Source organism: Arachis stenosperma, chromosome 1 (genome assembly GCF_014773155.1).
Source record: "Arachis stenosperma cultivar V10309 chromosome 1, arast.V10309.gnm1.PFL2, whole genome shotgun sequence".
Taxonomy (NCBI): Eukaryota; Viridiplantae; Streptophyta; class Magnoliopsida; order Fabales; family Fabaceae; genus Arachis; species Arachis stenosperma.
Window position 1 is genome coordinate 118875746 of NC_080377.1, and position 53739 is coordinate 118929484.

The window sequence follows — 53739 nt, forward strand, 5'->3', positions numbered from 1 at the left end:
CCCTAGAAATAATAATAAACAGTGAAGATTTAAGAGGTTAGGGGAAGGAAATGAATTGGTAGGTTGGTGACAGTATTATTATGCTTTTGCTTTACTCAATGGTATATAACAACACGCGCATCACGTGATGCGCATCACCATTTTGATAAATTCGATTGGATAGAATAGAAGAACTAGTTGCACCACGTGATGATAATGCAACAGGGTTAGAAACCTTCCCTTTTGAGTTTTGACTTTTCTTTTACTACAGTACCTCTCAAGATATTTTTTATTCAGGTTAAAAAGATTCGACTAAGTTTTTATGTTAGATTGTTGAAGATCTAATACAATTTTTCTCCTTTATTCAAATTTGAAATTGGCTATCTACTCAAGTGTAACATAAATGGATAAAATGAAAGATGGATAAAAAGTGAAAGATAGAAAAAGACTATCTATAAAATGATTAAACGATATTTATATATAAATAATTTCTTTGCATACATGATACATAATAAAATTTAATAATATTGTTTGATTTATATAACCGATCCTACCTAATAGAACAATATTTTGTTATTATTATTGTATTTCTCAACATAATAAGTAAAACTAATTTGTTATGAATTAAAATTTTATTTAAAAATTTATCGTTAATAATGAGTTGCTCCGTGGAGAAAGAGAGATTTCAACCTCTAATATAAAAAACGAAAAGCAGAAACCTTGGGAGTTTTTTTTTTTTTTTTAAATTAATTGATGTTAGTGATAATTAATATAGAATAAAGCAACTTAAATTAACCGTAGTGAGTTGAGTCATATGCTTAAATAAGCTTAATCGATGATTTTATCTGACATTAACAGCAATGATTGATTCCTTCATTACCTCACTCGCTTCCTTTCCTAGTGTAACATAAATTCTTCACAACCCACGAGTATTATTCATTCACAGCATCTTCGGAAATGGGGTGGTCTCAAGTGATAACCTTGACCACTCTTGTTGTTGGGGCCATGGCCATTACTGTTACATGTTCTTCTCCCTTTGTGCAGCAAAAGCTAGACAAGGTTGGAAAGCTACCGGGTCAATCTTTTGATATCAAGTTCCAACACTATTCTGGCTATGTCACTGTTAACGAGGAAGCTGGAAGGGCCCTCTTTTACTGGTTCATGGAGGCTGATCAGGACCCTCAAACCAAACCCCTTCTCTTATGGCTCAATGGAGGTACTATTACTAATATGATAGAGTTTTTATCATTCATAGAGGATTACATATTTGTATGCAAGGGATTGATATGAAGTGAAACATTTTTGTGTAGGGCCTGGATGTTCATCCATTGCTTATGGTGAGGCAGAAGAAATTGGCCCCTTTCATATAAATCCAGATGGGAAAACACTTTATCTGAATCCTTACTCTTGGAACCAAGGTGAATCAGAATCAGCATTTAGTTACTACCCTCATTCCTTTTCTACATTGTTTTGGTTCCTATTGAAGATTCTCCTTGCTCTCTACTATATAATGATGTCTCTTTCCATTGAAATCATTGCTATATCAATCTTTCTTATGCTTGTCATGTTTGTGCTTGTAGTTGCCAACGTTCTTTTTCTTGATTCTCCGGTTGGAGTTGGGTTTTCATATTCAAACACTTCATCTGACATTCTTAACAATGGCGACAAGAGGACTGGTAATAACTTTGAGCATTTATTACCTCATCCTTCATCCTTCTGCTTTGAATCACATATCATGGAGTGGCACACACTAATAAAACTTTATGCACAGCTGAGGACTCTCTAACATTCTTATTGAAGTGGTTTGAGCGTTTCTCCCAATATAAAGGAAGGGACTTCTTTATCGCCGGTGAGAGCTATGCAGGTAAACAATACAGTGACAAGCTAAAGCATTTGAAGTTTATAATTCTGTTTTCTTTTTGTTTTCATTTTAGATAGATATTATCTTTTATCTTGATATACTTTTGGAGGACATGTCAAAAGTAGATCCTTTGTTTCAGGGCATTATGTTCCTCAACTTAGCCAAGCTATCTTGAAGTACAACTCGGAAACAAAGAAAAATGCTATAAATCTGAAAGGATACTTGGTATAGACTCTATTACCTCTTGTTGCTTGTTGAGTTGTCATCACAAAATGTAACCACTGTACTGTGTATTTGTGATGCAGGTTGGAAATGCTCTTACTGATGATTTCCATGACCATTTGGGGGTTGCTCAGTTTATGTGGGCAAGTGGTTTGATTTCTGATCAAACATACAAACTATTGAACCAATGTGATTCCGAGTCGTTCGTACATCCCTCAAATTCTTGCGGTCAGGTTTTTGAAAATGCTGATGTAGAGCTCGGCAATATTGACCCTTACAGTATCTTTACTTCTCTGTGCCCTGGTAATGTTAGCCAGACAAAGCAACTGCTAAGAAGAAAGCATGTGAGTATGCCTTTATAAAAATATTAAGTGGTTTTCGCTTTTTTGGACCTTCATATGTTGTGGAGTTCAAACATAGATCCTTATTAATTAATATATTGAGTTTATAGAGATTTGGTAGACTCAATGAAGGGTATGATCCTTGCACTGAGAAGCACTCTACTGCATACTTCAATCTACCTGAGGTCCAAAAGGCACTTCATGTTGATCAAGATCACAAGCCTAGTAAATGGGAAACCTGCAGGTAATACAATGAAGCATCTTCTTTATGTCCGCTATATGTTACCAAATTTAATAGCTCAGAAGCCTCAACTCTCCGATGCTCTCCAGTGAAGCTGTAAATAGCAACTGGAAGGACTCTCCAAGTACGGTGCTCGATGTTTATCATGAACTTATTGGTTCAGGACTGAGGATATGGATGTTCAGGTTAGCCTTACTATCCAATATCCTTGATGTTGCTTCTATTTGGTGTTTAACATGTGTCGAAATGTTATGAAGAGACTGTGAATATCACTGTCTAAATGTGTTCCATTTGTGAATTCATATAATTTCTTGAAGGAAGCTGCTAGCTGTGGAAATCCAATATGCTTGAAAGCGACAAACATCCTTTCATTTCTTCTCCTTAACTTATATATTTATTGTTTCCCTTTTCAGTGGTGACACAGATTCAGTAATCCCGGTGACATCTACTCGGTATAGTATAGATGCTCTTAAGCTTCCGACAGTTAGCCCTTGGCGTCCATGGTACGACGAAGGGCAGGTAAGTGCAGTCGAGTTTTTAGTCTTGCAATTCATAGGCAGATATTGGCTTTGTTTAGTGGAGTGTGAATCTGATATAAAAAAAACAGGTGGGAGGGTGGACACAAGAATATGATGGACTAACCTTTGTGGCAGTAAGGGGAGCAGGACATGAAGTTCCTTTGCATAGACCAAAACTTGCTCTTTCACTCTTCAAAGCCTTCATAGCTGGAACTTCCATGCCCACTCTTCAGCTTGTCAGTGACTCCTAAAATGTGCATCTCAAAATTAGTGCCTCTTAGAGTGATCATTTGGCAATTTATTTTCATTTTTCCAACTAGGGATTTCTTATCCAATGAATAACTTCTCATACCACTATAACAGATGTGTACTCATTTATCTCTAGAAATTAAGAGACTGTAATATTTGTGTCTGTGATCTTTGAAGTCAAACAAATCTTATCATGTAACAAGATCAATAAAATATACATGCTCTGAGATTTATAAAAATGATAACAATTAATATTTTGTTAGTCAATGATAAACTATTAATAACTTTTATTCATGTTTAATTTGTTTAAAATTTGACAATTGATCAAAGTGAAGTAGATAAAATATCAAAGAGCCAAATGTAACTGCACCATAATTAGGAATTGGAAATGAAAATTAACAGGGTATTCTCTTCTAAATTAAAGCTCAGGTAACAGCCATGAACCCCCCATTGTCCTTTCTCAAACGTTTCTCAATTTATTTCACAATGAAAATGAATAAGTCTATGTACAGATCACAAATAACAGCATGTTTCTACCCTAATGACCTTTCCTTCGATCTAGTATACATCTATTCATTTCTATTCATACATTATATAATACATGAGAGAGAGAAAGGGTTGGTTAGCTATGGCTCTGCAAGTGCCAGAGTTTGCCACCGTTGGAACCTAGCAACCAGCAAGCCAATTCAAGGAAATTGCCAACGTTAAAATTCCGCGGAGAATTTCCTTTGCTGCCTGTTGATAACGAATCTGAGATGATTAGAGCTCCTAAAGTTGCCTTGTGTTAACTGGATCACCAAGTCTAAGAATCCTAGCAGCAAGAGACTTCCCAAAACAAATCATGCAGAACCTTTTTTTCCTTCCTTCCTGCCTCTCCTTCCCCATAAGCATCTCCTCGGGTCGTTCTTTGAAATCACTACTTCCGCTACAGGATAAGTTAAGCTCCAGCCTCTGAATGATTCCGCATTAGATACGACGGAGAAATGCTTTCAACCGAATCTTTTTGTTGTTGCTTGTGTAGAGAAGCTCAGTTGAAGAAGTACGGAGAATCGAGAACCTTTCGCAAGTCAAAATCACCTCTCTCTGGCAGTGGAGGAAAAACTAATCCTGGATATGATGTCTGGAAGTCTTCTAGCAACTGTCAACAAATCAAAACTGGCTTTAGTATTCCTCCTTAAAGGGTAAGGGAACAAATGTAAGCCTAAACTATCATTTTTCTTCTTCCATTTTTCCTCATTTCACAATTCAATGTTTAGATAGGAATTTCTTTCAGTTTATCACAAAAAATTATAATTACATGGCTACTAGGAACTTTCATGTCTGATATTGCAAGATATTGAGGATAACCTTTGTCCAATCATTATTCCTACATGATAAACCCAAATTTCTCATGGAGCATCAATAACCTACATTTTCAAGAATCGGCATGTCATAAAGCTCCACAAATTTTTCTCTCAGAATCTGACTCATGTTCTCCACATCACATGCATGTGTCCAAAACGAGTCATGAACACCTGCATACATATTTATCTCAGAAAGTTCAAGAGCCAAATACAAGCAAAATAATAATAATAATTCAATAGATTTTCCTGCCACTAAAATATACAATATTCAACAAATGGGTTATATGGAGATAAGTAGGACTCAAAACTGCTCCTTCCATTCGGATCGTGATAGTCAATCACAACCTTAAATTAGTTGCACCTAACTCTTCCATCCTTGAAACATCTAGTTCTAAAAAGAATTAAGCAGAGATGCCACCAAAATCCATGGAGCATATAAAAAATGGTCAATTCTATTGCACTTAAAACTTCACAGTGCTTACCACTACTATCACCACCAATAACAACAACAAAACAATATTGGGTATAATATTGAGTATGGATAGAAGTTTGCACAAGTTTATGAATTGTTGGAGACCTGCAAAGCATAAGCCAGCATCCCTGCAGGCAAGAGCAGTCATCATCATGTGTGAACCATCAAGTGAATGTACAAAATTTGGAGGAAATGCAGTTCTCTGTTTCTTGGCATCGACCTAGAACATGAAAAGTTCAAATAATGAAAATGGCTCAGAAAGAAAGGGAAGATGAAACATTATATATATAAAGAAAAATTGATAAAACATACTGTGTTGCCCTCCCGCTTCAGAGCCAATATCTGAAGAGATGTTCTGACCTGCAGTAAACAGAGAGGTTCGTTATTTTGCTGCTTCAAGGTCAGGGAAGTTAAGTTTTATATTTTCTAATTCAAGTCAGTCATTTGACGATTAGCACCAATTACAGGAATTTACTGCCACTGCCATGAACTTAGCACAGAGCAAAATATTATGCTGGTCTTTGACATTTATGAGGAAATATCAGGCGATTGGATACCCAGATAATTTCTAGTATATTTAAGTACTATAGCAGCCACTTCAAAATTATTGCATACCGTGTAGGTAACTAATTCCTACTGAAGTCTCACACCAGGAATTTAAAGTTATTCACACACTTTGTAATTGTGATTGTAAAAGAACTCTAAATATTTGAAATTTTAGGGTGTGTTGTATCCTTTTAAATATAGTAGCTTAGTACCTTACCTTTTACATTTAGTATGTTGTTTTTATCTCTCACTATTAAGTATATTAACCCTATGTAATAACTGGAAGGAAAAATACATTCGTATATATAATGCTTACCAGATGACGTTCATTTCTACAGTATGGTTGTACAACCGGAAGACCAAGAGGAGTGGTCCAGCGAACGGCTTCATTTTCTGAAGCAATCACCTTGATAAAGTTTGAGAACACACCATTAATGGAGAGAGACAAAGGGAAAAAAATAAAAATCAGCAGCAGGAATACACACATACACATATTTCTTCATATTTAAGCCGCAAAGACACTAGGGATTGTCAGTATTGTTGGCTAAGAAGGAAAAGAAAGAGGATAAACTAATGAATAAATAACGTCATTATCAAGTTGAGTCTGGATTCATAAAATTGGTCTGAATTAGATATGGTGAAACCCAACCTGTCCATTTTACACCCTTACTATTACTAAATAGACCCTGGTATTCTAAGATATAACAATAAGAACAACAACAAAGCTTTATCCCAGTAGATAGGCTCAATTATATGGGTCAGTTATATCATTGCCCCGTCATGAATCATGTCTATACCTAACCTATTTATGCTTAAATCTCTTTTCATAAGCTCATGTAATTAAGAAATTTTATGAGATATTTCAAATATTATAACAAGTATCAGCTGAAGTTGAAATGAGAACTAACTTTTGCACAATCACCAAGCCATCCCATAATATCACGAGCTGCTCCAAAAATTTCTTCAAGGGCCTTCAATGTCACCTGTGGAAATCATAAGAGCAACTAAATGTAACAACAGAAGCATATTGCATCTTTGTTAAAACGTATTTTTAATCATTTAACACAGCTAGAATAGAACAAGCCAAATCTGTTAATGATTGAGCATTTGGATAGTCAACAAAATATGTTATATTGTGAAACACCAGACTCCATCTTGAATTCACCTTATCAAGGAAGGTGTTATGTTGTTTGGACACATGCTTTGCATGTTCATTGACTTAAGGGATTTGTGTGAAAATAACTAGACATGTTTTATAACTGGAAAATCAGGTGACTGGGGGTAGTGATAATGTTGTCATCTGATTCCCTAATTATGTACCTGAATTCCACTCTTCTTTGAACAAGGATTCCCAATGAGTCACAGCATCATCACTTACAAATCACAATCACCCAATTCCCCAATTATGTACATGAAATCACTAGTTATATGCACAAGAATCCCCTATACCGATGGACATCAAACATTTTCCATACTATTACACATGTCAGCGGAGAATCATGTAAAGAAGCTGATACTTACTTTAGCAGCGTAGCAAGCTGCAGCAAATAGAAGTTTATCATCAGTAATAAGGCCTTTCTCCTCTAATCTTCTTTTTATTTGCTCTCGTGCCCCAACAAAAGTAACACCATAAACTGAAGTCATTACTGTCTGTTTGACTAGTTTTCTATCAATCTGAAAGGTTCCAAAAGTTGAGTAAGATAGAAGAACAAAGATATCATAGCCAACTGAAAGAGTATCGATTTTGTTTCATTAAACAGAGCTTTGAAAATTTAAAATAGACATTGACCTGATCAATTAAAACCTTTGCTAGCAGAGCATTTGGATAGGTACTTGGGTCTTTTTTGCAGTCCCTTTTCATAATGTCATGAACCCTGCCCACGTATAGACATCCCAAGTGACAATACAATTCATGTGTTTGGCTTAGTTGAGAATATACTGTGCACCAACTATGATGGGGTAAAATTGTGTCACACAATATAAAAAGCAAGTAGGTCATGATCAAGAGGTACCAGATTTTTCAAAAGTAACTATCCAAATGATAAACCAGATGATGTCCTAATCTATATGCAGGAATATACGGCAAGCCAGTATCATAACCAGGTGAGAAGTTTTAAGCCCCAAATAATGTAGCACCAAAGAAAGGATTTGAATGCAAGACATACCTAACAGCAATCTCTGAGTAAACATCAGCAGGTTTCTCTTTAGCAACCAAGTTAACTGCAGCAGCTTCCATCTAACAAATCACATTATTCCATTCAAATGAGATTAACAGACACCACTGAACTTTACACCAACAATGTGTATTACAAAATATCACATAGCTTTAACTATCCTTGTTGAGGAAGTATTTTCAGTCTTCCTACCAAAGGGAGCACAAATTGTTCATATAAGTACAGATAAGAGGGGTTTGGTCCGCACTTTAGAATATGACTTTATCTTAACAAAACATTTCAATTGCAGTAAAAATATAACTATTATAAAGTTTCTAATCATATGTTGTCATTTCCAAATGCAGCAACCTCAAAGAAAATAGTTATATAAAGATCAAGATATACTCAAATAATCCCTAGACCCATGAAGTATAAAAATCAAATAAATAAAATAAACATTACATAAAGAGCAGTAAGAGATTGCAAATTTGAAGAAATACGGTTTAAGATAACCTACAGTATCTCTTCCCAAAGCTGCATAATGCTGCAAGCCATTACAGGAGCCATCCTGAAAATTCATCACAGAAGGGTTACCAACATTTCTTTGATATTAGATGAAGGGGGAAAAAGCAACTTAGTCAAAAGATGACTAAATATATAGAGAGATTTGCAACATACAGAATTTATCAGTGTCGTTTCTAGTGTTACGATTTATAATACCAACTTTCAAGTTCCTATTGATTTAGGTTTTTCCTTTGATCATATGTTACTGCTTAGATATTACAGTTTCACTCGAGATCTAGAAAAATCTCTCTGTATCATAGGACTATACACTATAACTACAGGCAAGCAAGGAGTAAATTTGGCTACTTGTGAAAGAACTCTACAAAAGTTATAAGAAAATTTTCACTTCCAAGATATAAGGCTTCCAATGAAGCATTTTACAGATTTACCTGATGAATTGGCAGATGAGATATAAAAGAACTTGGAGACGAGCTTCTTAAGGCTTCTGATAGATTAATACAAGTAGCGAGGCACTGGAAAGGATCCTCAGCCATTAACCACCAACGATTTCCGTTAACGGGGTTATCAGCAGAGTCAAATATATCGTGAAGATGATTCTCTACAAAAGTTAGTCGACCATCATAAGACAGTTTTTCCACACCACCTGCATACAAATTTGCCAAGTGTATTTTTAGCCATTGTAGTCCAGACTTCCCCAAAGGCTTCCCTTCAGCAAACTCAAGTAATCCTCGACACAGATCACAACTTAAATGATTCAAATGAGAATGCATCGGATATGCTCTGCCACGGAAGTCAAGATTGTGAGGATAATAAAAGCCTTCCTCATCTTTCATTTTTCGAGCCACCTGTTTCATAAGTACTTTTACAGTAAATTTCGAATCATCTTTAATCTTAGGAAAAATGGGATAGCCATTTGTTATAGAAGAACATTAATAAGATGGAGAGAAGAATAGTACAATATAGGAGGCTCCTTACAAGAGGGTAAAACAAACAAAATAAAAAGCTATCTATCAAGTGTAACTTACCAATCTCAACATGGTTGAGAGGAAAGTCCTCTAAAAAGATAACGAGTTTTACACCAACTAGACATCAAGCATATAATCCTATCCCATAAATAAAAATTGGATAGATTTGAATAAGATTATACTGAACCTATATGAGATTTATGTCACTCCTGAACAAATGGAAGTATGGAACCCGTATAAACATCAAGTGGAAGTTACATGGACCAAAATCTTACTACACAAGATGAAGGAATTTTCAGCAAATAGATAAACAGATAAATACCAAAATCTTCTTGATGAAAATAGATAAATAAATAAAATTGGGATTTTCAGCAATTCAAACAGAAAATAAAATGATATTTGACAATTGATGGAAGATCTTACAGAAAGCTTGAGTTCAGTGTCACATCTCAGAGAGTGCCTCTCTGCATTAATTTTCTTTGCTTTCATTACATTCCATTTCCACTCCTGAATTTGTTTTGGATCATCTACAGGTGGCCTTGCTGGTATAGGAACCTACAAGTCAAAGTAGGAATATAGGCAAGATTAATTACATTGTAATGGCTAATTAGAAAAACTCAGCTTTATGAGAATAGATGGAAACATAGAAGTAAACAAATTTAATTAATATATCTAAAACACCCTTTACAGTCTAATTTAAGCAACAGATGAACAGAGGAAATATCTTAGATGAAATCTTCAATATTTATCTTCCTTATATCTTCAAAAGTTTTTCATCAGTTTATGCTTACATCTTTCCGATCAATCAGGCCTGCAGTGTTGCCTCCTCCAGCCCAGACAGCCTCCACAACAGCAAGTATTCTTCTATTTATTCGCCATTTGGTGCTGCCAAGTACATCCAATGCCTGCAAATATATTATCGAAAAGCAGAGAGTTCAAAATTTCATATCAGGTGCATATAAACAAATTCCGACCAAAAAAGCAAGAAGCAATAGTGCCAAAATAATTCAGTCATTTAACAGGAAAAAATTAAGAGAATGATGCCTTAAATAAAGACTACGTGCCAGACTAAAAATATCCAAATTTGAAATTTATGAGAAAGTTCACACTTTATAGTTCATAATGATATTTGATATAAAGAAACTCAACTGTACTGAACTAGACTTTAATGTTTTGCTTCAAGCTCCTGTGCAATGGTTTGACATAAATAATAACAATACATCAACATGTACTGGGTCCTATTTTCTATGGAACATCGTTGCATCCCTTTCTAGGCAATGATAAAAGGTAAATGAAAAGTTGCACAAAATACCTCAAAAACCTTCTGCATTTGTGTCCTTTTAACATTCTTCAATGTGTCTTGCTGCTTCTTTGATCCATGAGTACGCATGATATAAGATGGCAAGAACAAGTGCCCACCCTTTTCATAACTGAAATGAGAATTGTAGCATATTAGAATGCACAAACATGCAAGAGAGTAGCAGCTAAGACATTAAAGATTATGGGAGAAAATATGAATTCACACCCGTTCGTACTTCAATATTTTTTCCCGCACTCAAGTTAGATACCATACTCAAGAGAAATAGCTGAAAGTTTATTCATTGATTCTGATTATTTGGCCTCCTCTCTCATTCTTTTCTTCTTTATATATATATAAGGGTTCTATAGAACAACCAATAGTATAGCCACATGAATTGTAACCAAATCAGGCTTTCAACATGCAATATTAATAGGACTAATCCATGTGTCTTACCCCTTCCACTTTTTCGGAGGTATTAACATTGGCATGTAAGGCATTAACATGTGATGAGCCTGCACACAAGAGAATGCACTAGTTAGCCATTAAAGTAAGCATGCTTTTCAATTTTATAATGAAAGGATTATCAGTATACTGACAAAAGAGCAATGGGATGCTTAAAAGCAAACAGATCTGAAAATAACAAAATAGCCAGCAATTGTCAACTTACAGATTTATCAAGCCCAGCAAGGACTAACGGATCACATTCTATAATGCCATAATTCTTCAAAATCTTTTCCCTACAAGTACGAAAAAGTTATTTGAATAACAATAAAAATGTGAGATAGTTTTTGCAAGAGTGCAATCAGTGCACCTATATTAATACTTTGTATTAATCTTGAGACATACTTTGTTGTTTACAGTTTAAAATATCTAAACTACAACCATTCATTTTCAGACAGTGTCATTTAGTAGCAAGGGGTCAACAACCTAAAGCAACTACTACATTGATCTAATTCCAGGAAGGAAAAAGAAAAGGGTGAATCTCACCCTGGATTCTTTGAAATGGCTTTAAATCTATGCCTGAATGCCGGTCGAAAATCTGGAGGAGTATCAGCAGACTGGCTAACTGGAATGTGTACATATGCTGTCCCAATTAACATATCGATTAATCGACTTCCCAGCTGCACAGTTTCAAAGAGTTAACTTCCAATTTAAAACAGTATAAGATGAAGCAAATTATTTATCTACATTCAAGCCTACCTTAGCCTGGGTATCACGACCCCAGGAGACAAAATCTTCTTTCTTCAACAGCTTCTGCACTGACCTCAATCTTCTTTTTTTAATCAAACCATTTATATGTTTCATTAGTTTTGGTTTATCATCATTCATATCATCTTCGGTATCAGCCTCCGTTTTCTTGCGCTGGTGACTTCTGGTTTTTTCCATGAACTTTTGGACCCTAACCTGAAATACAATAAGATAATAACAGCATATATTATTACAGAAGAAGTGGAACAGCATATAGTATGAAAATGAAAGCTACATTACAACAGAAACTAATGATTTAATTACCATAATGAACACTTCCTGCAATGGATAATATCAGCATATAACTCCAATAATTAAAAAAAGGAGAGACTTTTGCATAATTTACCTCTTGTTCTATAGCCATACCAATCTGAACAGCAGCATTAACAAGCACAACACACCCTGCCTGATGATGCTCCATGGCAACCAATCCCATCATCTTGTGCATAACAATAACCGCCATTTTTGCCGCCGGCAAGGACTCAATGTGCGGCGCAAACGCCGTCTTGTGCTTTTTAGTCTTCTGTGACTTCTGCTCAGCCTCTATAGCTTCCTTCAGAGGCTCAAACCACCCCAAAAACAAAGCTTTCACGTGAGGCAAATTAGGAGCTAAATTCTTCTCGCGCATGACCCTCTCTAGCTCCCTGTACTCCTCCACCATCCTCTCCCAAGCTTCGGTTTCAGCTTGAATCTGCCTCCTCCTGAGCAAATTGTACTTGTTCTTCTCAATTTCCTTGAACAGAAGCTTGAATTCTAGGTTGGTATTCTTGCAGAGACCTTTGAGGAAGATGGAGGAAATCCAAGGTGGGTCACGGATGAATATCTTGGAGGGTTGGTTAGGGTGGTCCAATTGTCGAACACCATTGAGGTGTGAGTGGGAATTGGTGAGGGATTCCTCAAGGTCTTGAATGACATTGTTGTGGATTGAGTCTGATACAACATGGAATTGCTGTGTTCTTGAGGTAGAGCTAGAAGAGGACTTGATAGTGAGTGGAAAAGAAGAAGACGACGAAGAAGAAGGTAGTGAAGAGAGGAAAGTGGGAGCGGGGATGAACAGAAAGTGAAGATTTTGATGATGAGGTTGTTGATGTTGGGATTTTCTGTGAGATGGGGTTGCCCTGGTGGCAGTTGCGGCACTGTTCTGAAGCTGAGGACTGGGGAAGAATGCTGCCACCGTCATTCTCAGAGAGAGAGAGAGAGAGAGAGAGAGAGAGAGAGAGAGAGTTTATGCCTCTGCGGAGGGAAGAGGATGAAGCATGAAATGAAAACCTTCCTTAAACCTTAGCAATGTGTCCATGTCTTTCAAGATTTTTTTTTTTTTTTTCACTTTGTGTGTTTATTTTTTGTTTTTTTAAGGAGTGAGACTCGAATTTGATACTATAATAAAAAATTTGTGCTATTTAAATTATAATTTATTAGCTGCGTTTTTTTAATAAGGAATGATAATATAATTCTAAGATTATTAGACTATAATGTCACTATACAAAATAAATCTAATGTATTATTATTAATTATGTTGCATTTTATTGATAAAAAAATATTTTTATTTCCCTTTATTATACATAAATGAACAATAATAATTTTTAAATTATTAACCATATAAATAAACACCTTACCACTAAATCATTCCTATTATGCTCCATTTTCATTATAGATAATAAGAAATAAGATAAGATAATAGATCATTTTAAAAGTAATACCCTGATCGTTCTTTTTAGACAGTGAGTTCACCATTTTTGTAGATAAAAAGAATTGGTCTTAATTATGGGCTTTTATTTTCTTAGTTGGGCCACGAATATTTAGGGATAGGGTACAATTATTTTGGAGTGGTTATCCCTAAATTCTAGTTTTTTCCCAATGAAAAGTTGGGTTTTTCTTTTTCATATTGTACAAAAAAAAAAACAATTTAAATTTAAATATTTTTTTTTTTTAAAAATTTGAAGTTTCCATAGTTTCAGGTAACTTTCAAGTTTCAAAAGATGTAAATCTCTATTGTAATGGACATCGTTGACTATTTTTTAAGTTCTTAAATTATATGATACATTAGTCAGAAATTATTTTTAATATGGAAAGAGAGATTGTATTTTAGTTGAATATTGATATTTAAAGTGTTTTACAGTATTGTGGATATTGTCCAACACGCCCTCCATGTGTTGGCTAAGATGTTGCCACGTGTCCAACACGCCCCCACGTGTTGACTTTCCACCTAAAAAATCCGCTCATCTGTAATTACACCAAATACTCCCATTTTCAACAAAAACACCAATATTTTTTTCATATAAAAAAAATTAGCCTACTGTTACGATGGGTAACCGGAGATTAATAAGATGGATGGCTTTGGTTGGCCCAATCGTCCGCGGATGGTGGCTTCCGAGCTGGTTGGCACGTTGGAGCCTTCTTCCGACTTGTGCTCGTGAGTGAATGGGGGGGTGGTACCTGCAAAGACACTCCGATGCCTAAGTTAGCAAGGGTGTGAGCAGGTCTAGAGAGTATTGGGCTTAGAGATACCTGAGGGGTGTTAGTGTATTTGTAGTGGTGAGCCAATAACCACCGTTGGAGTAGTGCCATATTTTTAGGGTGTTAACCGTCCCATTATCTTAGGGAGGTTAAGATATGGCTTGATTAAAGTAGTTAGAGAGATTTTAGGGGCAGTTACTCATTTGAATGAGTGCTTATCTGCCAGCTATTCTCCGTCCCGACTTCTTGGGAGTAAGTCGGGTTTGACACCGACTTCTAAGTGTGAAGGTTGGTGTTTAGTAAGGCTCGATCTTCTGGACTAGGCCTCTTATTTGGACCTGGGCCTTTATTATTGGGCCAGGGTAGGAACAGTGCCCCTACTTGAGCCCAAGATCTTTATAGGACTTGGGTTCAAGTATTTTACTCGGGATCGTAGTCGACTTGTTGGAGGACCGACGTGATTTTCTGAAACCGACGTGACTTTTCGTGTCTCTTCGGTTCTGACGGTTACGTCTAATCAAGCGTCGTGTCCGTTAGGGATGTGCGTAGACTTTGGTAACGGTGCATTCTCATTAATGACTGCCCCGCTTTTACCATTATGCCCCTTAGTATGTTTATAAATACTTTCCCTCTCTTTCATTTTTTCGTTTCTGCAATTTTTCAAATTTCTTCTTGCTTTGTTCGTGCTTCATTCTTGCATTCGGAGACCTCTACTTCTTTCAACCTTCGGTTTCGGATAAAGGTTAGCGTTTTACTTTTATGACATGCTTTGTGATTGCATGGTTTTATTTTCTTTGGAGAGGGAGAAGTGACGTTGTAGGCTTTCGTATCCCCTTAGGGACTCTCATTTTTTATTCTTTTTCCTTTGTAGGTTTTCGTCGTGTTTTTAGAAAATGTCTTCTGTAGAGGCTCTTTCTCAATGGGTTGATGTCACAGTCCTAGGAGAGGAACCTTTGGTTGATGCGGAGTTTATTACTCATCTTCGTACTCACCACAGGATTTGTGTTTCTGAGGATGACGAGCCGAAGTATGAGTTGGTAGTCCCGGGTCCAGAAGACCGGGTTTGCTTTGGGAGGGCCAATGAGGCGTCTTCTCATTTCTTCTTTATGTATGAATGTATGATCACCTGTCTGGGTGTCTTCCTTCCTTTTTCGGATTTTGAAATGTCTGTTTTGCACCACTGTCGAGTTGCCCCTACCCAACTTCACCCCAACTCTTGGGGTTTTCTGAAAATTTATCAATTTATTAGTCAAGCTTTGGACTTCCCGACTTCTTTGAGGATTTTCTTTTTTCTTTTTCACATGACTAAGCCCTTTAGTGGGCTAAACAACAAACAGCAATGGGTGTCCATCCGAGCCATACAAGGTCGGAGGATTTTCACCCTTTTTGACGAATCCTTCCATGACTTCAAAAATTATTTTTTCAAAGTGCAAGCTGTAGAGGGTCACCACCCCTTTTTTCTGGATGATAACTCTTCCCCTCGCTTTGCCTTATATTGGCTGGAGGCCTCCCCTTATGAGAAATATGGTCTGGACGACCTGGATGAAGTAGAGGCTGCCATTGTGGGGTTCCTCCGAGAAGTGTGGGGGAGGGCCCCATATTTGGATACAAAGAAGTTTCTCCAAGGGTCTCCGACCTTTGTCCAGGCGCAGCTAGGTAGCTTTTTCTTGTTTTTAAATTTTCGACTTATCAACTGATCATTCCGACTTGTTTGATTCTTTAGCTTTTGTTTTTCTTTTTCAGAAATGGCTAAGACAAATGCTCAAGAATCTTTCCAAAGAGTCCAGGAGGCCAAGGCCAAGTCTCGCGCTCGGGCCGGTGGTGCCAGGGTTATCTCTCCTCCTCCTCCTCCTCGGAATGTTGGGACTCTTTCCAAGCCTATCGTAATTTCTTCTTCAGCTCCCCCTCAGTCGCTCCCCGTTGTCCGACCCTCCCCTGATCCAAAGAAGCGCAAGACTTTGGAGTCTGGTGCTTCTGGTGAGGTTAAGGCGGATGCTATTGAGTTTGTCCGAAAGAATATATATCCCCATGTTCGTATAGGCATGGATGATATGTCTGTTCGGGCCCACCTTACCACTATGGTCGAGGAGAGTCTCAAGGCGGCGGGGGTTTGTGGCAAGCTCTTGGATATCTTTGAGAAGGCTCCCCTCAGCTCTTTAGGGACGACCTCGAAGGTCGAGGAGCTAGAGGGAAGGCTTCGCTCATATCAGGAGCATGAGGGAGAGTTGAAGAAGGATATTGCCAAGCTGAGGGAGGAGAGAGATACCTTCCGGGAGAAAGGAAAGGCTTTGCAGGCCCAGTACAACATGGAGATGGAGTTGAGAAAAACGGCGCAGGCCAGCTATCAAAGCTTATTCAAGGATCTTGTGTCTGTGCCAGTACAACATGGAGATGGAGTTGAGAAAAACGGCGCAGGCCAGCTATCAAAGCTTATTCAAGGATCTTGTGTCTGTGAAGAATGATCTGCTGAATTCTCGGAAGGCATATGATGAGTTGGAGGACTCAATTGCTGATGGCGCCGAGGAGTCTTGGAGGATTTTCTTGGAGCAAGTCAGGGTGATTGCTCCCGACTTGGATCTTTCTCCTTTACATCCTGACAAAGTTGTTATTGATGGTGCCATCGTGGATCCTCCTGCCCCCGTAATTGTTTCCGAGTCAAAATTGAAGACTCGGGGGCAGAGGATTATTGAGTCTCCTCCTCATTTCAAAGACGCTCCGGGTTCTTCAGCAGTTCCTCCTATCTCTTCCTCTCCCATGGATACCTCTGGTGGCGCTCCTCCTGATTCCGGTGGTGGTGATCTTTCTAAAAAATGACTTGTGGCTATTTGGGGTCCGGCCTGTGGGCCCCTGTTTTTTAAACTCTTTATTTATCTCTAGTTTGAACAATTTTCTTTGGCCCTTTGAGGCCGTAAACAAAATATTTTATGCGTGCCCTTTTTGGTAAGGGTTTTAACTTAACGAAATAAATACCCTTTTTTGGATAAGGGTTTAAGTTACCTTATGCGTGTATAATTTTCTGAATTCCCCTTGACCTTTTCTTGAAAACCTTTCTTTTTGCTTGTTTGTTTTTCTGAGCTTTTTTGTTTAAGGGCTTTTGGGACAGCCTTTAAACTTCTTCCTAGGTTTTCCTATCTCTTTTCGTTATCCCTCATACTCAACTTAGTTTTGGTGAGTTCTTATGACTTAGGTTATTTTTGCGATGCATTTTTCTTCTACTCGGTCCTTCATTCCGATTTACGGATCGAAGTATTTCCGAGCTTTTCTACCCGGGATCTCGTTTCGACTTATGAGTCAGATTTGTTCCCGAGTTTTTACGATCGACTTCTTATAACCTCTTTACACCGACTTGTACCTCGTCGTTTTATCCTGACGACCTTTAAGGTCGGTTCATGGGATTTTCACGTTTTGTCGAGCTTAAGTCGGCGCGTTTCGTAGAAAGACTTAAAAAATAAAAAATGAAAAGGATTTTATAAGAGATATCGTAGATGAAAAAGATCTTTATTAATCGGGGAGGTACCTTTTTTGCTACTAAGGGTCTTGATAATCTATTTCCTTTAGCCTCTACTATGATGCCTCGTTAAAAACCCTTCTCCAGAAAAAATCCTTTTGGGAAAAAATCATGAAGTTGGGAAAATAGTACATCAGGGAGTAGAGTTCGCTTTTAACTATAGTACCTTTTCATGTTACAAGCATGCCACGTCCTCGGGAGCTCAGTGCCGTTCAGGTCGATTATTTTATAATAACCTTTTCCTAAAACTTCATTGACTTTGTATGGTCCCTTCCAATTTGCGGCGAGCTTTCCTTCTCCTGATTTGTTAACTCCAATGTCGTTTCTGATTAAGACCAAATCATCTGGAGCAAATGTTCTTCGAATGACTTTTTTGTTGTACTTTGTAGTCATCCTTTGCTTCAACGCTGCTTCTCTTATCTGGGCATCTTCTCGGACTTCGGGGAGCAGGTCGAGCTCCTCTTTGTGCCCCTGTATGTTTTCGATCTCGTTGTGGAGAATTACCCTTGGGCTTTGCTCATTGATTTCTATTGGTATCATTGCCTCCACACCATAGACTAGTCGGAAGGGCGTTTCTCCAGTGGCGGATTGGGGTGTTGTCCTGTAAGCCCATAGCACTTGAGGGAGCTCTTCAGCCCAAGCCCCTTTTGCTTCTTGTAGTCTCTTCTTTAGTCCTGCCAGTATGATTTTGTTGGCTGCCTCGGCTTGCCCATTGGCTTGTGGGTGCTCCACCGAGGTGAACTGATGTTTGATTTTCATACTGGCTACTAAGCTTCTGAAGGTAGCATCGGTGAATTGGGTTCCATTATCCGTAGTGATGGAATAAGGTATCCTATATCTTGTGATGATATTTTTGTAGAGGAACCTCCGACTTCTTTGAGCGGTGATGGTGGCCAATGTTTCTGCTTCTATCCACTTTGTGAAATAATCTATTCCCACGATCAGGTATTTGACTTGTCCAGGCGCTTGGGGAAAAGGACCTAACAAATCCATTCCCCATTTTGCAAAAGGCCATGGAGAAGTGATACTGATAAGCTCTTCTGGTGGAGCCACGTGGAAATTTGCATGCATTTGACATGGTTGACATTTTTTCACAAATTCTGTGGCATCTTTCTGCAAGGTCGGCCAATAGAATCCGGCTCGGATTACTTTCCTGGCTAGTGACCTTGCTCCGAGATGGTTTCCGCAGATCCCACTATGTACTTCCTCCAGTACCTCGGTGGTTCTTGAGGTCGGTACACACTTTAACAATGGTGTTGATATCCCCCTTCTGTAGAGGATATTTCTCACCAAGGTGTAGTGTTGTGCTTCCCTTCGGATCTTTTTAGCTTCTTTTTTCTCGTTAGGGAGGATGTCGAATTTCATGTATTCAACTAAGGGGTTCATCCATCCGAGGTTTAAATCGACTACCTCAAGTACTTCTTGTTTATCTTTTATTACTGAGGGTTCCTGGAGGGTTTCTTGGATCATACTTCTGTTGTTCCCTCCTGGTTTGGTACTTGCTAACTTGGATAGGGCGTCTGCTCTGCTGTTCAGATCCCGAGTTATGTGTTTGACCTCGATTTCTGCAAAGCGCCCAAGGTATTCCAAAGTTTTTTCCAAGTACCTCTTCATATTTGGGTCCTTTGCCTGATACTCTCCACTTATTTGGGAGGTCACCACTTGCGAGTCGCTGTATATCATCACCTTTGTAGCACCGACTTCTTCTGCTAGTTTTAGCCCCGCAATCAAGGCTTCATATTCTGCCTGATTATTTGAGGCTGGGAATTCAAATTTTAGAGAAACCTCTATCTGGGTTCCTCTTTCATCTACCAATATTATGCATGCGCCGCTTCCCGTTTTGTTGGAGGATCCATCTACATAGAGTTCCCATGTAGTTGGTTTTTCCTCTTGATCTCCTGCGTATTCTGCAACGAAGTCGGCGAGGCATTGAGCTTTGATCACTGTCCGAGTTTCATATCTTAAGTCGAACTCGGAGAGCTCTATTGCCCATTGAACCATTCTCCCTGTAACATCCGTTTTTTGGAGGATTTGCTTCATGGGTTGGTTCGTACGGACTCTTATGGTGTGAGCTTGAAAGTAAGGCCGTAACCTTCGCGAGGCTATTACCAAGGAGTAAGCAAACTTTTCTAGTTTGTGGTACCTTAGTTCGGGGCCTTGTAGAACTTTACTGATAAAGTAGACTGGATGTTGTCCGACCTCGTCTTCTTTTATCAGGGCTGACGAGACAGCCTTGTTTGTTACGGACAAGTATAGGACGAGGTCTTTCCCAGGTACGGGTCGGGTTAGAATAGGAGGTTGGCTTAAAAACTTTTTGAACTCCTAGAATGCCTCCTCGCATTCAGGAGTCCATTCGAACTGGCATCCCTTCCTTAATAAGGAAAATAGTGGAAGGGATTTCAGTGCCGATCCTGACAGGAATCTAGAGAGGGCCGCAAGTCGGCCATTTAGCTGCTGGACTTCTCTCAAACAAGTCGGACTTTTTATTTCTAGGATGGTTCTACACTTGTCGGGATTGGTTTCGATCCCTCTTTGTGTTAGCATAAATCCTAGAAATTTCCCTGCTTCCACTACGAAGGCGCACTTTGCGGGATTTAGTCTCATCCCGTGCAGCCTTATAGTGTCGAAGACTTGCGAGAGGTCTGTCAAAAGGTCGTCTTCTTTCTTTGTTTTTACCAGCATGTCGTCGACGTATACTTCCATTAGACTCCCCAGGTGAGGGGAAAACACTTTATTCATCAACCTTTGATATGTGGCCCCCGCATTCTTTAATCTGAATGGCATGACCACGTAGCAGAAATTAGCTCTGGGTGTGATAAATGATGTTTTCTCTTGGTCTGGCTCATACATTGGGATTTGATTATATCCCGAGTAGGCGTCCATAAATGATAAGTATTGGTACCCCGAGCTAGAGTCTACTAAGGTATCAATACTTGGCAAGGGATAAGGGTCCTTAGGACATGCCTTATTTAAGTCGGTGTAGTCGACACACATTCTCCATTTGCCATTCTGTTTTTTGACTAGCACTACATTGGCTAGCCATGTTGGGTACTTGACTTCTCTGATGAAGCCAGCTTCCAGGAGCGCCTGTACTTGTTTTTCCACTATTAGGGCTCGTTCTGGGCCGAGCTTGCGTCTTCTTTGTTGTACAGGTCGGGATCCTGGATAAACCGAGAGCTTGTGGGACATGAGCTCGGGGTCAATCCCAGGCATGTCAGCGGCCTTCCAGGCGAAGAGGTCGGAATTATCTCTTAGGAGCCTAGTCAACCCGTGTTTTAGAGTTTCCCCTAGGTTGGCTCCTATATGAGTGTTCTTCCCTTCCTCTTTGCCAACCTGTATCTCCTCGGTTTTTCCTCCTGGTTGTGGTCGCAGCTCTTCTCTGGCCCTTGCGCCACCGAGCTCTATTGTGTTAACTTCTCTGCCCTTTCCCCTTAGGTTTAGGCTTTCATTGTAGCACTTCCTTGCCAACTTTTGATCTCCCCTTACCGTTGCTATTCCCGCTGAGGTCGGGAATTTCATGCAGAGGTGAGAAGTAGATACCACTGCTCCGAGTCGATTGAGGGTAGCTCTGCCGATTAGAGCATTATATGCTGACCCCACATCGATGACTATGAAGTCTATACTCAGAGTCTTTGATTTTTCCCCTTTTCCAAAAGTAGTGTGAAGGGGCAAAAATCCTAGTAGTTTTATTGGCGTGTCCCCTAATCCGTATAGGGTGTCGGGGTAAGCTCTTAATTCTTTCTCATCTAACCCTAGCTTGTCGAAGGCGGGCTTAAAAAGGATGACTGCCGAGCTTCCTTGGTCCACCAGGGTTCTGTGGAGATGGGCATTTGCTAGGATCATGGTTATCACTACTGGATCATCATGTCCAGGGATTATTCCTCGCCCATCTTCTTTTGTGAATGAAATGGTAGGGAGGTCGGATGGCTCTTCCCCGACCTGATAGACTCTTTTGAGATGTCTTTTGCGAGAGGATTTGGTGAGTCCTCCTCCCGCGAACCCTCCTGAGATCATGTGGATATGTCTCTCTGGTGTCTGTGGTGGTGGGTCTCTTCTATCCATGTCGTCTCGCTTTCTCTTTCCGTGACCGTCCGACCTTTCTATGAGATATCTATCAAGCCGACCTTCTCTAGCCAGCTTTTCTATCACATTTTTAAGGTCGTAACAGTCGTTTGTGGAGTGACCATATATCTTATGGTACTCACAGTAATCGTTGCGGCTTCCCCCTTTTTTATTTTTAATGGGTCTAGGGGGTGGCAATCTCTCAGTGTTACAAATCTCTCTGTATACGTCCACTATAGAGACTTTCAGAGGAGTATAAGAGTGATATTTTCTTGGCCTTTCGAGACCGAGTTCTTCCTTTTTCTTGGTTTTCCTTTCCCTCTCTTTTGTTGAGGGAGGGGGTCCGGGTCGCCAACTCAGGTCTCTTAATTTGGCATTTTCCTCTATGTTGATGTACTTTTCAGCTCTTTCCTGTACATCATTCAAGGAGGTGGGGTGTCTTTTGGATATGGACTGCGAGAAAGGACCTTCCCTAAGTCCATTGACTAACCCCATTATTACTGCTTCGGTGGGTAGGTCTTGAATCTCCAAACATGCTTTGTTGAACCTTTCCATATAGGTTCGTAAAGATTCTCCGACCTCCTGCTTTATTCCCAGGAGGTTCGGTGCATGTTTCACTTTGTCTTTCTGGATTGAGAACCTCATCAAAAACTTCCTCGAGAGGTCTTCAAAACTAGTAACCGACCTCGGGGGGAGGCTATCGAACCACTTCATCGCTGCTTTCGATAGAGTGGTCGGGAAGGCCTTGCATCGTGTAGCGTCGGAAGCGTCAGCTAGGTACATCCGACTTTTGAAGTTGCTCAGGTGATGCTTCGGATCCGTGGTCCCGTCATAGAGGTCCATGTCAGGGCTTTTGAAGTTTCTCGGAACTTTAGCCCTCATGATGTCCTCGCTGAAGGGGTCCTCCCCACCTAAAGGTGGTTCTTCGTGTTCATCGCGGGAGTTGCGACTTTTGAGGGAGGATTCCAACTGTAAGAGCTTTCTTTCTAACTCTTTTCGTCGTTCCATCTCCTCTTTTAGGATCTTTTCAGTTTCCTTTTGTCGCTCTCGCTCCTGCTCTAATTGCTCCAGGCGGCTGTGGACTAATCCCATGAGTTCAGTTACATGGGGTGGTCCTTCTTTTTCTGATTCGCGCCCTTCTGAGGAGTTCACCTTCGGATTCTTTATTCCAGAAGTGCCTTCCCTGTGTTGATTATCGATTTCTTGGTGGAGGGTGAGGTCCACATCATTGTTGCCTGTGTCCAGATTCTCTTGTTCAGAATCTGTCTCCACATGGCCTTCTTCATGGGATCTATCTGCCATCGTTGGATGATCTCTCAGGTCTCCGGCAACGGCGCCAATGTTACGATGGGTAACCGGAGATTAATAAGATGGATGGCTTTGGTTGGCCCAATCATCCGCGGATGGTGGCTTCCGAGCTGGTTGGCACGTTGGAGCCTCCTTCCGACTTGTGCTCGTGAGTGAATGGGGGGGGTGGTACCTGCAAAGACACTCCAATGCCTAAGTTAGCAAGGGTGTGAGCAGGTCTAGAGAGTATTGGGCTTAGAGATACCTGAGGGGTGTCAGTGTATTTGTAGTGGTGAGCCAATAACCACCGTTGGAGTAGTGCTATATTTTTAGGGTGTTAACCGTCCCATTATCTTAGGGAGGTTAAGATATGGCTTGATTAAAGTAGTTAGAGAGATTTTAGGGGCAGTTACTCATTTGAGTGAGTGCTTATCTGCCAGCTATTCTCCGTCCCGACTTCTTGGGAGTAAGTCGGATTTGACACCGACTTCTAAGTGTGAAGGTTGGTGTTTAGTAAGGCTCGATCCTCTGGACTAGGCCTCTTATTTGGACCTGGGCCTTTATTATTGGGTCAGGGTAGGAACACCTACATTAGTCTCTTTTTTGGAAAAAATTTTGTACAATATAAAACTTGTTTATAAATTCTTTGAATTAGAGTATCTAATTAAACAAATATTTATATAATATAAAATATAAAATTTTAATTAAAAGTTTTGCTAAAAACTATTTTTTGTATAGGCCTAATTTAAAATACTCTATAAGAATTTTTTTGTCACTTAGATATGAGAATTTAATTACAAATTTTTAAATCACAAAAAATTAATTAAAATTTAGATAAAATTATAACACAAAGAAATTAAGTTTATTTCATTAGAATTAAAAATGGTGTGAATTTGGAATGTGGTAGATTTTGCTCAACCTGATTTATAGTGCATTAATACATTGAATGTTTGCCAAACACAAGCATATGCTAATTAAACTATTAATATTTTCTTATCCTACTAAAAAGTCAAGTTCAATATTAACATGTACCTTTTTCTAGTTAGTAGTTTTGTTATCTTTCTATGAATAATTATTATTTACACATGTTATTTAGATTATTTTTTATTAATAATAAGTTTTTTATTGTAATTTTTGTAGTGAGAGTACATAAAATGTAAAATAGAATTATAAAAAAAAAAACACTAACACATTTTAGGTGTTGATAGAGCATTACTGTTTTAATTAAAAATTTCACATTATTTTTGATAATACACAGTTGTTCACGCCATTCACCTAATTAATATGCTACCCAACCCTAATTTGGACAATACTAGTCCTTACAAGCTTTTATATAATAACTTACCTGACCTTTCATGTTTAAGAGTATCTGATTCTCTTGTATATACCTCTACATTAACAAATATAAAAACAAAACTAGACCCATAGCAAAAAATACAGCTTTTCTTTGTTTTTCTCCATATAGAACACCAGAAGTATCCACAAATGTTACTTCATCCAGTAGAGGATGTGGCATTTGAGAACATTAGAACTTCAATAAAAATGACCCTCCAAATGTTGTTAGGCCACCAAAGGCTACCAGCATCAACATCAATAGTATTTATAGGAATACTTCTCTTATCAAGTTCCGACATGACAACAACGAATCTATCAGTTGTGAGCTTTGATCCAACATGTGCTCCTAAATAATCACATCTTAACAAATACTTTATAAATGCATCTTGATTTTTCACAATTTCTAAAATAATGCTTTATTGTTTTTAAATATGTATTGCATCTCTAACATCTGCCCAAATCAGTTAAATGACGCTTAAACCGGAAGATATTTGTCAGGAGCGCATTTTGTAAACCAGCTACATCATCATCTTTATCTTTTCTGCCAAATTAGAGCGCCAAATCCACCCAAAGTTGCTATTTTCGATCGAATTCACTTTCTTTGTCAGGAGCCAACGATAACCTTATCAAGAACCATAGGCTTTTAGCGATGCGGGCCACCAGATCCATCCAGACTCCAATTCTGACATTAGAGGAGAAGAAACTGATTGACCTCATAAAAAATTGGCGTTGCAAGCTTATCCCCTCCCAAGTATCATTGCCCCACAAATTAGCAAGAGAAAAATTTGTTTCAGATATGTAAACATAAGACGTAAGCTCACAAAATTTGTCAAGAGAACTCTACTCATCATACCAAATCGATTATTGCATATTTTTCACATTCCATCGAAATCCTTCTTTTAAGATATTATAAGCCTTTAGAATATTCCTCCAAGTAGTTGAGGTATGGTGACAACGAATGCTGCCCATGTCCTTGGAGTTCTGGAAGTATTGTGAGTTAGAACCTGCACCCACAACTTGTTTCTATTATTCAAACAATCTCAAACTAACTTGCCAAGAAAAGCTATGTTCGCACAGAGAGTATTTCTTATCACCCAAGTCACCTGCCTTTTTAGGAGTTATAGCAATATCCCACTTGACCAAAGGCAACCCTCTCCCATTCGCTTGACCCTTCTATAAGAACTGACACATCAAAGAATCAATCTTGTTGCACGCATACTTTGGAAGAAGGAAAACTTGCATATTGTAAACTGGAATAGAAGCCATCACCGCATTCACAAGACAAAGTCTGTCCGACTTGTTAAGCAAGCACCACTTTCAACTAGCAAGCTTTTTCTAAATCTTGTCAATGACCTCCTGCGCCATCTTCTTAGAAGCCCTATCATGGCCAATATTAACTTTCAAATATCTTTCTAGATCTTGGCAAAATCGGATACTAGAGACCCATGAAAGCACATCTTTTCTTTTCGTTGAAACATTCTTGGAACATTGAGCCTTAGATTTATGGATATTCACCTTCAATCCAACGCTTGAGTAAACATATCTAGAGTCTTCATAACCTCTGTAACCTGAGTTTTTGTGGCTTTACATAAAAGTAATAGATCATCAACAAATATCAAATGAGAGATTTTTGGGCATGTCTTGAAACAGATACCGGATCCACGATCCTTGGGAGATTTTATACGATATAAGACAAGAAAGATTCTCCATACAAAGCACAAAAATATAAGGAGACAAGCCTATTACCATTCCACAAAATAGACAAAGAGGACGAAGTCACACAAGCCATGATAAGATTAATAGTAGCCACAGGAAAACCAAATTTGATCAAGGAATCGTCAGTCTACTCTGTCATAAGCTTTTTCAAGATCCATCTTAAAAGTCATAGAACCCTTCTTCGACTTGTTTTTCTCATGAAATACATTATTTCTTGCACAATTATTATATTTTCCGTTGTTCCTCTTCTTATTAGAATAAAACCACCCTCAAAGTCCAATGATCTCAGAAAGTAAAGGACGAAACCTATTAACAAGCGCTTTTATAATAATTTTGTAAATAACATTACATAAACTAATAGGATGAAAGTCTTCCGGATAAGACGGAGCTTCAACTTTGGGGATCAAAACAATGAATGTGTCAAAAACAGCCGCGCCTGCAAAGGCTCTCTTCACTAAGCCCCATACATCATTGCTAAGAGAGTCCCAAAATTCTTTATAAGAGAGAGCTTGAAATTCGTCTGGACCCAGAGCCTTGAAAGAATTAATTCATGCCGAACACAGCTCTTTTCACCTCTTCGAACGCTACTGGTTCAACAAACTTTTGGCAGGCCTCTTTTCACCTCTCTACTAAGAGAATGACAAGGAAATTCCTCCATGGCATTCAGATTAACTGCCTCCCTTGTAGAGAAAAATTTTTGAAATAAAGAGTTTGTTTCCGATTCCAAAATCATAGACTCAGAAAACAAGTGCCATCATCAAGAAATAATCCATGAATCTTATTCCAAAATCGAATCCTTTTCTTGCTAATATTTCCAAACTAGGATGGTTATACACAATTCTAGTTTGCGAGATCAATAATAGGCTTATTATTGTAATTTTTTTAGTGAGAGTACATAAAAAATACATAGTATGTAAGGTGTAATAACTCAATAAATATTTTTGTAAAAAAATTTTTTATTCTCTTTAACAATAAGAAGAACTTATTTTTTCTTCCTCTTTTAATTCCTTTTGATTTATCAAACCATCAATATCACAGCTTAAACAGTTTAAGGTATGAAATTTTTTTCAACACATCAAATAAATTAATCCTTAATTTATCTTCTAATATCTTGTGGGTTCCTCATTTTTATGATTAGCCATAAACCAATAAACATTCATAAAAATTCTCAGCTATATATTATATATACAATAAGAGAGTCATAAGAGTCATTTGTGTCATCATATAAATTGACATCATCTCTATATAGTGCTCAAATTGAAGCAAATCAAGATGCAACCGACAACTATACCAAAATGTAACATTGTCAGCACACAATAATGGTTCCCTATAAGCGTGCCTACTAACTAAGATTATCTTTTAACAGCACATCATCCACCAGTGCTTCAACTCAATTTATGCAGCAAATGAATTGTTGCATGATTAAAAAAATCAATGTTAGGCCTAATATATGCTGACGTGTACACCACTATTGTCATTTGCTAAACACCCCGTAACTTTGCTCACGTGTCACACGTGTACATAATCAAACATCAACCATCGAAAAAAATGTCTCATTAGTTTAGGTTACGATAAATATTAAGAATTATAAGAATTTATTATTTTTTTTATTATTTTTAAGTATTAGTTTAATTTTTTTAATTTAATAATTTAATAATATATCTATATTTTTAAATATTAATGATTATTTAATAATCAAAATTTTTCTTGATAAGTCTATAACATTCTTCTTAGATTATTTATATCACAAATTTTACAAATATATTGATATACTCTAAAAAAATAATATTTTTAAAAATTAATTTACTATTAAATATTAAAAAATAAAAAATATTTTAAATTATAAATTATATATTTTATATCTTAGATTTTAAATTCAAAATTATTAATTTAAATTCTAAATTTAAATTATTAATATAAAATATAATAAATAAAAAATTAAAATTTATTTAATTAACAAAAAGTATAACACTCTTTATTTACTTAGTAAAGAGCGTACCATTTACAAATGAATCTATAAATTCTTAACGAAATTTGAGTCGAAAAAATATCTATCGAAATAATTTTTTTTATTCACAATATTTAATTCATTATCTTATTTAAAAGAAAATAAATACGCATCAATTTAAGTAATTCTCTCAATTATTTTTCTTAGTATTGATGAAAAAGACTCTTTAGAATTAATTTGTTAGCAAAATAATTAACAATGCTGTTATATTTTTAACAGTATTTCTACCAATTTATGCCAACTCTTATTTATAACCGTGTTTAATAGAAGTGTCTTTGTGGATGTGTCTAATAAAAATATTTTTTTTATGACTGTGTCTAATAAAAATGTCTTTATAGATATATTTTTTGAATATATCTCTTTATACATGTATTTAAAGTATAATAATTAATTATTATTGACAATAAATTGATAGATAATATATTGGTATCCTATACTTTTTCAATAATTAATTGTTCACATAATACACGAGAATATGAGCAAACTGGGAGTATCATGCTTACAAAGTCAAACATAGTATGATCAAACGTTCGTTTGCCACTTCAACGGCAGTTAGGCACAAGGTTCATAATTTTTCTAACATGCTGCTTCCTTCTAACTTCTTAGCCTTCAAAATCTTGCAACTGCTCCTATATTTATTGAGCTACATTGAACTGAACTTGGCATCCTTAAGTTCCTGTGTATCTTTCTATAGTAGTCATTTGTCAACGTTTTTCCTTCACTATATTTTCCATTTTTTGTTTTGTTTTGTTCTCTGATTGTAGACAAAAGATATTGTGATTCATGATGTGTTTTTTAAGAGTTACAACAATGTTCCTATTTTTGTTTTTGGACATTGTTAACTCAAGAGTAGTTCATGGGGAACAAAATGCCCCCCTTGTGTATGATAAAAGTTCACTTGTTTCATTCATGTTATGCATTGTTTCTGACCCTGAAAATGCTCTAGAGAGTTGGAAGTCACCAAATGTTCATGTTTGTGATTGGTCAGGTGTGAAGTGCAGCAATGCAAGTGATAGGATCATAGAGCTTGACCTTAGTGAAAAGTCATTGGGGGGAACCATTTCTCCTTCACTTGGAAACCTCTCTTCCTTGAAAATTCTTGATCTTTCAGGGAACTTTTTTGTGGGTCATATTCCAAAAGAGTTAGGCTATTTAATTCACCTAAGACAACTAAGTTTGTCTGGGAATTTTCTTGAAGGTGTCATTCCCTCAGAGTTTGGTTTCCTTCACAGCTTGGACTACCTTGACATGGAAAGCAATAATCTTGATGGAGAAATTCCAACATCACTTTTCTGCAATGGAAGTTCACTAAGTTATATAGACCTCTCCAATAATTCCTTAGGGGGATTTATCCCTTTGAGCAATGAGTGTGTCCTTAAAGAACTTAGGTTCTTCTTACTTTGGTCTAATCATTTTGTTGGTCATGTTCCCTTATCTCTTTCAAACTCCACTCAACTTAAATGGCTTGATTTGGAGTCAAATATGTTAAGTGGAGAGCTTCCATCTGAGATAGTACACAATTGGCCACAATTACAGTTCCTCTACTTGTCATATAATGACTTTGTCAGCCATGATGGTAACACCAACCTTGAACCTTTCTTTGCTTCCTTGATGAACTTGTCTAGATTTCAAGAACTCGAATTAGCGGGAAACCGCCTTGGTGGGAAGCTACCTCATATTATTGGTGATCTTCCTACTAGTATGCAGCATCTTCACCTAGAAGGAAATCTCATATATGGTTCTATACCTCCACATATTTCCAACCTTGTCAACTTAACTTTCTTGAATTTGTCTAGTAATCAAATAAATGGATCAATCCCCTCTAGTTTCTGCCACATGATTAGGCTAGAGAGAGTTTATTTGTCAAATAACTCATTACATGGTGAGATTCCATCAGAACTTAGTGATATCAAACACCTGGGCCTTCTAGATTTGTCAAGAAACAAGCTTTCCGGTTCAATACCAGATAGTTTTGCCAACCTTCCCCAGTTAAGAAGGCTTTTACTTTATGACAACCAGCTTTCCGGGAAAATCCCACCAAGTCTTGGAAAATGTGTCAATTTGGAGATTCTGGACTTGTCTCACAACAAGATTTCAGGCCAGATTCCTGCAGAAGTTGCAGCTTTGGCTAGCTTGAAACTATACTTGAATTTATCAAGCAATAACTTATATGGTCCAATTCCATTAGAACTCAGCAAAATGGATATGGTGCTAGCTGTTGATCTTTCCATGAACAATCTATCAGGAAGAATCCCACCACAACTTGAAAGTTCCATAGCACTAGAGTACCTCAACCTTTCTGGTAACTCCTTAGAAGGCCCTATCCCTTATTCATTAGGCCAATTGCCTTATCTTGAAGCACTTGATGTGTCTTCAAACCAGTTGAGTGGAGTAATACCAGTTTCTCTGCAGCTATCTTCCACCCTCAAAATACTCAATTTCTCTTTCAACAAATTCTCAGGAAATGTCTCAAACAAGGGAGCATTTTCATCTCTGACCATAGATTCTTTCCTGGGAAATGATGGTCTTTGTGGCACAGTAATAGGCATGGAAAGCTGCCATAAGAAACACAGCTATCATTTGGTGTTCTTATTGATTCCTGTGTTACTATTTGCCACTCCTCTTCTGTGCATGTGTAGGTACTCCATGGTAATCAAGTCAAGAGTGAGAAAGCGATTCGCAGTTGTTAACAAGGGCAAGTTGAGGGATGAGGAAGAGGAAACAGAAGAGCTCCATTATCCAAAAATTTCATATGGAAATCTTAGAGAAGCCACAGGAGGTTTCAGTTCCTCGAGCTTAATCGGTTCAGGCCGGTTTGGACAGGTCTACAAAGGAGTCCTCTTAGATAACACAAGAGTAGCGGTGAAGGTATTAGATACAGAAACAGCTGGCGATATCTCATGGAGCTTTAAGAGGGAATGCCAAATCATTAGAAAGATTAGGCACAGAAACTTAATAAAGATCATCACAATTTGTAGTAAACCAGGATTTAAGGCTCTTGTGCTTCCTCTTATGCCAAATGGTAGTCTTGAGAGGCACTTATATCCAAGTCATGGGTTAAACCAAAGGTTGGATGTGGTTCAGTTAGTGAGGATATGCAGCGATGTAGCCGAGGGAATGTCCTATCTCCACCATTACTCACCAGTGAAAATCGCGCACTGCGATCTTAAGCCAAGTAATATACTTCTTGATGAAGATATGACAGCTTTGGTTACGGATTTTGGAATTGCAAAGCTTGTAAAAGGTGATGACAGTGCCTCCACAAGTTACTCAGCAGCATCTTTCAGCTCAACACAGGGCTTATTATGTGGCTCTGTTGGCTATATAGCTCCTGGTATGTACTTTGTGAATTCTTATCCAAGGTTTTCCTATACTATGTTCAATATTATCACGTATTAGTGATCATACTTTTTAGTACTTTCTTTTTATGTTTTTTTCTCATTATTCTCTCACTCAATTTTTTCTTGGACAAGATAGAATATGGCATGGGAAAACATGCTTCAACTCAAGGTGATGTTTACAGTTTTGGAGTGATTCTGTTAGAAATCGTCACGGGGAGACGCCCCACGGATGTACTCATGCATGAAGGATCAAGCTTGCATGAGTGGGTTAAGAGACAATACACAAACCAAGACAAGCTTGGAAAATTGGTTGAAGAAGCGTTGCAAAGATACTCTTCTTGTTTGCCAAGTCATCATAACAGAACAAGGCAAGATGTTATACTTGAACTTGTGGAGTTGGGACTTATCTGCACACAGCAGAATCCTTCAACAAGACCAACCATGATGGATGTAGCACAAGAGTTGGGAAGATTAAAGGACTACCTCACTAATCCAAATTCTTCATGCAGATCAGAAAATTCAGTCAAATAGTAATTAATTAAGAATATAAATTTTGATACTATGTCAATGAAAATTTTGTATTATAGTCCAAATGTTTTAGTCAATCAATAAAACATTATGAGTTTGTGACCTTCCATTTTTGTAACTAGCAATATGTATCCTCTTATTTGTATCCAATTATTCTGTTTAAGTCCAAACTTTGTTGTTGTTATCAATTATCATGGTCAATTAATTCCATTTTATTTTCAATTTGGATAGGTATCCATTCTTTTTAATAGATAGTTAGATACCATTCTGATACCAGTAATTTCTTCATAACTAACATGTGTTCTCTTTATATTTACAGATATCTTGAGAGTTTGGTGTACAAATAATATTATTGATTTATTTTATATTCTGAGCATGAGAATTGAAATTATTATGCTTAAAAGCATGGGATGGAAATTTCAATTTGTCAACCAATTCTCATAATATTTAAACAATCAATTTGGTTGTCTATTTCTCTTTTTGCCTAACTTTTTATATGCATATACTTATCAAGTGGATATTTGAAAAATAATCCAGATGAAAAAAACTTTATGAGAGTTTCAGAGATCACTTCAACACGAGAAAACCGCTATGCCATGATTTTTGCTTCGACAGGTTAAGTTGTCCCTTGACAAAGATCACAAGCAAGATTACATAATGACTTGGCATGCCAGATATCCACATTAAATTAACTCAAAATAAGAGTCAGAAATCATATATTCATATTACAAAATGTTGACAAATCTCAAGAAAATCTTATTAGGCTGTGACACCAGATAAAAAGTTACCTAAATGATAGATGTAAGCCTCAATTGTTCTTCATGCTATTATATTGGAATTCAAGTTGGTATCTCTTCTAATCAACTTAAGTTTTTGGACAAGTTGTTTCACGACATAGTATAAGAATTTCTATGAATTAATGTCTAGAGTTCAATTCTTGTAATTCAAAAGAAAATAATTTCAGTATAAGATAAACAAATAAAGGGAAAAGGGTAAAGTACTAAATTAGTCCCATATGTTTGGGTCTAATCCTATTTTAGTTTTTAAGGTTTAAAGTGTCTTATTTGAATCCAAAAAATTTTCATTTAGCTTCAATATAGTCCTGCCGTGAAGTCAATGTTAAATAATTAACGTCACCGTTCTACCAAACCTTAATATCCTTCCCTAAAGAAGAGGTACAAACTCGAGAGGCACATGATCAACAGTGGATGCATCACCGCAAGTCACTGGTCTTGGTTTAAGCACATGGAGAACTTATTCGAAAACTTTTTTTCGCGGGAAAGTTCGTCGGTGGTAATGAGGACAAGGCTATCATCACCTCTACCGCGGGGAACTCCCCTCGACAACCGAAGAGTTTGGTTATATAAGTTTTTGTTAGGTATTATGGGTGCTCAAAGTCCCACATCGAGTAGTATGGGATGCTTGATGTTGTAGATAAGGAGAATGGTTCTTTATTTAACATTGGCTTCACAGTGGGATTATATTGAAGCTAAATAAAACTTTTTTGGATTCAAATAAAACACTTTAAACTTTAGGGACTAAAACATGATTAGGCCAAGGGACCAATTTAATACTTTACCCCATTTAGAGATATAATTATTATCTCCATCTATCGACTTAAACTTTTAGGATAAGTGATTTCATGACACAGGTTTTTTAAAGAAGCAACTATCTATCTTATTATATAACTAAAAACAAATGCTAGGTCGGTTATCTTAGCTTTACCATGAGATCATAGGAGGAAAAAAAAACTATGGTTGCTGATTTGTCAAGTTTCTGTCATGGATGAAAACTTGGACAAATCAGGTGTTCCTTATATAAAAAGTTTCCACTGTTGTTTAATGATTTAATCACTTCTCCACTTGTCAAAATGAGGGGCCACAACAATATTAATAAATATATATACACATGATTCACCAAGGCCCTAGAAGTTTGTGATATCATTCCAAAGTTCAACTATGTCATATCTATCAAAATCTCTTCATGAAGTTATTTGACATTTATACTGGTTCTTTTGAAGAACAAAATATATTAGCATCCTATAAATCTTAAATATGGTAACATATTACAATTATAATGACATTTTTTACCTACTAATGCTACTTAATTCACACTCCTATTAGTTTCAAAGGTTACCTGCCTAAACAAACTAAAGCAGGGGAAACCAAACATTGCATACTTAATTTATCAAAAAAGTATAAGAATTTAGTAGCAGAAGTATCGTAGAATACAAAACCTTGCTGATTTAGATGCTTGAGACAATCTTGTGCATAATTCAATCTGGTAAAATTCCACCAATCCAACACAAGAAATGGTAGTATTAGCTTTACTTTTATAAAAAAATTGTTTACTAATTAAGTTTGTTGAATAGTAATCACTTCAGTTCAGCCCAATTCAAGTTCATCACGCTTCTTTCATGTCCCCTACCATTTTAGTCTTAACATTCACATTAATGATGGGTTGATTCATCATCATCTACACAAAGGTATAATATCTTCAGAGATTGGAGTAAAGTAGTTAACAAAATAGTGCAGAATCCTATTAGTCTTAAATTGACTTGGAATGAATAAAATATGTAGGTGCATGTACTAGCACAAAGCAGCACTAGTTCTTCTGCATGAAACTAGAAAATTCCTATTAATAAAGAGTGAGTTAGGTATCTATGCAAAATAGTTTATTTTAGTAAAAATATCATCTTCTATAATGTAAAAACAAGGCCACAAATGGCCAAAGAAGCATATAAAAATGGTTAAATAGCAGGTTCTCTTCCAATATAATCATGATAAACAGTTGAATTATGGGTTAATATCTTGCTTTAATTAAAACAAATAACAGAAAATGAGTTCATATAGGAGCATAAGGTAGTGATGAATATGCTCATCTTTTGTGCATGAAAACTAAAAGAGATGGTGACTATGTTAATTGCACTACCACATGATGTTGACCTCCATGATCAACTTTAATGGAACTGTTACAATGTGTAAAATGCAGTGGCCCTTTATTTTAATTTTCTAAAAGAACATCATTTCTGTAATTTTTTGTTTTTATTAAATCCCCTTCATTTGCTCTCTTTTTCATGACAACAATCATGGAGAAAAAGAAAAACATGGAGAAACTCGGGACAAAAATTCATTCCCCTTCAATTATAGAGACCAAAAGAACATTATACAGTATAAAGTTTGCACTTTGCAAAGGATTTCAACCTCAGTATACAAAATAACATATCAGGATTACATTCTTCTCCAGTGACAAAAAAAAAAATCAGCTTAGAAAATCTAATCTAACTGCACATATCACAAAATCTTCTCAGTGGACAAAATCATCTGTACTAATTGATAAACTGAGTCGATCGGTTGTTTAAGAAAGTCATTCTGGTAAATTACCTTGATCAAATCCAAAAGTATAACATTGCCTGTTCATAGAGTTGAAACTGTTATCTTGAAGGAAATAGAAGCAAAAATTATTGAACATAGAATACAATAATAAATGATGACTAAGTTCAAAAGTATACTACCTCTTGAAGAGGATCCAGTGGCACATTCTTAGGTGGAGGAGTTTCAGTTTTGATAGACTTTATCTCGGACATAATCAAAGTGATTCGATGGTATATCTCCTTCAACAACCTCAAATGTTCTTCTTTATCCCCTTCATGTGGCCTTGGATTCATTCTTTCCCTCTCGAGCCGTTCGATTCTCTGATGCAACCTTTGAATCTCAGCTCGAGACGCATTGCTTTCAGCATCCATCTCTTCCTTTTTCTGCCGAATGATGGTCTTCATATCTTTGGAAATAGGCTTTTGTGGAATAATCTTGCTCTTTCTCTTGTCTATATCAGGTCTAACATTTGATTCTACAATTTCATCAGACAAAGAATCTGGTTTTGTTAATCTGCTATCTGCTTCTAAAACCTTTTTCTCACTAGCTTGTGGCACTTCAAATACATCATGAACATTAACCAAGGTAGAGACACTTGCAACCGATTCTCTATCGTTTGTACTTCCATGACGACTCGCTCTACTTGAGATTACTTTATCTGTTTGATCAGAGGTTGCTGGACTGCCTAATTGTGATAACAATGAACATGATCTCCCTCTTCTAATCCTTGGTCTTGGACATATTTCAACTCCAGATTCTTTGCAATCTGAAATCTCTTTAACTTTTTCATCTAACTTTTTGATTTGGTTCCAATATGAATCAAGTGATCCATTAGGATAGTCTTCCTGATCATTGTTCTCAGCCGATTTAGGAACCGGAATATTAAATGGAGTAGGACTAGGAGATCTGTCCCTCTTTCTTGCAGCTCTAAATGTATTCTTAAAAGCAATAGGGGGCAATGATTGCAACCTTCTCATAGAGCTACTTTGATCATCGTCTCCATTTTGTTCACTTCTATTAAGAAGAAGATCATCAGGGAATTCAAGCTCACTGAGATTGATATCTACTCCCAATGCCAGAAGCTTCTGTTTGTAAGCCAAGACTTGGAACTCAAGAGCAGTGGTTTCCATCTCCTTCTGATACATAAGCTCTTCAAAGACTTCAAGAGTTTCCTCAGCATGACCTATCTTCTCCTCTGCCATTCTCTTGTAGTGACTTGCCTCCATCTTCACGGCAGCCTTTTCGCCTTGAAGACGAAGTATCATGTCCATAGCTTCGCTGGCTGCAGTAGCAGAGGCTTCTCTTTCCTGATCCAACTCTGCATGTAGCTGCTGCAGAAGAATTTGTTGGGCTCGGAGTGTTTCCTTCATTGCTGTTATATCAGCCTCCGCCATTGGAGACGCTGTGCTAGTTTCAACCATTCTACAGGTTCACTTATAGTTACTTCTAAACACAAGAGACAGCAGCATTTTAATCACAACTATATGATGACACACACAAGGACTGAATTTTCTTTGTATCTATGTGATCAATTTCACAATTCAATAAATAGCAATGCATTTGAGCATACAAAATAGATATATACATATAAGAAATCAAGTTTTCAATGTCTGTAAAAAACAATGCTTAATTCCCACAATTTTGGAAAACTAGGAACCTTTCTTTTGACGAAAAAACAAAATGGAAATATAGATGCATCCAAGTAATGAAGCAGAATGGTGTTAGCAGCAAGGAAAATACAAGAAAATAAATTAGAAAAATGTGGTGTTAGCTACATAAACCATATAAAATTGGAGCATGCTTTCATTGCAAGGAAGAAAAGAAATTTATCAAATGTACCTTGCAGGTTCCAAATGAGCGTGAACGGATTCAACAAGACAAACGCGGAAACACCCTGAAGAAGCAGGATCCTCTGTTTTTCTGCATCAAATTCCAACAAATTAAAAGATTATCAGGAAGGGGAAAAAAACCGAAAAAAACGAAACTTTCTGTGTTGGGTATTTTGTATACGAACAGGCGCAGTTGGAAAATTCATAAGAGGACATTTTCAGGAAGATCACAAGTGAAGAACAGACATGGGACGAGTTTCGTGGCGGTTGGGTTACAAAATGCAGACAAAATCATTGTTCATTAACTACTTTTTCTTTTGTTAAACACATTCATTATCTGGGACGGTGATTAATTGTTTTGTTCTATGATCGGGACCCATGTTTTGGATTATTATTTTTTCTTTTTGGGTGGCTTCAAAAAAGTAGTTTGTTGTTGGAATCTAAAGGAAGGAGGGGAACCGTCATTTCCAACGGCTACAATGGAGCATAGCCACGACTACCTTAAAAAGAAAGAAGAGAAGACCGGACCGGAAACAAGAACCGGTCCGGTTAACCAAGAACCGGTCACTAACCTGATTTTGCTGACTTCTATAAAATAAAAATAATGATTTTGATGCCATCAATATGTATTGCACTCTGGAAACATTGACAAGTGTAAAGCCATGGTTCTGCAAATCTTTTCATTAGTATATCTTCTCATTAATTTTCTCCCTATTTTTGTCTATTCTTATATTTACAATATTCTATTATCCAAATCTTGTCATGTTTAAAAATAGGAAATTGTGTTTAGGAGCGATCAAATAGGCGATTAACTTCTGGCTTTACCAAAGGCCAAACATCATTATTATCATTGTTATCATTATCATGGTATTTCTTAAATAAGTTCTTATCAAATTGCCAATCTTGTTACTTCCTTGCCTAATTGTTGTGTGGTGTTGTGCTATTGCTATTCGGTGGTTTAATATGGAAAGGGATATAATAGTTTAATAATAGATCTAATAATTTTGAATATAATCAAAGAAAAATAATATTTACTTAAAAATAATATTGTCTTGAAAAACTTTTAAGTTAGTCAACTGTTAAATGTAAATATTAGTTTTCTAATTGGAATAACATTGTTGTTTATTAGTCATTTTGAATATAGTGGAATTAGTTATATTCAAATAAGTTTCACCATTTTAATTTGTTTCTTTTATCATTCACATCACTTGTATTCTTTTATCCTTCTATCATTACCTTGAATGAATTCATGTGTCCTGTTTTTATGCATGTAGTGTTGGAGTACTACAAACTTTTTGCATGTATTCTCTCTTAGCTTTTGTTGAAAATACACTAGTAACTATTAACATTAGAATAAAACAAGTTGTATTTTTTTTTTACATTATTTACATAAACATTTATAATTTATGGTATGTACAAGCTAATAAAAATGAATTGAGATTTGTGTAATGTTCAATACAAGCTTTAAGTTTCTACAATAATAAGAAGTACCATTAGATGAGATAAGTGTAGTAAGTAATACTTATAGAAGTTTGATGTGAAATATTGTGGTCATGCTTACGTTTATAGAAGAGTGAATAAATAAGCTTGGATGGTAATGTGAAAAGATTATAGAATTGTAAGATACCAATTACTCATTATGCAACAATATTGATATGAACTATTAGAAGTTACTTCCAAGAAAAAAGAATGCTGAATGCTGTTAAGAATTTATCATCCATGTTTTTGTTTCTAAATAATTAGAGTCCAAAAATAATATAAGAACTAGTTATCATGATCAAGAATCTCCTAAATGAAACAGAAAGAAAGTAGGACTATACTATATTCTAATACCATTGGTACTTTCATTCTAATCAACATGAAAATCAACTTCCATCTTCAGGTCCGAATCGCCAAGAATCTATCATGGAAAAAAAACAATAAGTTATTCATTTTTCAATGAAAGATGACAAACTAACAAATATCAAGCAGTGTTCAGCTTGCATGGGATAACACGAGAAAGTGAACTGTGAAATAAATAATGTCCATTGACCACTACCAATGATAAGCATCAGTTTCAAGCTAACTACAACTTGTGTTCCAAATAAGGAGATCTAATCAATAATCACACTTGTACTAATGGCTAATGGCCATGATAAATAAACAAAATATAACTCCAATTCAACACAAACAATTTATCATAGCCGAAGTTCTGTCCAAGGCCCAAACTGAATTCTTGTTAATGGTTTTAGGCAGCTATTCAAGCAATTTTTGTCCATGTCTCTACTCTTTAGTTTCGTAATATTCGAATGTTTATCTAAATTAAAGATAAGATCAGTAATTTGAGTACCTTCATGAAGTCAGATAAGACCAAAACAGAATCTTTTTGATAGCCTGCTTCCTCAAGGACCTGTGTAAGAATCTCCTGTAAAAGGTACAAAGGGAAACAAAATCCATCAGAGGCAGTTATAATAAGCAGATCACATCAACCTCAATTTGCTTTGCCAATTGAAATGTTAGATAACAATACCAACCCACGGTCGTTGCAGCAATAAACACCAAAATCAGCTACTAAAATCAGCCACCAATGTATTTGTGTATAAATACATGTGTGGTTTAATTTATTTTCAATGTGTATTTATATTCCAGCATGTATTTTATACTCGTGGCTGACTTTGGTGACTAATTTTGGTGTACACGTAGCATAACCCATTCTAAATAAATGGGAAGTGCAAATAGAACTACAAATTTATAAACCTTTCAAAGAAAGCTTATACCTTGATCTCTTTGAATTCAGTAAGCAAGTATATAATGTAATGTAATGAAATGAAATATGACCTCCATCTGTTTTTCAGGCATAAATTGTCCAGTCATATCCTTCAGAACCCTTAAAATGTCACGGAAAGTTACTTTGCCATTGCAATCAGTATCATACACCTTGAAAATAACTAAAAAAAGAAAACACCAAATCCAATATCAGATTATCAATCTATTTCCTTAGCCAGAAAGAAAGGGGAAAAAGAAATTTACATTCAATTTTGTGTTGCACAGTGGCACGAGGACTAAAGACGGATAAGAATGCAACAAATTCCTTGAAGTTCAAACCATCCAACATGTTGAGCAAAGAGTGAGAGAGAGGGTTGAGCGAGAATTCGGGAATGCTGAGAAATTCATCGGAGGGAATGAAGCCGCAGTTCTTACGATCCAGCTGGCAAAACCTACTGTACAGAGATACGATCTCCTGCTGCGTGACTATGGTGTTCCTCCAGCCACAAATCAAAATCAAAATCAAAATTGAAAAAAAAATGGTAAAGCGTTTTAATTAAGTTTTGCGAATTACATACAAGTGTCTTCGCAATATTTCTGGACCTCTTCGATGTCGTACTGCGTTAGCATGGAGGAAGAGTTTCCCATCGCGCCAACAAGAAGGAGAAGGAGAAGAAGAAGAAGAGGAATGGAATGTGATGGAATGAACAAAACGAGTGTGTTTTAAGTATCGCTTTTACTTTTTCCAACTACCCAACTACGTGTTTGATTCAAACATATTATATTTTTGTTAAATTTCAAAGTATATCCATGGTAATGTTAATTTAATATTTGGTAGAAACTTCCGGTCGACTTCACGTGAAGTTGATATCTAAGAGTCGTTAGATGATTTGACTGATTTGACTAAATTTTTATCTACCGAATATCAAATATCAACTTCACGTGAAGTTCACCTGAGTTTCACCTTAATATTTATATATTTTTATTCTAATATTTTTCAATACTCTTATTTTCAATATTATTTTAGATTATATTTTTTATTATTTATTTGTAATTAATTTTTTATTTAAATTATCTTTTTTAATAATATTAATAATTCATATTATAAAAAATTATAATAATAAATAATATATAAAAATTATAATAACAAATTTGACAAACTCAAACAAAAAAAAAAAGTTTCATATTTTTTTAGTATTTTTTATTTAGTATTATTTTAGATTTTAATTTTGTTATTACTTATCACTTTATCATTATTTATATTTAATTTTTTATTTAATTTATCTTTTTTAATGGGATTAATAATTTATATTATAACAAAATTACAATAATAAACATAATATACAAAATTACCGTTACAAAATTTACAAAACCAAATAAAAATTAAAAGGATGTGTAATTCTTGGTATTCTTCACACACATTTCATATCCTTTTTCTATTTAACCATTAGTGGCTCTTGGATTCCTCCCTCAGTGGGCACCTTTAAGATTAATTGTGATGCTAGCTATCCTGGCAGTGGTGCTCGAGTTGGTTTTGCTTGTGTTAGCAGAGATGGGAAGGGAAGGTGGCAACGAGGCTGTCTGAGAACAATTGAGAGTCGTAGCATTTTGCAAGGAGAGTTGTTTGCTATTTGGAGAGGCTTTCTTTTAGCATGGGACTCGGGACAAAGAGACATTATATGTGAGACAGATTGTGTGGAGGCTTTTACTATTGTCAATAATTTACAAGATTGCTCTGGGTTTATTGATCCTTTGGTGTTAAAAATTCGAGATATCATGTCTTGGAAATGGCGTGCTGCGGTTGATCTTGAGAGATGCAAATACAGTAGCAGACATCATGGCAAAGACTGCAATGAGGACCATTTCTCCCCAAGTGGAGCTTCCGTTGCCTTAAAAAGAATTTGAGAGTAGTATTCAGCGAGACTGCCTTTCTTAAGCAGTTTCTTGTTTTTTTTCTCATTCTTAGTTTTTGTTTATTTTCTTTTAAGTCACCAAAAAAAATATCCTTTTTCTATTTCGTTTCTCTCAAAAACAAAGCTCAATGGCCAGTAATAATCTATTCATATTCATAGTTGTAGAGCTTTATCCGAATTGTCATATGAGAAATGGCGACAGCGGGGTGACATTTGAGTGTCAGAATCCGATACTGTTTCGCACTCAGTGTGTGGAGACGTTGTCGGATTTGAAAAGTTTGATACTGAGCAAGCTTGGGGGGACACAAGCGAAGGAAATCGGAAGAGTGGCGTATAGGTTGCTGGCACCCATGGAGAATGGAGTCTTTCGATTTCGGCTATTTCGACTTCACGGGGGACGAGCATGTGCGACTGATGTTCGACATTCACGGGAGGATCATGTGTGAACAGGTAATGGAGCTGTCCGCCGAGGTGGGTCACGGTGGTAGTGGGAGTTCCACACAGGGCACGTATGTGCAGGATGACCGACCTCTCTCACCACCGCCCATTCATGTCGCAATTCCGGAGAATGAGGCAGAGGAGGGTGAGGAGGAGTCGGACAAGGACTACGTGACAGACAGTGGAGACAGTGAGTCTTCCGATGGCGGCGATGAGGATGAGTTTGTGCCGGAGACACCTATAAGGGTTGTGACGTGCCATGTGCTGCCTCTAGGGGTGGCAAGCGGGGAAGCTCGCCCCACCCCGCCCCGCCTAACTGCAGCCTGGCGGGCTGGTGGGCTAAACCCGCCAAAACTCCTCTTTTTTTTTTTACTATTAACGATTAAATAATATCATAGAAATTTATAAAAAACGGCCCTGACCCAAAAAACACTTGGTTCGCTGGAGAAGCTTGCCCCGTCGAAATTCGCCATAGCCTATGATCCGTCCGTTGGCTATAATTCGGCTCAGGTAAAACTAAAACTATAAATCGGAATCAATCTGGTTAAAACCAAATACACACATGCAGGAGTACGTGTTTTGCTCTCCTAACAAACTTATCCTATACAAACAAATAACTACGTGCTAACCCAGATGGCATAGGAATCTCTCCGCAAATCTCTCTAAACAAACTCACTAAAGCAGTTATCACATAATTATCCCACTAAATAACAGCTCCGCTATCCCACTAAATAACAGCTCCGCAATATTAGAGTAATCGTACTACAACAATTCTATAAATACGTCCACCTCCAATCTTAGGTACACAACACTATTCATTCTGAGTCATTTGATACTCTTACTAACTTAAGCGTTGGAGTCTCTTTGCAGGTCCCAACCTCCTCCGGTGTTCCTTTGACGATTGAAATATAGCTCGACATATGTGCCTTTAGGACAGAAAACTCGGAAGGAGTTATATCTCGGCATTAGAAGGAGTTATACCTCGGCTCAAATTACTGGACAGGAACAGCCTATAACTTAGATGGTACGAGTTAGACGAACTTTTTAAATTTAGTGATCTCAAATTTTCAGCCAAATCCACTTTTTTTAAAGGGTTACACGCTCAGGGCGGGTTTCAAACTTTCGGTTGCCACCAATCCTAGGTACACAACACACCACATACTCTTCACATATTTTATCACATTTTTTTTTCAATTACATTCTCTATGATTTAAACTCTAGACCTTTGAGGTACAGAGGGAGAAATATGCCATTAGAGCCAAGGCTCATTGGCACAAATGCTAAACCTGACTTCTACCACAACCGAATTTATTGAAATGGACCTCTTCTGTATTAATTGGGCCCACCCCAGTTGGGCCTAATGGGCCGCATGCTCGAATTTTAATACTTGAGAATTATTTCATGGGCCTACGCAACCTTTAAGAAAATGGGACTATTGTGTCCAATGTAATAACCCAATCAAAGGTCGAACCAAAAAAAAGTTTTGATTAGAAACCATAAAGGTTGGAAAATGATGACAAAAAAAAGTATTGACCAAAGATAAAAGTATGAAGTGAAGGCAAAGAACTTATTAGGTTGACCAAAAATAGTCCAATCATCTTATATTTGTTTGATTAAACAAATGTAGAATGATGTCTTGTGTATGCAATACTTTATTGAGCAAGGTTAGACACTTAATTAAATTCCAGATCTACGACATATTTTGTCCTCGACTGTTGGGGACCTGTTGAACTGGAAGATAATGTGAAAAACAAAACAAAAAAAAAACTATTAAGACTAGCTTAGCTGAAACTAGGTAAATATTTTTGTGTTTCATTTGAAATATTATTGTTGAAGTCCGATGTTGTACTTAAAAATTTTTCTTAAATCTCTCTAGGATGAGAAGTGCAAGAAAATACTATAATCAAACTAAATTCACAGTTAAAATTAGTACGGGCTAAAATAATGGTATTTGTGTAACATTAATCTAAAATAAAATATATTAGGTGGCTGTCTAAATATAAAAACTACATTCATAAACTAAAAACCTCTAGTATATCTGCCCCTAATAATTAGCAGCTATTCATTCAGCAAAGAAAAACAAGCTTTGGGAGGAGCATACAAAATGTAGCAAAATGGATACCGTGGTTTTTTTCTGACTTAGCAAATTATATATGTGCTAAGAGAGACAGGGTTTTCCACATTGACCATTGTCTATTTGTTTTGTTTTATTTTATTTTATAAGAAAGTACAGAAACTACGTTTTTTTTAACAACGTAAATAATAAGTTAAAAAAAAATTAATTTTAATTTTAAAATTTAAAATTTAAATTAATTAAATTTATTTATATTTAATAGATCTAAAATATAGCCTATTATTCACGATTTTTGTTGTCTACCTAACAAAATTGTTATTGTTATTTTATTTTTAAACAAAGGTTTGTTCCATTGAACCACTATGCGACAAGCTGAAAGATTTTCATTGAGCTGGAGTGACTTTAAATCATTTCCCCCCTAATCATGGCCAATTGTTATTGCTTACTCTTGGCATATATAATACATTATTGCATGCATAATAATTAATAACATTGGCGGCTAATTAAATAATATATATATATACGTACTACAATAGTTGACGTGCAATAATAAGTACTTGCAAACTTATTAGCTTGTTTAATCCTTAAAATTGAATCTATTTGATGTGCTTTTGAGAGATTGGTATGGAATATAACGACCCCCTACTCATGTTACCTTACCTACTTACCTTGTTCATTAATATAATTACTATGCTAATAATCTTCTTATTACCATCACTTAATTTCCTTCTTTTCATGTATACTTCCAACGGCAACACTTTAGCTTAATTAGCTTGGAGCAAAATCAATTATTAACACCTATCATGTCAAACCCAAAATATAATAATAGCAACGAATCCGTAGTTAATAGCCTAGTCAATCAATTTGGTAAGTCGAGTAGATAATTTATTCGTCTATTTAAATAAATGTTGGGGGTTTGAATTTTGCTTTATATACAATATTTTATTAGTCTACATACAACAAACTCTTAAATAGAGATCAGATCCATAATGAATTAGTCTTTGATATGTTGGACTAGAAAATATCGTGAATAACAAAAAAAATAGCTAGGCTCCAAGTCAAGTTTTTAAAATTTCATTTAAAATTGAACCTATCATCTCTCATACTAGTAATATAACTATAATAAACAAATATAAATATAGCGATGCACCATGCATGTTCGACCTTGTACGTATACATAATAAAAGTATAAATATACTAGTATACTACTAAGAGTTTCGTTAGGGAGATAATGGACTATTTGTATAATGTGTAAAATAAACGATTGAGTTATAAGATAAACATCTCTCATACTATCTAAAATAATCATCCGAGTACTAGGGATAATAAACATCTTCCCAAAAGTTTAAACTAATTTTGGGATTTACCAAGGATCCAACTCTTAACCTTTCAAATCTAGAGCTCTAATACCATGTTATGATACCACTCATTCTAAAAGCTTTCACGAATGGAAAAAGGTAACACTAATGATTATATCTCTAATATTCTATAAACTTTGATTGTACATATTATACAAATATTCTATTAGCTCCTCATACTTTTTTTTACTACTGAATATATATAGTCGTTTCACTCATTTGGAACAGGGGGAATCCAATGCAAAGGGTAATAGCTAATAATCATCCTCCGACGTACAAAACAAAAGAGAACAAAATCGCGGGAATCCAGAACCATGCAATTTTCTATTTTGACGACGACAAAATCCCATCATTTCTCAAATTAAACTACTATGCTTTCTAATTAATCAATCAGTATTCACATGGGTGTGCTTTGCCACAAGAAACATAGTAAAATTTGAAGCACTGGATTTATATATAGGTGGTTTCTATGGTAGCACGAATTTGGGTGGCTAAGAATGAATAATGTTTGACTAATAAATGACTTCAGGACAGATGGCATGATGAAATATGAAAGTGGAGTATTTGAACATGAATTTAACCAAGTTTAAGTGTTTGACTAACATTATGGTAACGTTTTCACAATTATCGCACTTAAACTTAAATTCTTTGATTAAATTCACGTTTAAAACACTCTACCTGCATATTTATCATGCCATCTGTCGTCACGTTATTTGTCAATCTATCAAACATTATTCATCTTTAACTACCTAAATTTGTGACACCACAAAAATCACTTTATATATATATATATATATATATATATATATATATATATATAGGCTTCAATCGTTACTGTTATGAAGAAGATTGTGTTTTCTATAACCTTATGATGAGAGCACTTATTCACCTTATCTCCATATCAATATGTCAAAAATTAATTCGTTATGAATTTAAATTCTATTTAAAAATTTATTATTGGCCAATAAATTACTATATGTATATATATAAAGTAGGATTTAAATTTTCGACTTCGTATGTTCTTTGGTTTGTCCAACAAAAAACAATAACCCTGGTCAATAGGAGTTGACCAAAAGAAAAAACTCTAATAGACCAGTTGACTTCAATTAGTGTTGATAAAAAAATTTTACTCCAATTAGTTTCTGTAGAATTTTTCTTGTTGGAATGTTTGGTAGGAATTTAATGAGTGACAATGTTATTGAAGTTTGATTTAACCATCAAGATTGAGGGAAATGATGTTAGCCTGTTGGGGTTAAGTAATTTGTATCATTTTATTATAATTTAAGTTGGTTCGAACTTTAGGACCGCCGCTATATATATGATGTCAAATTATTTAAATTTCAAGGTTAAACTTAAAAAAGTGTTTTAATTAGGAGCATCCAAATACTTCTCTGTTATCATCAGTTTACATTGAAAAAAAATTGATTGATAATTTATGTATATGTATTATTCATGTAATAAAGATAAAATTTTTAATTGAGAATAATAAAAAAAGTAGTTCCTCAAGAAAAAATAAAAAATAAAAAATGAGGCGAGATGAGAGAGATACGTGGCATATATATGAATTGTCGGCGCAATATGCATGCATGTGGCAACCATCACAATTCACTCAGAAAAGCCAACATATGCCATGTGATTGTGCCCTTAACAATCTAACACCATACATTACTACATTACTCATCTATTTTCACCTTCAATTTTACAAACATTTTGTGTGGACTTAGCTTCTTCGTTCGGCCAAAATATTTTGATATGGAAATATTTTTGGAGAGGTAAAAACTCAGTAAAATCGACTTCACGTGAAGTTAATATTTTAGAATCGTTAGATGAAAATTTAGTCAAATCAGTTAAATCATTTAACGACTTTTAGGTATCAACTTCACGTAAAGTCGACTGCACCTGAGTTTCTACATTCTCGAGAATGCTCCAAAATTTTAACAATAGAAATAAACAAAAAGTTATTTATCTTATCTCCTTGCTTTACAATTTTATGATGGCTGTAATTTTTTTTAATTGTCTAATATAATAATTGTGAGTATTAAGAAATAGAACTCTTTTTTTTTAAGTTGATACATGTGCAATTTTTTTAGGCGCTATATAGAACACACCAACATTTTATACTTTCTTTATATTTAACCTTTTTCGCTTATGACCAATAAAAAAAATAGTCTGTGAATAAGTATATTTGTAATTAATTTTCTTTCATAAATGCTAAATAAATACGTATTTTTGTAACTATATTTTTTAGAAATTATTTTTTGAAAAAAAAATAAAAAAATAAAAAAGAAAGAAATATAGTTTTTTTGTGTCTTAAAGAAATATACTATAGAAAAGAAGGAAAAGAAATAGAAAAAAATTGTGAAAAATAAAGACTAGTTGAAAAATGATGAGTTCAATTAAAAACTAACTATTTTTTAATTAATATTAGTTAATTTTTTAATTATTTTTATTCTAAATATTAAATCATAAATTTTAAATTATAAACAATAACTCTAAATTCTAAATCCTTAAGCCTAAATTTAAATCTTAAATTCTTCAAAAAAAAAGAAGTAAAAAGTAATTTTCAATAAAAAAATTAATTAATATTAACTAATTAAAAATTAATTTTCTATATTTATTAAAAAAGAATTTGTTTAATAAGAAAGTATATAACTTAACAATTAGTGTAAATAAGAAAGTATATAAATAAAGAGTTATTAAAATTAGTTATTTAATTATTACTCTTAATTAACTTAACATTATATAACTTGTCTTAATAAAAGATAGTCAAATAAAGGAACCTAAGCCCTTGTTGAAAAGTTCAAGTCTACCAGAACTACTAAAGCAGCCATTTGATAATTCCGAAGGCTTCCTAAGCTTTAGAAGTGATCTACTATATATTGCCTCGGTATCCTCGATATTTTTTTGGGTTTACACCAAGTAATTCTCATAAAACAAGCAAGATAATATTTAATTTGGTTATTAAATTTTTAAGTGAGTCTTAATTAAATTTTTGAAATTTTACTTGTTTTTATTTAATTTTTAAATTTTGTGAATATAATTTATTTTAGTTTTTGAGATAGTTATTTATGTATAGATGTTAAGAAAATATTTATATAGATAGTTAGATGTCATATTAAATTCTGTAAAATAATGTTATTTTTATTTTGATATTTAAATAGTTAAAAAATAATATTATAAATAATATTTATTAAATTTTTTTAAATAAGTGATTGAAATATCTAAAATTATTTTTGAACTATTAGAGTGTCAAAACTAAAACAACGTTATTTTATAAATTTTAGCGTAATATTTAATTATTTATATCAGTATTCTAATAATATTTGTGTATAAAATTATCCCAAAAATTAATATAAATCGCCTTTGTAAAATTTAAAAACTAAAATTTGTATATAAATTTAAAGCTCAAATTGAATATTAATTATAGGACAAGCATAGAGCTACTAATGTCTCTGAAAACGACAAGAGAAATGTTAATTGAAAAAAAAAAAAAAAGGGGACCGATTATCCAACTCTGACCAGCTTCATAGAACATTCTCTTTTAAAGGTGAAAAAATAATATAATAATCCCCTTATTAAGTTATTATGTTAGACACGAATTATTGTTTGACATTTCAACAAGCTAAGCAATGCAATGAAGGTCTTATACAATGTGCCAACTCGTGATTATGGGTCTTGTCATTTGTCAAGTTGGTTAATTAAGTTAAACTAATCGCTTATATGTGCAAACGATTAATAAGGTTAAGCCAAGAGATGTTGTATTAACTCACATGAAATGTAATTAAGTAGTATAATAAAATAATAAATCATATAATAATAATATAAATTAGATATTAAATAAAATCATTTTGATAAATAAATGTTGTTCTATATCTTGTTTATATATGTTAATGATCTTAAGTAGCGTTTGTTTTGAGATATTGAGACGGAGATTAAAAAACTAAAACTCAATATTATGTTTGTTGGTCTAAAATTAGTATTAAAATTTTAATATTTTAGTATTTTCAAAAAGTAAAGACATAGAAAACTAAAATCTTTTAGAATAGACTAACATTTTATAACTAAAATATCCTCATTTTAATTAATTAATTATAACTTTATCTTTTATACAAATTAAATTAGAGTTTCATTCTTATTTCTGTTGCAATCTCTGTTCCTCTTCCAAATACTATCTATTATTTAGATATATATTTCATTTTTCTATTAAATGGATCTTATATTTGTTTTTCAATTAAATAACACAATATTCTATATATTTAATATGAGAGGGGCGGTAGAGAGAGGTAACAAATTAAAAGAAATTGGATACCATCACTCACAAATTAATAACATTACTATTTTATTATATATATATATATATATATATATATATATATATATATATATATGTGTGTGTGTCTGTGTGTTATTTTTAATATTAAAAATTAATTTATTATTAAAAGTAAAAAAAAAAGAAAAGAGAAACAAAAAGATAAAATATTTTAAATTTTAAATTTTAAATTCTAAATTATAATTTTTAAATTTAAATTATTAATATAAAATATAATAAATAAGTAAATAACTAAAGTTTAAGGATAATTAATTAAGCGGAATCATTATATATGAACATGTATATGTAGTGGTTGAGGGTTTGATCCACCATATAGGAGAAAGGAGACAACAAACTACCAAAGCTATTCCAGAAATTTTCATTCATGGCTTTGAATGGGATATACAAAAGAAAAGACAAAAACTAATAATAAGTGTTATTAATTATTTGACGAAGAAATTTCCAAATAAAAGCATATGTCTCTCTTTCCAATTTGCTATAAAGAATCGTGCTAAAAACGATGCTTGTCACATTCCTAATAACAGGTCACATGGATTGGGAATAATAAATTTCTAAATTCTAATACGTATTCTCTTTATATAGATACAACATCTAAAATGATCCAAATAATTTCTTTTCGTTGTCTATAATAATTATTAAAATAAATTTGACGTACCCTTCTCGATCAAATTTTTAGGTCAACTCGAAATATAAGACTCTGCCCAACATATATATCCTTACTACATGTTTGATTAATATTGGAAAAATTATAACAAAAATAAAATATATATCCTTATTACTAATGATATACGACAACGTGTAAAAAATAAATAACTTAATATAAAAAAGCTTTTGTGAATTATTAGTAGCAAGTGTTTAGAGAAAATAAATGATTAATTATAACTTGTAATAATGTGAAATCTAGGGATGTGTTTTATTTGTATTTGTATTTTTTTATTTATTTATAATATCTTCTATTTTTAAAAAGGAATTTTCAATAAAGATGCGTAAAACGTTTTTTGTAAAGATATTTACGTATCGTATTATATCAGTTATTTTTGAATGGATCTCGCTAGGGAGACAATGGACTATTTGTACAATGGGCTATTGAGTTACAGAATGAACATCTCCTATACTATAAATGTCATGATACTACTCATCCCAAAAGTTTCAACTGATGGAAAAAGGTAACACTAATGGTTATATATCTAATACTCCATAAACTTCCATTGTACACATTGTACAAATATTCCATTGGCTTGTCATACTTTTCCTTTTTGAATTTCTTAACAAATTAGAATAAAATAGATTTTTTTTATAACAATAACAATAAATTTATTTTTTTAGGGATTTAAATGTCCAAAAAACAAAAAAAGTCAGAAATATAATTATCTTTTTATCAAAAAATTTAAAGATATTCGGTTTAGATGGTATAATTCGATCGGATTAAATCGGGTCTAATAATTATAATGCAGACAAATTGATTTATTATTGTTGCTATAATAAATCGATTTTGTTTTGGTTTATAATAAAAAATAAATTATTAATCAGTTTAATAAGGATGTTCAATAATAACATGATATGTGTGAATGTTTAAAAAAAAAAGATATTTTTAGTGTCTTTATTAAAGTGGTTTTCTTTTTAAAATTGTGTGAAAAAAATAAATAAAATATGGAGTGAAAATAAAAAAAGAAAATCTATAATTTTTACTGTTTTTTTTCCACAAAATTCAAAAAAATATAAAAAATGAAAATATAAATCAAACATACTCTAAGTTATTCGTATTTAGTTTATTTTTCTACGCAAATTAAATATATAATATACAAAATTACAAACCTATACCCTTTTTTTATCAAAATACTTAAATAGTTGAAAGACTCTGCATTTAAAATGATCCTCATTATTGAAGTTCTAATAATTAAGAATGGCATCGCTATATATAGTAGGTTTTCATTGACACGAAAATTAACGCGGTGCATTTTTTTTATGGAAAGTTTCTACATTTAATAGTTCATAACTACTATGGTACGTACATATTTTGGTGCAATATATATAGAAAACTTTTTAATTTTAATATGGAGAGGGGTTGGTGTATAGCAGAGTTAGAAATATATATGGTATTTTATCAGGTGTGAAGATTGTACAAGATAAATGAGATCGTCTGATTTGAGGTACTGAAAATTCTGGATTCGATTTGTGTAGTAGTAGAAAATCCTGGATTTGATTTCAGTATTCACAAAATTCTGTTCTATACAAATCAGACTGTCTGATTTGTGTTCTTTTCTGTAATAAAATCAGACGATCCAATTTTTTTCTACTAAAACAAAAAATTAAACGCTGTCACAATCGTATATATCTCCCTAATACTCCATAACTCAGTATAACTCACATGTCAATCTCGTATAAAAAAAATTAGCCATATATAGAAACTAATAATTTAAACACATATGAGGTTTGAATTATTCTCTGCACCTTTTATTTTTCTTTTTTCTTTTTCTAAAGCAAAGGTAATAATTAGATGTTAAAATAGGTGGGTCAGATTTTACCCTTAATAAGAAGTATAGCTTGTAATTATGTAGTTAGTTAACCCTAAATTTAAACAACTTGAGCAATTTACTCTATTTTTGTGCATATAGTAATTTATTGACTAACGATAAATTTTAACTTTAATCTTTGACTCTATTGATATGAATACTATAAAAAAACTAAAAAAAAGTTAACCTGAATTTGACCTAAAATTTATTAAAAAATCTGACATTTAAAAAGTAATAAAATTTGTTATTGAGTTTTAATTTTACATAATAACGTACTAAGAGAGAGAGAGATAAAAAAAGTATGCAAAAAATGTTACTACATTATTTCACTCAACAAAAAATGAATATTAAAAAGAGGCAATAAAAACTTCTTTTCCTCACCTTCACGTATTAATTATTAGTCCGAATTGAAAGCCATGATTTTACAAGTATTACCTAATTTTGATTGTAACATAAGTCTACTTAACATTGTAAATCAAGCTAGTGGGAAGCAATGAGTTAAGCATGATTTTGTACTTTTATTTTCGTTTAACAAATAGTTTCAAGAAAGAAATTCAAAATCTGAAAATAGGGGAAGCAATTTTTCACATAATAATTGTGTTTTTCTCATACAAAAATAGATGACTTGTATCTTACAATGTTATCTTTTCGGAGAAAAAAAAGGGCAAATGATAATAGCATTAGTACGTCAATGATAAAGAAATATATTAATAATATGGCAAGTATTAATTAATACATGTTACGTCTGTTTTAATTTTTTCCTTAAAAACAGAGTTTAGATGAGAAGGATATTTAAACGCAGCATAATGTGACAAAGTTGTTTTCACATAGTGATTTTTATTATTTAATATCAATTTATATCCGATGAAAGCCAAGTATTCAATATAAATTAAAGCCAGGTAATTAATATCAATATTAATTATTTTATTTAACTTTAATAAATTATAGAATAAATGGTTA

General features: G+C 34.7%; 5 protein-coding genes across 7 annotated transcripts; 2 read left to right on the forward strand and 3 right to left on the reverse strand.

Moving 5' to 3' along the window:
* Positions 1-810: 810 nt before the first annotated feature.
* Positions 811-3638, forward strand: LOC130946584 (serine carboxypeptidase II-2). Its single transcript, XM_057875381.1, has 10 exons — positions 811-1195; positions 1290-1397; positions 1560-1655; positions 1751-1843; positions 1980-2065; positions 2146-2406; positions 2514-2647; positions 2734-2829; positions 3058-3163; positions 3252-3638. Exons 1-10 carry the CDS (start codon positions 937-939, stop codon positions 3411-3413), a joined length of 1401 nt encoding a protein of 466 aa, XP_057731364.1. The 5' UTR covers positions 811-936; the 3' UTR covers positions 3414-3638.
* An 84-nt stretch (positions 3639-3722) lies between these two features.
* LOC130946032 (DNA-directed RNA polymerase 3B, chloroplastic) lies at positions 3723-13191 on the reverse strand. The gene is made up of 19 exons (XM_057874715.1): positions 12310-13191; positions 11916-12119; positions 11703-11836; positions 11383-11452; positions 11169-11227; positions 10728-10845; positions 10207-10320; positions 9839-9970; positions 8879-9295; positions 8443-8493; positions 7938-8008; positions 7562-7646; positions 7294-7446; positions 6681-6755; positions 6089-6178; positions 5539-5586; positions 5332-5446; positions 4822-4925; positions 3723-4549 (listed from the first exon to the last, which is right to left on the reverse strand). Exons 1-19 carry the CDS (start codon positions 13141-13143, stop codon positions 4439-4441), a joined length of 2985 nt encoding a protein of 994 aa, XP_057730698.1. The 5' UTR covers positions 13144-13191; the 3' UTR covers positions 3723-4438.
* A 15823-nt stretch (positions 13192-29014) lies between these two features.
* LOC130960249 (putative leucine-rich repeat receptor-like serine/threonine-protein kinase At2g24130) lies at positions 29015-32363 on the forward strand. Its single transcript, XM_057885610.1, has 2 exons — positions 29015-31670; positions 31814-32363. The coding sequence occupies exons 1-2, from the start codon at positions 29120-29122 to the stop codon at positions 32206-32208; spliced, it is 2946 nt and encodes a 981-aa protein (XP_057741593.1). The 5' UTR covers positions 29015-29119; the 3' UTR covers positions 32209-32363.
* A 2961-nt stretch (positions 32364-35324) lies between these two features.
* On the reverse strand, positions 35325-38022 carry LOC130946434 (myosin-binding protein 7-like). 3 transcript variants are annotated; one of them, XM_057875205.1, is made up of 4 exons: positions 37594-38022; positions 37419-37499; positions 35720-37001; positions 35325-35617 (listed from the first exon to the last, which is right to left on the reverse strand). In XM_057875205.1, the coding sequence occupies exons 3-4, from the start codon at positions 36998-37000 to the stop codon at positions 35594-35596; spliced, it is 1305 nt and encodes a 434-aa protein (XP_057731188.1). In that variant the 5' UTR covers position 37001; positions 37419-37499; positions 37594-38022; the 3' UTR covers positions 35325-35593. The 3 variants fall into 3 exon arrangements, with proteins under 3 accessions (XP_057731188.1, XP_057731179.1, XP_057731171.1); XM_057875196.1 differs by having other exon boundaries at positions 35720-37022; positions 37594-38016; XM_057875188.1 differs by having other exon boundaries at positions 35720-37025; positions 37594-38016.
* A 1025-nt stretch (positions 38023-39047) lies between these two features.
* LOC130946455 (uncharacterized) lies at positions 39048-40891 on the reverse strand. The gene is made up of 5 exons (XM_057875215.1): positions 40732-40891; positions 40418-40639; positions 40226-40335; positions 39738-39812; positions 39048-39308 (listed from the first exon to the last, which is right to left on the reverse strand). Exons 1-5 carry the CDS (start codon positions 40799-40801, stop codon positions 39258-39260), a joined length of 528 nt encoding a protein of 175 aa, XP_057731198.1. The 5' UTR covers positions 40802-40891; the 3' UTR covers positions 39048-39257.
* Between the last annotated feature and the right edge of the window lie 12848 nt (positions 40892-53739).

Excerpts from the sequence above, each read along its gene's own strand:
- LOC130946032 (XM_057874715.1), bottom strand. The coding sequence starts at position 13,143 with ATGACGGTGGCAGCATTCTTCCCCAGTCCTCAGCTTCAGAACAGTGCC. Across the intron at positions 9,296-9,838 it reads ACACTGAACTCAAGCTTTCT|GTGGCTCGAAAAATGAAAGA; the intron begins GTAAGATCTTCC and ends CTTATGAAACAG. Across the intron at positions 7,647-7,937 it reads TACTCAGAGATTGCTGTTAG|GGTTCATGACATTATGAAAA; the intron begins GTATGTCTTGCA and ends ATACGTGGGCAG.
- LOC130960249 (XM_057885610.1), top strand. The coding sequence starts at position 29,120 with ATGATGTGTTTTTTAAGAGTTACAACAATGTTCCTATTTTTGTTTTTG. Across the intron at positions 31,671-31,813 it reads TGTTGGCTATATAGCTCCTG|AATATGGCATGGGAAAACAT; the intron begins GTATGTACTTTG and ends TGGACAAGATAG.
- LOC130946584 (XM_057875381.1), top strand. The coding sequence starts at position 937 with ATGGGGTGGTCTCAAGTGATAACCTTGACCACTCTTGTTGTTGGGGCC. Across the intron at positions 1,656-1,750 it reads CAATGGCGACAAGAGGACTG|CTGAGGACTCTCTAACATTC; the intron begins GTAATAACTTTG and ends CTTTATGCACAG. Across the intron at positions 1,844-1,979 it reads CGCCGGTGAGAGCTATGCAG|GGCATTATGTTCCTCAACTT; the intron begins GTAAACAATACA and ends CCTTTGTTTCAG.
- LOC130946434 (XM_057875205.1), bottom strand. The coding sequence starts at position 37,000 with ATGGTTGAAACTAGCACAGCGTCTCCAATGGCGGAGGCTGATATAACA. Across the intron at positions 35,618-35,719 it reads CACTGGATCCTCTTCAAGAG|GCAATGTTATACTTTTGGAT; the intron begins GTAGTATACTTT and ends CTCTATGAACAG.
- LOC130946455 (XM_057875215.1), bottom strand. The coding sequence starts at position 40,801 with ATGGGAAACTCTTCCTCCATGCTAACGCAGTACGACATCGAAGAGGTC. Across the intron at positions 40,640-40,731 it reads GAAATATTGCGAAGACACTT|TCACGCAGCAGGAGATCGTA; the intron begins GTATGTAATTCG and ends GGAACACCATAG. Across the intron at positions 39,813-40,225 it reads TGCCTGAAAAACAGATGGAG|GAGATTCTTACACAGGTCCT; the intron begins GTCATATTTCAT and ends TACCTTTTACAG.